The 70,526-nt window shown below is 45.9% G+C and overlaps 1 protein-coding gene across 5 annotated transcripts; it reads left to right on the top strand.

The window, feature by feature from the left end:
- Nucleotides 1-14,021: 14,021 nt before the first annotated feature.
- Nucleotides 14,022-69,726, top strand: RYBP (RING1 and YY1 binding protein). Of its 5 annotated transcripts, none has more exons than XM_069027575.1 (9): nucleotides 14,022-14,107; nucleotides 14,959-15,149; nucleotides 15,252-18,481; nucleotides 19,004-25,907; nucleotides 27,214-27,265; nucleotides 28,089-28,214; nucleotides 61,421-61,597; nucleotides 61,712-61,810; nucleotides 65,740-69,726. In XM_069027575.1, the coding sequence occupies exons 5-9, from the start codon at nucleotides 27,234-27,236 to the stop codon at nucleotides 65,990-65,992; spliced, it is 687 nt and encodes a 228-aa protein (XP_068883676.1). In that variant the 5' UTR covers nucleotides 14,022-14,107; nucleotides 14,959-15,149; nucleotides 15,252-18,481; nucleotides 19,004-25,907; nucleotides 27,214-27,233; the 3' UTR covers nucleotides 65,993-69,726. The 5 variants fall into 5 exon arrangements, with proteins under 5 accessions (XP_068883676.1, XP_068883674.1, XP_068883675.1 ...); XM_069027573.1 differs by having other exon boundaries at nucleotides 14,022-14,378; XM_069027574.1 differs by having other exon boundaries at nucleotides 14,022-14,378; nucleotides 15,228-18,481.
- Nucleotides 69,727-70,526: the final 800 nt, after the last annotated feature.

Raw genomic sequence — 70,526 nt, 5'->3', positions numbered from 1 at the left:
GGGATGCCCAAGCCCTTGCCCATGGGGTTTGATGGCTGTTTCTGCTCAGAGGTTTGTGCAGCGAGTTGCACTCTCTGAGGAGCAGCTGGGAGTTGTGTAACTGCTGCCATCAGGACGGTGCCTGTTGCTATAACTACAGTGCTCAGGATCCTGCCTGGCCAGCAGCACTCCCACTGTGGAGAGAGCAGTAGGGCTTGTTTGAGTTCATGTTTATGGTATCAGTTATGATGGAATTGAATCCTGAAAACAAATTCTGACAGATTTGTATCTGTGCTTCAGAGATCCCAGGAGGAGATTGGATCTCCCGTGTTTGGTTGGCAGAGCTGGGGGTGTCCCACGGCCAGTGTGTCACGGTGTTGGCAGCTCTGGCCCTGATACAGTGCCTCCCTGAGCTGCAGAGCTGGCCTCCAGCAACAGGCAGTTTCATCCCCAGGAGGGATATATGTCTGGGTCAGGGCACTGGAGCAATGCTCCTCCAGCACCTTGGAAACTGTTTGTGGTGCAGAAAGTGCTGCCTCAGTTTCCCTCCATCTCTCCAATAATCTCACACCTGCCCACGGTACAAACACAGCTCCTCCCCCCATCTGTTAGGAAAACGTGGCAAGGGCAGACCTGACCTGTGTGGACAGTTCTGTCCTTGCTCCTGCATCCCCACTGCCCCCAAACATCCTGGAGAGCCCTGCCTGTGCCTGCCATGGCTGCTCCTGCTCAGGAATCTCCACAGTGAGTCACAGTTCCATTCCCTCAGGCTGGAGGGGTTTCCCTGAAAGCCACACTCCCAGCACAGTCTGATCACGATGCTCTGGCCCAAGATGTCATCTTTTGCATAACCTGCTCTGATTCCTCAGTCCCAGGCATCATCCAAGGGATGTTTTCCAGCAGAAAGAGCATTATGGTAGAAGGAAAATGTCAGTTCTGCCTTGGCAAGTGCTCCATCAGAAGCAATGGCCAAAATCCACCAGCATTTCTTCCCACTCATTCTTGAAGCTGCAGCATCTGGGGCGACGAGGGAGGCAGCAGGCAAAGCCCCCCCCAGAGTTTATCCCTGGCTTTATTCCCATCTGCCCCAGAGTGGTCAGTCAGCTGTGAGGGAGGTCAGAGGGCATGAAACCCTCTGCAGAATGTGCCCGGGCCAGGTCAGGGTGGTTTGGAACAAGGTTTATGTGCTCCCATCAGCTCCTCCTGTGCTGCAGCAGGACAAGGTGGCCGCTCTGCAGGGCCAGTGATTTGCAGCTGTGCTTCATTTGAGGCACTGGGGGTTTCCTGCGATAAGTAAAGCCTCCTAGCAGACTGTCCCTGTAGCTCGAGGAGATGCGTGTGCATCCTCTGCTGCCTTGCAGTGAAGATCTCAGGCGGGTAATGACTTTGCTTGGCTAATTTAGCCCCTGCCTAACTCTGACTAATTACAAGCCCTTTTAGCTTTATTCTTGTGTAACCCTTTAAGTGTTTCCTTTGGAAAAGGCGTTGCTTGTGCTAAATGCAGACCCGGCGAGCTTCTCAGAGCCTTTTTTCCAGGATCGCATCAAATGCAGGCTGCCAAGAAACCAGGCTGCAACACGTGTGGAAGTGCTGCTGAGCCACCTCGGGAGTGCCCGGGGCAGGGATGGGGCCAACAGCAGCCAGCAACTTAATTTTCCTCCTCTCCTTTATATGGAGGGAGGGAGAGGGGAGGAAAGCCGCGTTGGACATCTTCTGACTGCACTTTGAACTGAGTAATAAAACTGTACTGAGGGACTGATTTTTGGTGCCTCGAGGCACCTCTTGCAGGAGAGGTGTGGGATGTAAATTTTTCTGTTGGGTCAGGCTTTGCAGCCAGCTGAGGAGGGAGTGTGGGGCTGCTGCCCTGGCCACTGCTCCGGCCCTGCTCCCGCATCTGCGGGGTGATGCTGTGCCCAGGGCAGGTGTTTGTCACGGACTGGGCAGGGGAGTCACCCGCAGCCTGAGAGGGGCGGGAGAGTCGCTTGCAACCTGAGAGGCTCCTTCTGCTCCAGCTGTGCTCTCGTAGGGCTGCTCCGTGTGCAGAGGTGGGTGTTGCAGATGTGCACCCTGCTTTGGCCCTGTTTGATGAGCTGGGGGTCATTTAGATTCATTTAATAAATGAGGTGGAGCAGGAAAGGGTCTCCATGGGGGATACTCCCTGGAGGGAGCAGATCCCGGCTGTGGCTCCCCAAACTGAGCATCCCCAGCAACACAGGCTGGTGCTGCCTCTAGCCCAGCACCCTGGCACGGGTTGGGGCAGCTCATGCCCACATCTGTCCTGATTTGTCAGATTGGAGAGGCAAAGGCTGGGGCAGGGAGGGGAGCTGGCAGTACCCTCCTGCTGGGCACCTCTGGGCTGGGATCCGTGCACAGCCTGGGAAGTAGATGGGCAGTGATGGTGTCAAAATAAACACAAACTGTGTGGCATGGGCAAAGGTGATTAATGGCTATAAGCAGCTACCAGAGCTATGAAATGGGTCTGACAATGGCTTGGTGTAATAAGCTGCGAGGGGAAGATGCAGGGGGAAACACGTGGCAGAGTTATGCAGGGATCAACAACCCCTTCAAAATTCATTAACAGTAAAGATTCAGTCTTGATGTTTTAATTATCTGCTAGACACAATGCCCTGGACAACCAGTGGCTTATTTTCTCTCTTGGGCTCTAAACCAGGAATGATTCTCTCTCCCTGAGCTTAAGAAGGGATGGAGCACTGTTGGAAAAAGCCAGCATGCAGGCTAGGGAGATGGGAAGGACCTGGGTGTGTTCCCAGAATCACAGTGTAACTTCTCCTGCAGCCCCACGGAATATGTGGCACCCACCACGCTCACAGGACAGGGAGGTGTGTGTGGCATGGCCGTGACACAGAGATGTGTTTGTGAATGTAAAAGAGTTATTTAGCAAACCGCCAGAACCGGAGGCTAAGCGATGGTAAATGGAGCAGCTGTTGGCGTCTATTTTCCTCCAGCAGCTTATCAGAGATCATCTCTTCAATCAAAGGCACTTAAAAAATCTTTGACAATCAATTCATATTCTCCTCTGTGCTGGGGAGAGAAGAAGTACTAATAAAAGACCTCCCATGATTGCCTCTGTAATTTCCTTTGTACAAGATAAGTTTAGGTCCCAGTTCATAAAGTACAACACGTAGAACATTAAGTTGTTGTTTTATTCAGAAAAAATGCTGCCAGCCCCTAAAGAATTCAATTTTGTGATTCATAAAACCTTTATTCCACATCTCTGTGTCACGGTCCTTGAATACATAATCCCAGACAGACTTGATTGGTAAAAAGATAGTCCTATTTTTAGCTTGGAAAAACACCTATACAACAGCAAGGAAAACTTTCTTAGCAGAGCAAGGAAAAATATAAGATCCTGAAACATCAGGTAACAACAAAACACTCATTAAAACTGATGGCTTTATAGAATCGGCCTGGAGCCAGGGAAAAGCCCGTTCATAAATACTTGAATGGCACGTTGTTGTGTCGTTATCCCTTGTTATTCATGTCCTTGAAGTGTCTCCTGCAGGAAACAAGGTGCATGTTGGGATCCCGTGGAGATGAGCGAGACTGGTGCTCCCAGTGCCAGGGGAGGGTCTGACTGGGACACGGGAGGGGAGGAGCTGTTCCGCTGCTTTCCCGGGGCAGCCAGGCAGCGCTTCTGCCCAAGGAGTGCAGGGGGCACGACCCAAGGGGTTTCAAGGTTAAGATGTGACTGTGCTGCTGTGGCTCGTTTTAACCTTTGTACCCCAGTGAAACAGGTTTGCAGACTTTGTGCTGCTCGGGGATCTGAGCTTTCCTCTTGAAGAATGAACTGGGGTCTGTAGTTTTATTGCCTTTTCCTTTTGGTTAAGGTCTGGACAAGAGGCTGGCTGCCCCGAGAGCTGGAATTGGGATGTTTGGGATGCTGCAGAAAGCAGCTCCACTCCACTGGAGCAACAAGCCTAGTAGGAAAATGCAAATTCACCAGAGAGCAGGTATCAGCTGGAGATATTCTCCCTGTCCAGGTGTTTGTGCTTAGGATACAGGCATTTGGATGTGCCAGCTTGGAGTTTGCTCTTTCTCCTAATTTTAAGTAATGAGAAAGCAGATGTTTAGGGCCATATTCAGCAAGGCACTGAGGTATCTAATGACCATCAAAGGGTTTGTGAGCCCCAAACACACATATTGAACTCCCTTCCTCCAAAACCTCAAATCCCAAAACGTCGGGTTTTTTTTTTCACATGATGCTCTTTTATCAATTAGAGATCAAACGGATGAGCACACGGCAAAACTGCACCTGCAACACTTCTGCCTCACCCTCCCCTGGACCCAGCTCCCCACCCTCCACACTTCCTCCTGGTGGATTTGGGGTCTTACTTCGTGATTGAATTTTTCAACTGGGCAGCTTTGGGCAGCCAGGTACAAAGGTGCCCAGCACTTCCACCCTGACCGGGACCCCCATAAATCCCCGGGATCCCTGTGCACCCACTTTTGCCTCGCTTTCTGCCAGTCCTGCCGGGAACAGAGCTGTTTGTGTCTCCTGATTGACGGCAGGCATAAAACGCTCCTGCTGAGACGAGCGTGGTTTATTGCTCCGTAATTCATCCCCGGGGGGAGGTGGCTGCCCTGCGCCCCGGCCGTGATACCCGGCTGTGCTGATGAATGGCTCCAAGGCCGCCGTGTGCCCCGCGGTCCCCAGCTGTGCCCCGCGGTGGGACGGGGCTGGTGGCGGGGGGAGAAACCCCTGGGACTGCAGGAAGGGTTTGCTTCAGGCTGCTCAGGCTGGAGCTCTGCCGTGCACAGTGCCAGGGTGTGCATATATGCAGTTTTATACGTTATGTGTACACATACATCTGAAGACCGTCTCCTCAGGTTGGGGGGTCCAAAATCTCCCAATTAGCTGGAAATCAGCCACCGGGCCATGCAGGGAGCAGCAGCCTGTGGGCATCTGCCGCTGTCTCAGGGCAACAGGTAGCAGGGCCAGCGTGGTGCAGGAGCGTCCCATCGCCTCACGGCTGACCTTTGTCTGCCCGAGGAAGGAGAGTGATAACTCACCGGCAGCACTGTCACCACCGGCTTAATTGGTCTCATCTCACGAGTGAAGATAAAGGTCGCCTCGTAGCTGAGTTCAGCCAATATGTTCTCCATATGGACAAGAAATGTTGCTTTTGTGTTAGCCATGTGCTGAAGCAGGGCTTTTTTTTTTTTCTTCTTTTTTTTTTTTCCGCGGAGTTTTAAACTTCGATGTAGCTAAGCACCAGTCATTAAAAGTAGCTCCAGCTATGAGAAGAACTTATGGTATTTATAGGCAGTTAAAAGAAATCGCTGCTTCTCATTTAATGCTCCAGTTCAGCAAATCACTTAAGTGCACGGTTAAATTGCAGCGTGTGATGAATCCTCCCCACACTGGGCACGTATGCACCTTCCCGTGCTCTCCGAGGGACTTAAGTGTGCTCTTAAAGAGAGAAAAGCAATAGTTATGGGCTTTACTCAGGGCTGGGCTGAATCGAGGCCATTTTATTAGGAGAAAATGTAGCGATATTACATCAAAGCTCCTGTTATTTATAAAGAGCTGCAGTCCTCTTCTGATGACAAGACAATTGTGGGAAGTGATCAAAGAAGGTTTGAAAGCTACGACGAAGGCATTGTTTGCGGCACATGGCAGAGGACTCCTCACCCGCTCCTGCTTATCTGCTGCTGCTGCTCCCGAGCCAATATTGACACGGGCTCCCAAACACCGGCTGAAGGGCACCGCGTGTTTAAGTAGTGGTATTTAACATAACAAACACGCTAATCATTGTATCAACACTCCTGGCTGGGAGATCTTGCATATCTGAGGAGGGTTTCAGCCCCCTGGAGCTGGCTCTGTTGCAGTGAAGGGGGTGGCTGGGACAGGGGGAGCATCCTCTCCTGACCCGGCTCTTGCAGAGCGAGGAGAGCTGGGGAACAGAGGTGCCCAGTAGGTCTCCATCCTCCACCACGCTTCTCCAGCAAGCCCTGGATGAGCAGCCACACGGGCATCGAGGGGGACACGGATTTTGAACTCCTGACCCTGAGCACTGTGTCCCTGCCCTCTGAGGGACATCGCTCCGCCGAGCTGGTACCAGCAGGACGGGACTGGAGGGTCGTGGGATGCTCATGCCTAGCACAAGCAGCTATGGGACATCTCCCAGATCCTGCTGCCGCTGGGCACAGCTGAAATCTGGACTAAAAAGCTGAAGTCTGAATCCTGAAGCCAGTCCTGGAGCAAGGAGGCAGGGGGAGGGTGACATGGAGCTGACATGGAGAGGTGGGGTCCCTGGAGCCCAACCTGGCAGGGACATTGCCTGGGGAGGCAAATCTGCATGGGCCTGGTGGGACAGCAGGTGGGAAGGGGTGGGAGAAGGCAGGGAGGGAAGCCAGCATGTCTCTGTGCTGAGGAGTTCCCCTTCCATGTCCCAGTGTAGGTCTAGGGATGGCAAAGCACATTTGTGAAGGCTGTGTTGCAAGCCTACCTACTCTGACTTTCTCAATCCTTTGCAGCAGGGTTGACAAAAAAAAAGGAGCATTTCCTTTTTTTTTGGATCTTTTTTTCCCTTTTTTTAGATTTTTTTTCCATCTTCTTGGAGTGCTGGCTTTCCTGAGAATATAAATGCCTGAATAATCTCAGCTGATCTTTCTTCACTCTCCTCTTGGGACTGAGGTGTGGAAGATAAAATTCCTCCCCCTCCTTCCTGGAGACACAATTTATCCAAAGAAATCCTGTTGTTCTCTGAAGAAATGCTGTCCGGGGGAGCTCAGCACTGGTGCCCAGAGGGGGTGCCAGCCCTGGGCAGCCCGAGGAGGTGGGAGCAGGGCAGCAGGGATTGCCCCGGCGCCAGCCTGGGCTTCATGGGGGTTGAGGTGAAATTCGATTGTTTCCTTTGCTGATGGCAGTAAGGCTGTGACCCAAGGGCTCGGGAACAGCTCCGGTTCCTGAATTTACTTCCCTTCAAACGCTCAATGCCAAAAAAAAAAAAAAAAAAAAAAAAAAGGAAAAGAAAAAAAAGAAAGAAGTAGCAAGATCCGAAGATGTTTTGGTCTCTCAGCAGTGGGAGCTCAGAACCACTTGTGTGGGAGATGGTGAGGGCAGCCCTGCCCCAAAACAGGGGTGGGGGGGCAGACCCACTTTGGGCTGCCTGGGAGGGGAAGCCTGCAACCAGGACCCCTCCTCCTTCAGATATCTGTGAAGGCTTTGAGCCCTTTAAATCCATTATTAAAAACTCTCTTTGACTTCAGCAGGAGCAGGATTTCATCTTTAGTCCAAGTTTTGAGCAGAGAAGGGATTTCATCTTGGGGAAGCTGGGCTGGATTAATCTTTTGTGTATGGGCTTCAAACATCTTTCACATTCACTTTAGCTTTACCTGTGTTGAACCAGGAAATAAATAATGGATATGGGAAGTAGGGTAATGCATTGTGGCACCGAAACCCTGGAGATGGCTGAATAATAAATAAAAGCCTTTTATCAGTGGCTTATGTCCTCGCTGGCTGAGTATCGAGCTGGGCAGCGAGAAGAGCAGTGTAAGGGTGAAGGGAGAGGAGAGGAAAAGGCAGCAGGAGCACAGCAGCTCTGGGGGAAAGCCCCTGGGACAATCCAAGAGCAACAGCAGCCTGCCAGCACACTGGTGAGGATGGGGTTTTGTGCCACAAGGCAGTGTCTCCCTCTCAGAGGGCTGTGACTGTTTACAGGCCAGTGCTGAGAAAGGATTTGGTGAGTTTTGCTCATTGCCTGGCTGGGAGGTCCCACCGAGCCCTGCCAGGGAAACATCCCCTCCAAAATTTAGAGGGGAATTCAGTTCAGAGGGACTAGTTTAGAGAAAAGTGTTAACTCCTGACCTCCATCAAGCTTGGAGTCATGGACTGCAGGAAATGCTGGGAGAGACCATGAGGAGGGGGGAGTCTGAGCTGAACCCCAGGAGGAGAATGTGGTATAAGTACCCCAGACCAAGACCCTTTTCCAGGGAAGCAGAACCCAGCCTGTGGTCCCAGACCATGCTGGTGGGAGCTGTGTGTGTATCCCAAGAGCCACTCAGCTGCTCCACGCAGAGGATGCCCTGGAGCTGAAATGAGGCATTGGCAGCTACAGGCATGGATTGCTTCTCTCTGCACATCTGTCTGCATACCCTGTAACTGCATTGTTCCTATTTGCAGCAAAATCCCCTGTTTTCAACTTAATATCTGTCTCCTCCGAGGAGGGATCCCAGGAGGCCTGGCAGGTTTCTGGGGCCTCTTGCCCCTGTGTGTGCTCCTGGAGGGTTTGGGACATCTGAGTGAGGGAGCAGATGGGAACTCACCCCACAGTACTGCTCAGGGGAGGAGGCACAGGGGGATGAAACCACTTCCCTTATGGAGAGAAACACATGGAGGAGTTTGTCTCCGTGAGAGCTGCTGAATCCCAGATAATTCCTGCAAGTCTCCATGGCCGCTGGAGTAAATCGATGCCATTTGTTTGCCTTTGGGGCAGAGGGTATCGATCCTTTTGTCTCCCTCCCTCCTTGCATGATGTCAGGTGTCTGAAACGTGTCCAACTTGTGCCAGTGCCAGGCCGAGTGGCAGCTGAATTATCACCTGGGTCAGCCGGTTGCTGTTGGAAATGCACAATAAGCTCCCAGCCATGAAAGAGAAAAAAGAAAAAGCCAAACAAAACCCCCAGCAGCTGCAAGCCCTCTGTGCCGGCTGGAGAAAAGCGTGGCCAGAACAATGCCCTGACCTGTGTGCTGGGACTGCTGGAGAGGGTGTCCGACTCGTTTGGGGCAGGGACCCCCTCCAAGAGGGCTGTTCACAGGGCCTGGGTCCATGTGGGTGCTGAACCCTGGGAGGTGGCTGTGGCTCCCCAGCTGCCCCAGGGATGGTTTTCCCTGCCTGGTGAGCGGCAGTGGCTGTGGCACAGCTCTCCTCCTCCTCCCCCTCCTCCTCCTCCTTGTTCTCCTTCTCCTCCCTGCAGCTCTGCTCTCATCCATAAACAGCCTAATGCAATTCCCTCCAGCCTGGCTCTGCAACAGGTACCAGCTCTAATGAGGATAACTCGAGGGGCCGCGTGCTGGCTCGTGAGCCAACTGAGCCTTGTCATTGCTGGGCTACTGGAAGGCATCCCTGCCCATGGCACGGGGCTGGAACTGCAGGGTTTTTAAGGTCCCTTCCAACACAAACCATTCTGTGAGTCATTGGTTCTGCTGGCTCCCAGCATGACAGCTTCCCTGGCAAGGTTTGTGCAGGTGAAGGGGTCCATGGGCCACCTTGTTACCAGTGCACTTCCACCTGTCCAGCCAGGAAGGGGAGCAGGATGAGGCTATCGGTGCTGGCTCCATTTGTGTGAGTGCCTGTCTGTGATGTGTGTGGCCAGCCATGTACGTAAGTATATCTCCCTATAGATGTGCTCTATACTGTGTGTGTGCTGAGGGCATGGAGTAGCAGCAGCCTCCCCCCTCGGGCTGTTGGACCCAGCGTGGTGAATTTTCCTCTGACAGCCAGGACTTTGCCAAGTGCTTAAAACTATATAGTGGGTGCTAGAAATGATCTAAGATTGTGATTCTGAAAAAAACAATTATTGCTGCTTCATTCTTTTGTGCTGTGGTCATTGAGGCTCTGCTTAGACTTTTTGGGGCAAATTGGAGAAGAGAACTCTACATGAGACAGTGACAGTCACAAAACTGCTGGAGATGGAGGTTTGGTGCAAGGTGCTTAGCATCAATCAATCAATCAAACAGTGTTGCCAGTGCCTTTTCAATGCTAGCAGAGCTGGTAAGAGCCATGTTTGGTGGTTCCTCTGGTGCCAGCCAAGCCTGAGTGACCAGAAAGGCTCAGCCCACATTAACTGCAGCTGGAATCTCCCTCCTGTTTGAGCACAGGGATGATCTGGCAGCATCCCAAAGCACCCAGCCTTTGGATGCTGGCGCCTCTCAAACTGGCTAAGGCATCCACAGAGTGCTCAGAAACCCATCCCTTGAACAGCCCCGATTCAGTGGGAGTTGCCCGCACGCCTCTGGGAGCAAAAACAAGCACTGAAGTAGCAAAGCGTGTTATTCCAGCAGAGCAGAAACTGTCAGGAGTGCCCCTGCTAGGGCTGCAGAGGCAGGTTTAATGCCTCTTTTGATACACAGCAGAAGCATTAATAGGAAGCAAGGAGCATTTATCAAACACCTGAAGCATTCGCCTCTGTGCAGCTGATGGGAGCCACCTGCACATGTTTATGATATGTGTGCCCTTGCCGGGAAGCAAAGAGGGGTTTCTTCTGCAAGGAAATGGTGTCAAAGCTGCAACTGAGTGTGTTGGGCTCGGGCTGATCTTGGATCTGTGTCCCTTGGGCTGGGCAGCGTGATGGGACATTACAGTGAGTCAGTGATGGACTGTGAATAAATGGCCAAAGAAAGAACAGCACAGGCTGGTTCTGGAGCCCCACTGAGCAGAGAGCAGCTCTCCTCAGGTGTTACACCAGGCTGACTCCCTGGGCAACAAGGGGAAATCCCAAACCAGGGATGAATTTTCACCGCAGCAGCTGGAATGCTTGCACTCACATTCCTTAATTGCTCCTTTTCATTTTCCTGTGGGAAGTAGTAGAAAACTCCTTCCTCCTGTGCCATGTGCCACTGGGGAGCTCCCAATTTCCCTGTGCAGCTGGGAACGTCTCTTAGCAGTGCCAGGCATCTCACCCCCACAGCGTGGCCCTTGGGTACCCATGCTGTGGGAGATGGGAGCTGCAGGGCCCTGGGGACCTGCAGGGCTCTTGGAAGAAGCATCTTGCAGATGTCATGATACCAGCCTGATCTGCACTGCCAGCTGTCGTGTCCCCAGACACCTTCCCTGTAACAGGATGTTGGGGGACAAGTGCCACAGGAGCAGCAGCACCCACAAGTGCTGGGGATGGTCACCACGTTTGTATTTTTGCTGCTCAGCCAAGCGTCGAGTTCCACAGCTGCTCTCTAGACGTGATTTAAAATCCTGTGCACACGTTATTGCCATTCACCAAAAGGTATTTTGACAGGGCTCTGTGATACACTAATTAGAAACAGTCACTTAAAATCCACATCTGAAATGCGTTGTGGAATTGAGGTTCAAGGAGTGCAGGTTTGCTACAGACACCAGATTCCTAAAGAACAATTTCCCACACCTAAATAATGATGTTTTCCATCATGTTACATCCATTAGCTATAACTTGGCAGTTGCATCCATCATAATATGGTATTTCAGGGAAATAAATGAGTGTATTTTTCTCTGTGAGAACCAAGGCAAAAATATCTCTCTGCTGAAATATTGAGCAGGTTTATACAGTGAGACCAAGCACAGATTCCTGCTCTAATACATTGATTCAGCCATTAACATACAGCACAGACTAGTCTGCTTTCTCCTAATCCTGTAACTTCAAAACGAACATTTTCATAGTTACTTCTTATTAAGGTTGCTTTCAAACCATGCAATCAGCTTTCCAGCAATGTTATTAAACAATATCATGACTCTGCCAGAACCAGCCTGTATTTGTGGCTGTTCCCAATAGCTGAAGCGCTTTTTAGTCTCCTTGTCTTGGGAGCGTGTTGGCTTCCCTTTCGCTTTTTAAAAGCATTTCAACTGAATTTTCCAAGTTCTTTCCCACCATACGTATGTGCCAGCAGGTCCCTGATTTTCTATTTCCAGAATGGGGACTCGGGTAGTGCATTTCAGGAAGAAGAGTGACACAGTTCCACACACATATGCTTTCCCTGTTTTCCCCGTGCTGTTGATGGGAAGAGCATTGACATTCCCGTCGTACTCCGTCAGCGTCACTTCTGCTTTGCGTTGGAGCGGGATGTGCTGCTCCGGTGGGATGAGCCAAGGAGGAGGAGCAGAGGAGTGTTTTGCTGTGCCCCGAGCAGCACCCCTCACGTGTGCTGCCCGGGTGTCCCTGGGTGCCTGTCCTCTCGCATTTTTCCAGCTGTAAACTGGGAATGCAGGCAGTCCATCGTGAGAGGGATTAACAAGCAGCTGGCCGTGCTGGCAGCACAGGGAGAGCCAGGTAAAAGCTGCACCTTGCCAGGCTGAGGGCTTCCCCAACACCTCCGAGGCTGGTGGGATTTGAAACGGATTTACCACCCCTTGGAAGAAGGAGAGGGCCCATCTGGGCTTGATTTAAACCTGGCCCAGGCTGTAGTTTATCTGCATCCTTGAGACTGCTGGTGTGAAACTGCTCCTCGTCTGGGAGAAGGAAGAGGATAAAGCAGCGGCTGCCGGATGGGCACTGCCTGTCCCCTACAAGCCCCTCTCCCTTTGAGGGATGGTGCATCACCTGCCAGGGTGCAACTGAGTTGTGGGTGAGGTGGACAACACTGAATGGGAATGAGCAATCAAATATACCACTCCTTCCATGCTCCAGCTCCATAATCTGCCAGCTGGGAATCCTTTCCCTGAAAAACAGGGGTGAAAAAATGCTTTGGTGATTGGGGATTGTAGTGGGGTGTCACTCTATCTTCCTCTGGGACTGACACCCAGGCAATGTTGTATGGAAACAAGTGTATTGAGGGATAGAGAACCCTGGGATGATTGATAAACAAACCACATACAAACAACACAGACTTTGGAAAATGTGCCAGTTAAAGATTTCCAGTGATATAATCACAGGATATTTAAAAAGCTTGATTCTCAGGGAGCCTAATCAAAGGGCAGCTCCTGAACCTCAGCTACAAAGCGAGACCACATGCTGGAACAACATGAGCACTAATCTCAGGCTTTAATAGACTACAAGAGCTCAAAAATGCTCCTGGGACGACGGCAGCAGACACCTCTTGGAGCGAGTGAGCAGCAGAGAGAAACAGGCTCTGGAATCAGCATCTTCCTCTGTTCCACTGAGTGCTGATACAGGAGATGGGGAAACACCAACGGGATCTTCTGTTTCCAACAGTGCAGCCCCCATTGATTTCTAAAGCAATAAAATTGGCCTTTAGTCAAGCGCTGCAAAGTTGCATAAAGCATATTTGATGGATTACACCTATCAAAACTTTTAGCGAGAGGAACAGTTACAATTAACAGGCTACGAACAGGATCTTCTCTGCAATTTTTTCCTTGACATCATCAGTAATTACCTGCACTAAACGTGCTGCTGCTGCATGGTGGGGGCTTGTCAATCAAGAGGCAGCTCAGACCCAGAACATCATAAATTTGCTGTCATAAACCTTGCTGCCAGATTGAGGGAGAAGCACTGACAGAAGGGTATGAAGTATCTGCAGGGCTTTGCACCCCTCCTTGTACCCTTGTGGTTGAGGATGAGGAGGGAAATTACTCCAGGGCTGTGCCTCACACACCAGCTGAAAATGCCAGTACTTGCAGCTCTCCAGAAGAGCCATCCCACAATTACCTTATGTGAGCCTGGCTGTTCCCTCCGCTGGAGAGATACAAGGTTATTAAGCAAATATGATTAATGAATAAAAGAACCTCTGGCATGCTGGAACGAGGCTCTGAGGCCTGTTGGGCTCCAGGAGGATTCATCGGCTTGTGCTTTGGGAACTGCGTCAGATTTCTGCAGTAATATGATTAACACGCTGTGTAATGGGCTAAATCCATCCCAAGCGTCCCTCCAGTTAAGCCTCTGTGTGGACACCTGGGATGAATTTGGCCCTTTTACAGTGGATTCACTTGACAGAGCTGGAAGAAAGGAGGGTACCGAGTTACTGCTACAGCTGGGAAGGAGGATGGCAAAAAGGATGGAGAGGAGGGATGGCTCTGGAAGGGATCCAGACCAGCCCCTGCCCTCAGCACCCTCCCGAAGCACAGGAGGGTGGTGGGTAGGAGCAGATGTGTGTGGAGCCCGTGTGCCTGCTCTGCCGTGCCTGCCATCCCCACGGACAGCTGCCACTCCGTGGCACCTTCCAGCCAAAGTCGTGGGAGCTGGCCACGCACTCGTCTGCCACGTGGCGCTGCCATCCCCAGCTCCAGAAAACGAGGAGCTGCCAGACCTCACCGGCTGGAGGAACGGGAAGGATGGGGAGCGCTGCCTTCCTTATCTGCGGGGCCAGATTGCGAGCAGCTGTGGGCAGATAAAGAGCGATGGAGATCAGCTGGAGGAAGGCGTTTGCTTCCCCTGCAAAGCAAACTCGCTCTCCCTTTTCCCAGTGTACTCTGGCAGCAGCCAGGCTGGCTTCTGGGCAGGGAATCTTCTCTGCCGTAGGGGTAAGAGCAGGAGGGTGGATGATGTAAGAGCAGGAACCTGAGTGACTGATTTCAGTTTATTTGCAGAGTACTGCTTTATCTCGCCCTGCTGGGGCTGCTGCTGCTTCCTATCTCCTGCAGCCCGGGATGGGTGTCCCCCAGCACACTTGTCAGGCTTGGCCACAGGTTTTGCTCCAGTACTGGAATGCTCTTTCATAGGTAGGCTCTGTCCTGCACTGCATTAATTGCAATATGATATTTCTTACTCGTTCCAATGTACCTTCCATTTTGGGTAAGTTCCATATTTTTGTGCTGTTTTAATAATTTCCAGCAAGTACCTTTGTTTTCCAGCCTTGGATAGTTTCATCTGTGTGTTCACTGTGGTCTCTTACAGTTCACTTTAGTCTCGTAATTCCTGAGCAAGGATCCTAGTCTTTAGAGGAACTGCCTAGAAAGGGATTAATCACAACCAGACCTTGTTAAAATCCCGTTGCCACACCAATTCCCCACACTTACAGAACCTGACCACAGTGTGAAAATTGATATTTATGCTGAGGAGTGTCAATGCACTGGCTGTGCACCATTTCCTGATTTACTGTCCCCTGGGGTTTGAGCTCTGGGGATGCCAGTGAGATGTGCTGCTCCATTTCCAAGCCCCCAAAAATTAAATAACTGCCCACCTGGGCCCTTCAGCACCAAATGTGATCAGCACATTAATGCTGCTGGATTCTGTGAATGAGCAGCTTCCAGCTTTATTGCCTGATCTCTTGCAGCCTGATTCCTGCAACTTGTTGAGCTGGATGAAAACAGTAGCAGAACAGCCAGATTTTGCGATAGGGATTGAAAATCTGTTTTAAATTAATTTCTCTCAGCCTGTGGTCTTCCTCCGTCCTGCTGGATAATGGGGGACAGCCTTGGCACATCGGTGGCAGATTTCCAAGGAGACCCAAATCATTGGGGAAAGTTTTTCCAGAGGGGACATGCCCCTCCAGGATTCCTGGGGACCCGTCTTTTCCTTGAGCACCATATCCCATGGCTGGCAGAAGAGAGCTCCTTCCCCAAGGTCTGTGATGGGTTTCAGAGTTTGTTGAAACTGATAAAAATCTCTCTTAGCTACCAGGATTATGACAAAACAAAATAGAAATTTTTGTGATTTTCTCTACAGTGGAAAAACTCTGCAAAATAAGTGTCTGTTGGCTTTGAAAGTCCCTTGCTCCAATACTCTTACCAGATGGCTGACGGCTCACAGGGATGTGGCTGGTCTGTGTCTGCAACCCTTTGGCTCCCGCGGAGACGTGGCTGTTTTGTCAGGAAAGAGCAAGTTCTGCCTGAGATCATGGCTGTGGCCTCCGGGGCTTTTTGGGGTGCAGGAAGAGAGAGTGGGAGCTCCGCACACCACACCTGGCACACAGCCTGCCCGGCCCCATGAGACACCCAAGGCACTGGCGTGGACAGTTACACCCTGCAGCTTTCCCACGGGGCGCTGCTGTGGCCTGGAAGAGCATCTTCCCTAAAAGGATGCCAAGGCACATGCACTGGAGCAGGGGCAACGGGTGCTGAGAGTTCTAATGGTCCTGGCGTGACCAGTAATGGATCTGTTAGCGTAGTGTCTGCAACTGGGAAAGACAGGCTTATTTCTGTACCTCCCAGGAGACAGGCTGAAGCTATTATAAAGTTATTAAGCTATTATTATACACAGGTATTAAGGCTGAATGAAGAAGTCAAGGGATAGGAGGGCATACAAAAGGGAAACCTCAGAGGTGTGCAGCAGAAGTCAGGGAAAGAGATGGTGAGGCATTTGTTGTGGGAAGGGGCTGGTGGATCTGTGGGATCAACCAGAGCCAGAGGAGATAAACTGTAAGTCACCTCTGAGCTCTTGACAAGGTGTGTAAAGCATTCTCTTCTGCCATATGGCTGATTTGTCAGGATTCCTGCAGGGAGCTGAGCCAAAGAGCCCTTGTGCTGAGGACATCCTACTCACCAGATCACTGAATGCTGTTGTGCTCTGCAGCATGAGCAGGGACCAGCCAAGCTCCAAAACCCAGGGAAAAGCCCACTTGGGATTGCATTTGTTATGGGCCTCTGCAAGAATTATGTCATAGCGTGCAAAGCTTGTGTTTTTGGTGTGAGCAAGTGTGCAAAGCCTGTAAGGTCTGAATTCAAGCAGCCAGCTGGAGGAGGGCAGCTCAGTGAGAAAGGAAGGTCCCTCAAAACCCAGTGTGGGTAGTATCCCTGATTCACTCAGAGCTTAGAAGCTCTAAACACAGTGGGATACAGGAGCTGGATCTTTTTCCAGCAATCCGAGCATCCACCACAGGGAGCAGAGCCAGGGCTGTGACACACGAGTGCAAAATGTTAGTCAGAAAGGACAAATGGAATGTGAAAAACCACCAGAAACTCCCAAAGTGGGTCAAATTCCTCGATGCATCTAACAATAGATGTAGGACGGGAAAGACAGGGTGGATTCGGTTGTGTGCCCTCCTGTGCCTCCTAAAATTTGGGCTGCACTGCGGGCCTGAGTCTGTGGTGGTGAAATTCAAAGCAGGTGGCTGAAACTGTGGAAGCTGGTGGCTCCAGCTCTGCCTCCTCCACCCGGGCCTGCCTGGCATAATATTATCTTCACGCCTGAGCGAGGAGGACTTGGCTTATTAAACTTGCAAACCTGCTTTGCGCTCGCCCTTGGGTATCCAGGACTGCCGGGTCTCTGGGGCAGGATGTTCTAATGCTCCTTTTATGCCACGTCTACCACAACGAGGCCTCCTTAATTGGCTTGTGGTTCCCACCAGCACTGCCAGCACAGAGCGAGCGATGGAGGAAAAGCTGCCAGGCACAGCTCCCGCTCGGTGTTGGTGCATCATTAGCTCACATGTTGTCTCTCTCCCCGAAGACAAACATGCTGTGTAGCCAAAAAGGTCCGTGGGGAGGATGCACAGCACGATCCAAGCACAAGAAGTAGGGGGGCACATGTAGTTTTAGTCTCCCTGCCCCATTTGGTTTCTCCACTCTGCCAAATCTCAGATTTTCAGTAGTATAGGAGAAACTTGCAGTGAAATATCCTTTTATTTTTCCTCTCTGTTTTTAAAAGAACATCCTTCCCCTTCCTTGCTTTAATCACTTTAAAACAACCCTGGAGGAGCAAGACTTGGGAAAATAAATGTGGGAACCAGGGGAGTTCTTGAACTGTTAAAGAAATCAATATAAATCAGAGTAACCTTGCCCTGATGTCTTCCTTATCACCTCTGAAGCTCTACCTGCCTTTGTCTAACAACAATCTCAGTTAATTAGATAATTAATCTAATTATCTAATTAGGTGGAATCACTAATAGCTATTCCACCTAATTAGGCCAGTGGCTGTATCTCAGCGGTAGTGGTTCTCTCTTTCTGGCTAACCCTCCACCTTCTGCCATGCCTTGAAACCAGGCTCTGACACAATTCACAGCTCTTTGTTTGCTTTAACCAAAACCACCTGGAAGCAGTTTTACATTTTTTACTCAGGCTTTCCTTGAATGAAAGCAAGGTGGCCAGTTGGAAAGTAGAAAAGGAAGCTCTCAGAAGATTAATTTTTTAGCAATGAAAGGAGGAAGCTCTTCATTGTTTTAATTCATTCTCCTGGTGTAAGATTAATTTTAGCTCTGAACACAACAACCTGTTATGAATTGATCCTAGGGAAGTATGTTGCTCTGAGGCTGGGGAAACAACTTAAGTAGCTTTTTCCCCCTTTATTTGGACAAGTTTAGCTAACTCATGGCTGCGCTCCTAACTACAGTCTCTTCCCCGCAGAAATGCGGATTGTGCTCCTGCTGCAGCTTTCCCAATCCGCCCTCTGTGTGACAGCACGAGGGAGCTGGCAAGAATTAAAACCAGCCTAAGGCCATCAGTCCCCTGGCAGCAGAGTCCCACTGCTCATCTCTGCAGGGATGCTGTGGCTGGCAGCCCCATGATGCTTGGTTTTGATCAGCACCTCTGTCCCTTCACGAGCTGCAGGTGCCTTTGGGGCTGCAAAGCTGCCATACGGCACTCCTGGGTTTTCTTTCCTTTAATGCCTAAATTGGATTTAAGGGCATTTTTGTGCATTCCAAAACAAACCAACATCTGTCTGCAAAACAGCCAGACTTGGGCGTGAGAAGAGATGGATGTGCTCATGCCTCACACCAGAGCTCTGCTTTCCTAGGATGCCACCTTACACACCATGAAAAGCCATTCAACATCTGCGTGGTCACGAACTGAGACTCTTCCAGCCCTAGGATTGTTTAATGGCTCACTCCATCCATACCTGTCACCAGAGAGCACTGCTGGATCCCCTCTGACAGCTTTAGTGGGCACAACTTGGAGCACTGCTCTGGTTGGGCTCAGAGTCACAGAGTCCGTGGGAACCCTGGCTGGAGTCTGGATGAGGTAAAAGGCCCAGGTAGCTTCTGCAAGAGCACTTCTGCAGTGAACCCCTTCTCTCACCTGGAAATGCTTTCTTCCTGTAGTGCTCTCAGCTTAATCTGCTGCAATAGCATCCAGATCTATAATCTGGTTCTGGGGAGAGTCCTGCTCCTGCCTGGCTGGAATAATGGGCAACTCATGAATCCACAGCTTTTCATTTTGCTTTTTCTGTGTTTTGGGTTTTTTTTCTATGTGTATATGTAACTGAAGCACCATAAAATGTCTCCTTGGGGTAGTTGGATTTTTCTTCTAAAAAAACAAATTCGATATTATATATATATTTGAACTGCTTGGAGCAAAGTTGTCTCAGCATTCTCATTTTAAAACCCCCATATTGAGGTGTTTATTACAGCGTCATGAAAATTCACATTTAGTTGAAACTTGGCAAATGTTTTTTGGCTTGAAGCAAGTTTTCTTTTGAAGCAGTTTACTATTAAGTGTTTAAGGGTTTTTTTTCCCTTTCTCTCTATTTTTCTTTTGAAAAAGCAACACCTTCCAGAACTGGGTTCAGAAGCAGAAGGCCAGCTCTGCAGCAAGTGCGAAAGCTGTGAGTTGAGCACAGAGCTGAAGCCATGTGCTGCAGCATTCATGCTTTTTTTTTGACATCTGTTAAGAGAATGGGAGGAAGAGAAATCAGCTGTACTCTCCGAGAAAAGAGGCTTTTTAGTTGTTGTTGTTTTGGTGAGTCCTGAGTAGCTGCACTCCCACCAGATGTTGGTGATCCCAGAGCCAGCTGCACAGAGCACAGCATCTCTGCCTGCCTGGAGCTGGTGCCTTCACACGCCCCAGAGCAAGCCAGATCTGCTGTACCTGGGTGACAACTGAGTGTGCAGCAGGCTTACTGTTGATGTGTGACTTAGATGTGTATCGAACAACAACATTCCTGACAGGGGCTGGGATCATGTTGTTACAGTTCCAGTGGAGTAAATGCAGCTACTGCTGCTCTGGTTTGTGCTATGGCCTCAATATTGATGACACAGTTTGTACTTCGCTCTATACTCACAAGTTTTTCTACTTTTTCAGGTGTGCAGACTCATTTTTTTCAAAGTCAGGCTGTGCAGGTAGATAACCAGGTTTAACCAGGTTTATGCAACCCCTGTTAGCAAACTGCACATCCCACAGAGCCAGGAGCAGGAGTCACTGGTGGGAAATAGCTGTTGCTGCCCAGGGGAGCCCAAACTCCCACCAAGCAGTGCTGCCAAACTCCTCTGCCCCTTTTCAGCTTGCAAGCTGGGAGATGGGTGAGGATGAGGATGGCCAAAGCAGACAGCCAGATCTCAGGCAGCACATCAGCAGGACCAGCCTTAGTGGCCTTGTGTCTATTTACAGAGCTGGACAAACATCTCGAGAGAGAGCCAGGACCTCTCTGCTGCCTGAGCTGGTTCCTGAACCCAAACAGGATGGCTTCTGAGATTCTGAAATACTCTGGACAGGGCTGATTGAGTTTTTTCCCCACTTCCAGTTTCTGGCAGCAGCTAGAAGTGGGAGTACCTAAGTCTCCAGAGTGAGCCTGCTTTCTCTGGCTCTACCTTGCAAACTCAGGAAGTTTGAGGTCTGATAATCACCCTTACCTTGCTTATTTATCGGCTTAGTCTCCACCCGAGGGCGTTCCCAGTGCCCTACCTGAGCTGGCTTTGCTCACACCACTGTGCTGGCTGGCTGCCACCGCAGTGCTCACTGTGGTAGGAATACACAGCGTTGGTACTTTTGGTCCCATCCTCCTGTGCTTTTTCTATTTTTGCTCTCCTGTTGAAGATGTCACAAAATTGTGGTTGTGTTGTGGAGATACCAATGGACTGCCACCATTTTGTATCACAGACAGGACAAATTCACTGCAATATTTAAGGTGCCTGGCTGGAACACCTGCAGTTGGACAGGTGTGAATTTGACTTTACCTGTACCGGGGCTTTTCAGCTCCTGCCACAATGCATAATTCACTTAGGTGATTGAATTGCAATGTTGACTTCCTCTTCCCTCCCTCATGTTATCCTAATATTTTTAAATATATCTTATTAGAAGTTATTCTTTGACACTGCTCCCACACATCATTGCCATGCAGATGTTACACAGATCTATTGACCATTTTCCACTTGCTGTGTTTCCCCAGTCTGTCCAGCAACTTTGTGTCTTTCCTCATCGCAGGCTTCAATGTTCTACAAACAGCGTGGACCTAGGAGATCAAGGTGCTTTTTCCTAGTTGCCAGCATCTAGCCCAAAGGGGGAGGCAGATTTGGAGATGTTGCTTGTTTCTATGGATAATAATCAATAAGACCCATTGGGGAGACAAGTACATACATCACTAAACTTTGACCTCTGCTCTCCAGATCAGTCCCAAGATGCCTATTCATATGCTGGTGACATCCAGATTGCGCTGTTGCCAAAGCCTCTTTGCTTGGGAAGGGATTACAGATTTAAATTGCACAGCCTTTGCTATCTGTAGAGTATAGCACACGGGATGCTTAGCTAGAGCCTCTACTTTTTGTTGGCTTTCTTTTCTACTCAGCCGAGTTTTATATTTAACGCTGTTGCATGCAGAGTGTTTTATGCCTCTCTACCTTTCAGGCTGTTTTTCACTTCAGTCTGTCTGGCATTTTAAGGGTTTACAGACCCTGGAGATTCCTGGCACTGGCTGTTGCTTGCATATTGCTCCTCATCTTTCAGACCCTTTTTCTCCTACATTGCTCTTCGGCAGGCTGTTTCTGATAGAAAGTTTTTGGCTTGCTGTTTGAAGTTCCTGATAGTCGGCATTTGATCACTTGCTAATTCAATTCTACAACTTTTTCCAAGGAAACCATGAAAGACTATCTAAAAATATATTTTTTTTAAAAAAAGGAAGAAAACTTTAAAAAATACCCTTATTTTGCTGAATACAGGAAGTTTTAAGTTTTCTGGGAGGAAAAAAACCACATACCAAATTTAGAAGCAAATCAGAGATCCCAGGATGTTTGAGAAATCCATTTCTAGGCACAAAAGCTGGATGAAGAGTTTTCTTGTCCCTGTACGTCTTCCCTTCCCTTGAGAGAATGTCTATTGAAATCTGTTGGCTGGGAACAAGCCAGATGAGATTCTTTAGTGTGGGTGAGTGAGAAGGGAGAGACAGAACTCTGGTGATAGCAGTGGGGTCTGACCTCAGCAGGGTGACAGGGGCAGAGGGACTGTGAGCTGCTCCTCTGGGTGATTCCTTCTGCAAGTGATCGAGGTCCATCTTTACATTGAGTGCCTCTGCTCCTCCCACTGCAAAGCTGTTTCTGTTTTGTGTTCCTCTGAAGGTTAGAAACAGATGTCTAGTTTCCATCCCACATGTCCAGCATGGATCAGTTGCACTCTTCATTCTTGTCTAAGAGCTCTTTCATTGCTGCAATGTGCTGCCTCCTTCCCCAGTGTATTTTAGAGTGGCCATATCTCCTCCTTTGTTTCCCCATGCTGAGCAAGTTGAGTTTGTAGAGACTCCTTTCATTAAATAGGTTTTCCATTCCTCTGACCATCCTAGAAACTCTTCTCTGTGCTTGTCCCTGCTTGAATGCATTGCAGAATTGCCTGGAGAATTCCAACAAGATCTCTCCTGTGCACTGTTCAGTGGCAGTAAAGCTCCTCCGTCTCTGTTTATTGGTACTTCTGACACCCCTACTCAACATTGGCCTTTCTAGGAGCTAAGTCACACCAGTGGCACACAAACACCTGAGACAGGTCTTCTTCCTCCTGTGTGCCACACCACTGAGCTCCTGCTCCAAGTGAGAAAGGCTGATTACAAGCAGCCAGCTGCCAAAGTCAGTAACACTGTATTTCATCCCATTTCCATTTTGCTCTCTCAAAGCTGCTCTCTGCTTCCAGTGTGACATTCTGCTTCTCATCTTCCGGCTATAAGCACAATCCCTCCTTTTCCTAATGGAGTCACTAAAGGAAATATCAAGTAATGTTCATCCCCAGGCAGTTTTACGAGGACCTCGACCAATGATCTCTCCAGCTTCTTCTTGCTTCATCCCTTGCCCACTTTGCTATCCTTGTGCTCCCAGCACAGCTAAAAATATCACATCTGACCTTGCATCCAACTCATTCCTGAAGTCTGGAAAATGGAACACTGTGTGGTAACTTCTGCTTATCGTTTCCCCACCCCCCAATTATCAGTAAAGTCTCTGAGTGTCCCTGTATGAATCCAAAATGGTTGTTAATTCAGTACGTTTTGCTGGAGCGTGCATAAATGTCTGTGTTGCACCAGGGCCATCCATCAGCCAGCTATGTGTTTACACAATCCCTAGCACAATGCTTTTCCCAAAAAGCTTATGAACTCAGCCTGGGCCACATAGTCAAAGATGTTGTCAAGTGCTAAGTGAGATTTCCAAGAGTAGTTTCCTCCTGACTTCTCTCTGGAATCGGCACCCAAAGCCGATGGCAGTTAATGCTGTGCTTTGAAAGCAAGAGAGGGTGCAGTTGGTTGGTCACCAGTGCCTCTGGGCAATGCTTGTTTTCTGGTTTGGCATTTTATTTTGTGCTGAAGATTTCCAGGCTTCTGAGCACAGGCTCCTGCCTCCCTTGCCAAGGATGCTCTTATGTATGGCAAACATGCTGTTTTGTGTGAAGTCTGCTGGCTTTCACACAGCCTCTTTTTCTTCCATCCCTGGATAGTTTCTCCTCATGCTGGAAACCTGTGGAGGCTAGACACATTTAACCCTCTTCAGGAGGACACAGTGAAATAAATGCTGGCTGTTAAGGTGCTCTTGTGTTGCTGGTTCACCATTTTTACCCACAATTTCCAATTTCCCTTTCTACCCACTTCTACTAAAAGGTGCTAATTGTGTGGTGATACGCAACTTCCCTGCCCTGGAGAGCGGCAGCATCACTTCTGGTCCTTTTAGGTCTGGCTAAACTAATAGAGAGATCTGTGTCCTGAGCCTGATTCCAACTCCTATATAACAAATTCCTTATTAAATCCACAGAAAAGTCATTTACTAGTGGTTAGACTTTGGGCTGTTCAGGGCAGCAGTCACTTCTGAGAAGTTACGCACGTCTGATGCAAAATTACAAAAATGTGTATTTACCACAGTGACCAAGGGGGCTGAGAAGCTCAAGTTAATATTTATATTTGGCATTGAACTCTATACACAAATAGTGACTTTGGCTGGGTGCAGCGTCCCCATTTATTTTTAAATCCTTTTATATTGATGGTCCAGGTGCAGGGAATTACCCCTGCACTCTTGGCACCCCAGGTTTTGGAGATCTCACTGTGCTGAAGAAGCTGCCAACAGGGTGTTTATCTCAGGAGTGCATCTCAAAGCATCCCTGGACAGCTGCTCAGGGGAGGGTATGGACTGTTGGGCTGTGGGTTTGGATTCTTGCCTGTTTCCAGGGCTGAAGCAGGGAAGCAGGAGTAGCTGCGATGCCGTTGGGGTGAGGAGGATGCTGAGCTGCTGCAGAGGGGGAATGATGCTCCATCTATCTCACCCCAACATCTCCATACTGATATGAAGGATGTACTGGAGTAGTTTGCTCTGGATCTCCCAGCACAGGCTGTGGCTGCCAGGTTGGCCCAAGAGTTTTGTGGCCCGTGCTGTGAGACTGCCTTCCCTGCTGCCATGTCTCTTGTGCCCTGAAAACGGCTGCAACCAGTGTCCCTTTACAAGGTTTTTTTGTCATTAAAAATCCACGTGGAGAGGGAAGGGTGTAAAAAGAAGTGTGTTAACAGGACCATCTCGCAGATGGGAGTGCTCTCAAACAAGCACACATTTGGCATCAATGAGAAAGTGGCATCTTATGGAGGCTAGGGTGGGAATTCCTTCAGGTGGATTTAGCACCTCCTGAAAATCACTGTGAAGTTCAAACCATTTAGCTGGAATTGAAAACTTGTGCCATGTGGGAGCCTAGAAATTCACTCCTTAGTTTTGAAATCCAGACTGCTGGAGTTAAGCAGAAGTGTTAAATAGCTTGCCCAGGGCTGCCTGGTGAGGACACGAGAGCCCAAACTCCATTAAAAATCCTCAAATGCTCAGAGGGGTACTGCCTGTACCACCTCAGTGAATTTTGAAGTTGGCAGGATAACTCACTAATATCAGAGTTTTAAAAAAAATATCCCCACCAAGGCACTTGTCCTTTAGTTGGACTGTATTTTCAGACCTGACTTCTGCCAGTGGCTCCTGTCTTGGGGTATTGGTGTCTGGAGAGGTCAAAGGGAAGTGCTGCCTGCAGGACACAGCATCCCAAAAGCTCTGGCTGGGCCAGCCCATCGGTGGCCACGGCACTTCTCTGGAACCCTCCATGAAGGAAGAGACCCCAAACTGTGGCTCGAAGGGTGTTTGGCAAACTGGAATGATCACCTCCTGATGGATGTACGGGATTGAATGAAGTCATGCTGTGCTTGACTTGCCAAGTTTTTAACACGTGATGTTGAAAGCATTATTTGTTGAGGAAGGAAGGTTTCCAGGGGAATTGATAACGAAGGATGTAGTAGGTTTTTGGAAAGAGAACAACTTTTGCTATGAAAACAGCAACCCTGAAACTTTTTTGAGGAGATGAATTGCTTTCAAAAAATGGGCCACAGGTCCCTGCTGTTTCCACAAAAATTTACTGTGTGCCTGTGGTGGCTGCCACTCAGCACAGAAACGTGGAGCTAAGGGAAACACCTGTGGCAGAAAATGGGAGTTGGACCATGCCTAAGTCTCCTGCTGAGTCAAAATTTCAGGGCTTTCTGCCTTTCTGTGCTTCTCAGGTTCTCCACTAACCTTGTCCCCACACCCTCCATTGTCATGAAGATCTGGTAGTGATTGCACACCAGGTCTCTGCTTACCAGACCCCACAAGCACTGCTGAGTTCCTGTTCCCACACAGATTCCCAAAGCAAACGTTACTGCTATAATCTAAAAGAGCAAAAATGTTTGGAAAACAGCAGATGCAATGGGAAAATGACACTTCCTACATGTGATAATTGTGCAACCTTAACTCTGCCCTTGGAGTATGGCTGCCTCTTGCTGTATTGTTCAGGAACTTGTGTGGTGAAGAAAAAAGTCATTGGAAGTCTGTCTGGAAATTAAAGTGGTTGGTGGAGGTGCCAGCAAGGGTTAAATTACCTGGGCAGGGAAGCGGGGGCACGGTAGGGTAAGTGGATTACATGCAGCTTTTAAGTATAGGAGGTGACTCTGTCAGCATGATTTGACTTAAAACGGGCATCGGCAGAGGGAAAACCCTCTGTGGCTTGTGAGTCCAGATTCCTAAAACTTTAACAGGCAGAACACGGTTATGTTGCCTCCTGCCATGTAGGTGCCTATCCTGCTTCAAGCCACTTACATTGGTTTGCTTTCAAGTAACAATTTTCTTAATTTTCCCCTTGTATTCAGCCACAGATTAACTTTGCTCAGACTGTCTCCACGCTCTCCCTGCAGCCCGGCTCACCACTCTCTCAGGTACAGCCCTGTTCAGCCCACGTCCCTCCTGTCTGCCCTGTGCCCTGCCTGGGGATGAAGTTTGCTGTTCACTCAGGGGAGACATTTGCTTGGCTTAGTCACCACTGAGAAAGTGGGAAAGCACAGTGGAAAAGCACAGTGAAAGAACGTCTGCACTGCAAGACATGTGGCTGTACCAACTTTTTTGCCTTCACTCATCGCCCCTTTCGCCATCCTTCCTCAGCTGCTCACGGCCCCCATCTCCTCCGGCTGCTGCTGCTGCAGAGGAAACAGCCCCGTGTGAAAGGGGCTCAACAAAGAGAGTGACAGCTCATGCTGGGGCACGTCACCATCCCAGCCTGTCATGCCAGCACTTCCACAGGCCCCAAGGGGCTGTGGGGAATCTCAGGGCAGGACTGCTGCTTTTTACAAAATGCCACTTTTTGAGAATGCCACTTTTTGGGGAACGCCACGTTTTGTCACCTCAGGAGTTTTGCAGAACCAACAGCTCGTGCTTGGTGGAGTCGATAGACCACTGCGGGATTGATGGGAGCATTTCTGGAAGCAGCACTACAGCAGCGCTGTCGAAACACCTTCGCCTCTGGGCGGGCCACTGCCCTGACCCCGAGCCTGAAGCCAGCTCAGAGAGGTGGCAGCCGAGGCATCCGTGAGGGCACCCGGAGCCCGTCCCCGAGGTCAGGGCACGGAGCAGGAGTTGCCTCGCGCTGCCCAGCCCCTCCGGTGCTCCCAGCGCAGCCACCGGGCGGACCAGCCGGCTCTGGCCGCCCTTCCCCTCACGGAGCGGGCCTGCCGTCCCCCGTGCGCCGCCGTCCCGCCCGCGGCAGCCCCGCTCCCCCGGGGACAGGCGGGCGACGAACCCTCCGAGGGGGCAGGGACGGGAAGGGAAGGGGCCACCCGCGGGCTGCGCGGAGCCCGAGCCCTCCCGGCGCGGAGGGGCCGCGGCGCGGGGGGGGCGGGCGGCCCGCGGGGCTCCGTGCGGCCGGGGGTGGGACCCGGCGGGGCGGCGCAGGGGGCGCTCCCGGCTCCCCCCCGCTCCCTCCCCGGCAGGGCCGGCGGCGGGGCCGCCCCCATTGGCCGCGGCGCGGCAGCAGCTCCGCCCGCCGGAGCGGCGCGGCGCGGGGAGGGAGAGAGGGAGGAGGAGGAGGAGGAGGAGGGAGGGCGCCGGGCTGCGCTGCGCTGCTAGTCCGGAGCGGAGCCTGGCAGCGGCAGGAGCGGCGGCGCGGGGTGCGCAGCAGCCGGAGCCTGCTGGACGGAGGCAGCCCCGTCCCCCCGCCCTCCCTCCCCTCGCCTCTTTCTTTGTGCGCAGGGCAGGGGCGGCCCCGATCCATGGTCATGGGCGACAAGAAGAGCCCGACCAGGTGAGCGGGGGCGCGGGGGCGGGCGGGGAGAGGCGGTAAGATGGAGGGAGCGCGGCGCGGCCGCCTCTGCCCCGGCCCCGGCCGAGGGGATGGCGCCGGGTAGGCCCCGGCTGGCAGCCGCCGGCGTGTGCTCGGCCGCGGCGGGGGGAGGCGGCGAGGGGCGCCTAAGATGGAGGGAGCGAACAGGGAGGGGGCGGCGAGCCCGCGCCGCCCCGCCAGGTACGCGGGGGGCCGGGGCCGGGGGGGGGGGGGCCGCGGGCGGGGAGGGAGCGAGGGAGGCTCCTAAGATGGAGGGAGCGTGGAAGGGCAGCAGGAGGAGGAGGAGGAGGAGGAGTGCCGGTGTCTCCCAGCCTGCCGCCGGTGCCAGGGCTGGTGCGGTGCGAGCGCAGCCATGGCGGCTCCGCTCGCTCGCACTCCCCGCTCCGCGCACTCGCCGCTCCCAGACAAAGGGAGGTTTAACAAGGTGGAGGAGGGAACGCGCCTCCCAGCCCGCAAACTCGCCCACCCACCCTCCCACCCTCCCGCCGCGGGCGGGGGGACGCGGGCGGCCCGGCCCGGCGGGGCCGGGGCGGAGCGCGGCGCCCCCCGCACCTCTCCGGGCCCGGCCCCGGTCAGGGTTTGTCGGCTGCTCCCGGCCCCGCGGGAGAGCGGCGGTGCGAGCAGGCGCTGGGTTTCGGGGCTCTGTAACATGGTTTCTCATGTGTGTGTTTTCTTTCTCTCCTCCTCCTCCTCCTCCTCTCCCTCCTCCTCCCGCCGCCTCTCTCCTCCTCCCCAAACACACACGTACACACACACGCTTCCCCTCTCCCTCCCCCTCCTCAAGGCCGAAAAGGCAAGCTAAACCTGCAGCCGACGAAGGCTTTTGGGATTGTAGCGTTTGCACCTTCAGGAACAGCGCCGAAGCCTTCAAATGCAGCATCTGCGATGTCAGGAAAGGCACCTCCACAAGGTACGTCCGCACCTTTCAACGCGGCTTGTGCTCCGCGCTGGGCTGCGCCGACTTGTTGATTTTTTTCGCTGTTGCCTGGATATCGGCTGTTTCATCCCCTCTCTCCCCCGATGCAGTCCCTTCTGTCCCCGTTCAAAAGCTTGTGGATTTTAAAAATTCTCTTTCAAGCGTTTAATTGGAGCTGGAAGATGTGTTTCGTGGATGTGGCAGCAACCTGAATATTTTTGTTGTTCTGCGTTTTTTTGTTGTTGTTGTTGCTGGTGTACAGAGAACCTTTTGGAGGTGCACAGCCAGCCAGAAACGCTCTGACTGTGGTTTGGGGCAGGTGGTTTTCTGTGGTTTGGGTGGAGGTTTACCTGTGTTTTCTACAGGAGTAGAAATGACTGAGGATTAAGGAGTGAGAAAGGAAACGGCTGAAACTAAAGATGCCGTGAGAATAACTCTCCCTGAGATGTTGATCTCTCGGTGACTGTTGTCATCAGAAAGGAATCGGCTTTGTGCTCAGTGTGAGAATGGTGCGGGTTTCTGAAAGCTTTAGCTGTCAGGTCTCTCTCTGATTGCCTTGTTCTGAGAAACTGTGGTCTTTATGAGGCGGCGAATCTGACATGGAATAGTTAATTTAATCTCAAAAAAAAAAAAGCTCCCAAACTTGCCAGTTCTCAGTTAGAGGGTTCAGAAAGTTTGTCCTGGATGTATCAGTTGACGCTAAAGCAGGCATGTGGTGCTCTGCTTTTCCTTTCTGATTTGTTCTACCATGTTGATTTCTGATTTTTGTTAATATTGTACCTTCCAAATTTGAGTTCCCATTGTGGTGCTCTGCCAAAGAAATAGTCTGTGAGGTTTCCATTGTGAAAGGCATCGTTTTCCTTGAGTGCAGCTGTGTATTGAGGTGCTCTCATCAGCAGGCTGTTTGCATGACTTGGCTGTCTTGGCTTGATTGACAAAGGAGGTGAAAGCGTGTTGGGTTGTTATTGTTCGCACTGTGCTTTAGACAATGTGAAGTGCCTACATTTTTAATGGAGAGCATGTTTTCGGGCCATTGAAACTCTCTGAGTTACAGTAACAGAGCGCTGTAGTGCTTCACTGTGTGTTTTGTGATGCACATCAGCTACAAGTATCTGTTCTTATTACAAAATGTACAGAGGTGTTGAATTCAATCCAGTTGTAAATAGCGTGGTTAGAGCATTGAGTAAGGTCGAGCTTTGGGACAGCGGTGTTCTGTGTGTACCTGGAGCTGATTCTTGACTTGTTCAGTCTCATTTTGTCGTGCAGCTGAACCTTCCCAGCACGTTTGATTGGTGTGTTTCTGTTTCCTTGGCTTCCCCGTTGGCTCAGGTGGAATGTGTTGCTCCTGCAGTCACCTGGTCCCGAGCCGCTCCTCCGGAGCACGGCTGTGCAGTCCCCACACGCTCCCGCAGTGTCACACCACTGCCTGGGTGTCAGTGGGAGGAGAGCCCTAATCAGATACAGAGCCCAGATGGGATGTATCCTGTATCAGACACTGTTATTTTCATTGGCCACCATGCTGCTGTTCATTTGGAGAGCATCAGCCTGCTCTCACATGCCCTTACATTTTTATTTTTTTTAAAGATAATTTTCAAACAGTTTGTTGCAGTAGTAGGATGGTTTGTCTTTTAAAGGGCCATTAAGAGCGATAGCAGTCGATGATTTCAGGTTAAGAGCTGTAGCCTTACTTGCAGATGTGATCCTCGGGTCTGGAACATTGTAATTCTGTTTAGCTTTTAATGGACCCTTATGAATGGCTTCTAATTTTAATTCATTTAATTCATCAGCTTTCTATTCATTTTTGCTGCTTTTAAAATTGCTTTTGTTTGTAGAATTTGAGAAAGTATTTAAAATATTCAATGGCCCATCATGTCTTCTTGCATATTTATATAATTTATGAATAAATATAACAGAAAGCAGGAGTGATTGAGTGTTGTGAGAGAGCATTGTGTGTTGGGAAGTTCTGGGAGGTCAGAGCTATTTGTGATGTTACTTTGAATGTTATAGTATGCGATGTACAAGTCAATGCCAGGAAATTATTCAGAATTTTTTAAATAAATGACTGATGTAAAGATGAGTTATGATTGATAATTTATTACTTGAAATATAAGGTGTCTGATGAGCTTGACTTTTAAGTTGCAATTTGACAAGTTGATGACACTTTTCCACAGTTAAAACTGCCTTGCTTCATTGTGACTTACTTCAATAACACTTACAGGAAATTTATCAAACTCACTTTAAAAAAAAAACTCAACCAAGTAGTGAAAGACATGGTGAGGCAACTGTTTTTCATCAAATTATTGTGTTCAATCACAGCATGCCCAGGTTTTTTTTTTTAAGATCTGGTGTGACCTACTTCCCCCCTCCCTCCACTGTGAAACCAGTTATTTGTTGTGGAATTTACTTTGGCTGATAAATATTCTCTGATTTAAGAACTGGTGAGGCCCTTAGCTAATTCTCACCGTGTGTATATTTCTTCAGACTCAATATAATCTGTTGGCATGTGGGAGGGGTGGCTGGCAGCAGTTAGAAGTTTTATCTACTCAGATCCAACTATCCCCTTTCCCTAGGATCTCGTAAACGGAGCTTCAAACAACAGTGAGTTTTAGAGTTGACCTGCCAAGTCAAAATCATTGTAGAGGCTAAACAGTTAAATTGCACTCAACTGTTTTTTCAAGGAGCTGTTTATAAATATTTCAGGTGCACTTTTAAATAAAAATTAGGTCAAATCCATCTCTGAAGAATTGTTTTGCAAAGATTACATTAAACCTGTAGCACTTGAGTACTGGATTTGTTACAGTATGTCACTAGCTTCCTTTCCTCACCTGTCTTCTTGCTATTTTATGGTTAAACTTTTATTACTTTTTATTTAGGCAAGTATGTTGAGTTTTTTTTACTTCCGTGAGGATGATGGCAAAGACACCAGCTCTGTTCAACACAGCGCTCAGCTGGGTGAGATGGTGATTTAGCTGGCTGGGGAGTGAGCAGTGGGCAGCTGTTAGCTGGGGTTTGTAGTGCCTTACTCCTTTCCTGGAGGTTGTTATTGGTGTCACAGCACAGGGAACTGGTGTCCTGTGGCTCTTCTGGTGGTTTGCTCTGGGGTAGCAACACCAGCTCCTGCACTCAGGAGAAGACTGGAATTGAAACTTCTGCCGGGAAGTTTGCTCCAGAGACACATGTTCCTTTCCAATATCCATTACTTCTTCAAACACGGAAGGAAAGTTTGCTTTGGATTTCCTAAGAATGTGAGGGCAGGATTTGGCCTTGTATTTCCTGTGAGTTCCTATGTGGGGGCAGGTGATGGCTCTCTGTTTCCATTTGTTTTTCTTAATGGCATTCTTGCTCCTCTTCTCCTTTGGTTCTCTGATGGTTTACATATATTGTGTTCCCGTACACCTCTTGTAACTTCCTCTCTCCTCCCAGGCAGGGCTGTGAAGTATTTCTACTTGGGATTGTTTTCAGACTTCATTGTGAAGGAGAATATTTGCTCCCCTCCTTATGATTTCAGAGAAACTGGTTTTTGAAACTTTCTTTTTGGAGGAATAGGCAAGCGATGCGATGTGGTGGAGCTTCTCTGATGTTATTTTTTCCTCTAAATTTGGGATGAATACTTTCCTTTTCCACACTCCACATCCTCTTATCATGAATGTGCCTTGAGTAGAGAGAAATGCACTTAGTCAGTGGAAAATGTGAAAGCAACAATTGGATGTCTGATATGCAAATTAACAAAACAATGGGAGCTTTTAATACAAATTTGAGTTGAAATGTGTGTGTCCTCTGCAAGGTATAAATTGAACAAGCATTTCTGTTTTATTTGTTGCTAACACCTGTATGCCTGAAGTGCGGGGTTTGGAGTTTGCATCAAATGATGTGAATGTACACTTCATTGTGGAGAGCCCAAGGAGTGATACCAGTAGTTCTTCACCCTTTTGCCATCCTTATTTTTGAGGGGAGGCCGAGCTAAAACTGTTTATAAACTGAATTCTCTTGTATGGAACAGATGTCTCAGATACTGGCCTTTGTTTCTCTTTAGTTCTGTAGAAAATTCTCATGTTTGCAAGATCTGAACTACCACCTTGAAGGATGCAAACTACTGTCCATGTCACCATGGAAAAGTATTTTCTTCTGCATCCAAGCTGGGCTGACCAGAATAGGCACCAGATAGTCCTGCTATTCCTGGAATGAGGAATCAGGCTTATGATCCTGACCTTCATACAACTAATATGTGCCCTGCTTATTTGCCATGTGTTTGCAGGACTGTTCTGAAAACTCTTGCATGATGTGTGGTTGTGGTGTAGGTTGGAAGCCAAGTGGTTTACTTTGGTTCTCTCAAGTTAGCTTTCACCTGCATTAGGGTGGGCTTTATTTAGCATCATAGCTGGCCTTTAAGTGGCTTAATTTCCATAAAAGTGGAATACAGAACTTGTCTAGAAAAAAGCTGTTGTGGAAGCGATGTTGGTGCTTTTACTCTGGAATATTTGTTTTACTATTTGGCTGTTTAAATCTATTGTTAAATCATCCCTGTTTTTCCTGTTGATTGCTGAATTTAAATGGCTGTTGGATTAGGAGGAGTGAAGCATGGGCTGTATCAGCCTGGAGTTGTGCCAGTGTTCCACTGGACCATCCATATCCTGAGGATGTGTCCCCTCAGGGACTGCTGTTCTGGTAATGGGGGTGCAGTGTTACTCTGCCTGGGTACTGCTGAGTGCTGGAATGCACAATACCTATTTGCAAAATGTTTGCCCACATGCCAGGAGTTGCTGAGATCTCTGTTGTCTCATACCTTATTCGCCAGCACTGCCTAAAAGTTAGTGGCTGTTACTTTGTGGATTTGGGGAGTACTTCTGTAGGTCTGACAAACCCACCAGGGCAGAGGAGCCAAGGGCAGGAGCAAACACCATCTGACAAGCAGACAATGCTAATGGTTCACAGCAAACCCTGCATTCTGGGGCTGTGGTTTGACAGCACACCAAGTTTGAATCTGTGAGTTGTATTGCAGGACCACATGTGTCTCAGCCACATGGCTTAGAGTACTGATCCATTATAAACTGACTTTTGGTACAGATTCGTGCTACACTTATTTTTTAAACTAGCATGAAGTTAGTCTGTGAGGCTTCAGCTGAGCAGATGAAACTGTTCAGCTTCAGATTATCTGTCAGCCTGGTGCAAGCATAACCCTGGCATAAGATCTGTGTCTTGTACTTTGGCTGTTTGAAAGAAGTGAGAGTTGTGTCCTGATTTGCTCTTTGTGGTGTTTGGCTCTGGCATTAATGATCTCATTACCATCACCCCAGGATTTCTCTTAGATCTCAGCACCTCTGGGAAATAATTCTCAGCGGGGAGAATCCTCAGTGTTGATGTGCAGCACCAAGGCAATGCCCCTTTGCTATGGTTGTCAAATTTGGGTACCTGAGAAGCTGTGGGTGGCAAATGCAGTAGGGAGTATGGTGGTTCCCATGACTCACTTTGCTTCCACCCTGTGTTTTTTTCTCAGTGTCTTACTAAGGAATAACAGCTATACCTGTTGTTTTTCTTTTTTTATTAGGGTAAAAAGATCTATTTGTTAAATAGTAAAATCTTCAGTGTGGATAAGGTGTGTTGATAATATTTATGTAGATTACCCGTTTGGGTTAAGTAATTGTGGGTGGTAGGGTTTAGTGTCAATCTCTGATTTCTCTTGAAGACTCTCTAAAGATCTAATGGATAAACTGCGACACTGAGCGTGTTAATACATCACTGATGATATGCAGCGTGGATATTATTCATTTCTCCCTTCCTCCATAGGCTGCTTTTCTGGGAGATGGGAATCTAAATCAAAGTATGTATGTGCGTGTAGGAGGAGAGGGCATGCAACTCTTTTATTGCTGTGAACAGACACTGCGTCCACTGGGATGCTGACCCCTGGCTCCCAACAGGTCCTTGTGGGGAACTGGTAGGCAGAGGAATGCGGAGCAACTTTCTCTGCATGCCTTTCTTAATTGCCCTGATTGTTTCATGTTCCCATCAGCTGCTGCTGCGGAGGGGCTGCTGCCTTTGCACGGCTGGTGGGTGTGTTTGCACCCTGATGTGGGGTTTGTCTGGTAAGAGGAATTGGGTGAACTGGAAATAAGAAAATGTGCAGTGTTGCCTGGAGTGATAGTTGAGAGGGGGGAAGTGGTGTATACAAAATATGGTTCCCTGTGGCCACCCTCTGCTCCTGTGGCATCCTGGCTGAGTGTCCCGTGCTCAGTGTTGGTGTTCCGCAGCAGTGTGCAGCACTCTGGGACTCTGTTTTGGCTGAATTTTTAGGTCCCTGAAAAAAATGCATGAGACCCAAGACCCTCATGAGGAGTGAAAGGAGTCAAGAAGTGTGCTGTGGGCTGGACAGATTGTTTTGGCTGGCTATACCTGGCTTTTGTGCTGTAACTTGGACACCCCTGCCATAACTCCAGGCAAGTTCGCTGCTGATCTTGAATCAGGCGTTGCTTGTACTCTAGCTGCTTTGTGTTATTGGTAGGCTTACTGTTCCTTGCTGTGGCACTGCTCCTTTTCTTCCTGCTCCATTGGGCTTGAACAAGCAGACAGGTCCTTCCAGGGTCCCTCAGTGAGGAACACACAAGTTCATGGCACTTCTGGGGAGTCCTGCTGGCGTGCAGGAATATGGCAGCAGGGTGAAACACGCGGCTCCTGCATCAGGCAAAGCGTGTGCTCTGCTTGTCCTTTATTTCACGTGCATCTCTCCTTGTCTGGGGAGTTCTTCTTAGGAGGAAACCCACTGACCTATTTTGTGGGATTTCAGGTGGTTCTGTAGGTTAGTGGGTTCCAGTCCTGTAATGTAGGTCACTCGCAAGGTGCGCTGGAGTTCTGTAACGCGTAGCTCTGACCTGAAATAAGATTCATACAAACTCTCTCTGTGGCTGTGTCTTGCAGCTGTACTTTGCATCTTTGCACTGGGCTCTTTCTTCACAAGGTAAAAGGAGAAATTTGGGCATTTCCAGAGGGAAGGGGTCTTCCAGGGGAGTTTGAGTATTTATTTAAAGTGTGCATGTTGCAGACAGGTAAGGACAAATTACCCTTATTGCCACTTCATGTTAAGGGCATAGCAAAAAAAGCAGACCAGGACCAGACTTAGTAGCCCATCCGTGCTACCCTAAGCAGATGTCCAGGATTACAGGATACAGCAGAAATAGTGTGGAAATGCCTCCATTATGTTTATGTAAGTTCCTTTTACAGCTGACATATGCTAAATACATTGATTGTCTCTTTGTGCAGACAGATTTCCTTTACATCAACCAGAGGTCCTTTTGTACTTTTTTGGTACATCTGGAGGTACAACCAAATCCTTAACATTGCTCTTCCCATAAACCAGCTATTAATTAGGAGCATGTTCTTTGTAGCAGAGTGCTAATTGGTACATCAGCAAAATCACTGCCTGTTAAACATGGGAAAGATAGTAATTCTGACTGGCTCAAATATAAGTGAGAGGGAAAAGCATCACTTCTCTTTGCTGGCCCAGTGGGTTTTGTTTGACTGTTCAGTAGCTCAGTGCATTCCAAATGTGAATCTCAAGTCCTCTCTACAAAACCCAAATCTAATTGGTTAAAACTGGGTGTTGCTTCGGTAGTATTTTATTCCTGAAGTTCTCTCTGTGTTTCTGACAGTTCAAAGTACACCCACAGCCAATCTTCTGTTAAGTAATACTGGAAGTGCACAAGGAAGAGGGCCCGTAGGGATCTAAAATATTGATCATGAAACCAGGAGACCTGATTTTGAACTGTATGTGGTCTTCCCCGAGACACTGGCCTGGGATTGTGGAGTACACCCTTATGCCACAAGGATCAACATACTAAAAATTTGGAGAGGGACTTTTTACAAGGGCGTGAAGGACAAGGGGAATGGCTTCAAACTGAGCAGAGGGCAGGGTTAGATTAGGTATTAGGAAGAAATTCCTCATAGTGAGGGTGGTGAGGCTCTGGCACAGGTTGCCCAGAGAAGCTGTGGCTGCCTCATCCCTTGAACTGTTCCAGACCAAGTTGGAAGGGGCTTGGAGCAACATGTGATAGTGGAAAGTGTCCCTGCCCGTGGCAGAGTGGTTGGAACAAGGTGATCTTTAGAGTCCCTTCCAACCCAGGCAATTTTATGATTCTCTGGTCAGAAGTTCCAAAAACTTTAGTTTTAGGATCTTACCAAATTGGTTGTCTTTAAATAAAATGGAAGCAAAACAAGTCAGTTTTCGATTTTGTTTAGGGCTAAACAAGGAATAAATGTTTAGACATGTTTTCTGGAGCAGATTGTTCATAGGGATTTCAGAGTTATAATGAATTGTTTGTAACATGCAGAGGTGCTAAGTGAGACAAAATATCTTGCCTGAGATAAAGCTGCCTTCTTCAGATTTATATTTTTGAGTAGACAGAAGTGAGACTGATCATAATCTAAAATATTTTATCTGAATTAAATTATTTTTGTGCATATGGAGCTGTGTCTGGGTAATTCATGTGCAGATTCACGTGGTCGATTTGGGGAGGGGGAGAGAGGATGCAGAACTGCTGGGATTTGGTGGCTTCAGTGATGTAAAGTTGATCAGAAAACTGCCTGATGAGTGGTGAGTGTTGGTTATTCCCTGCACCCCAGTCCCAAATGTGCAGCATTTTATATTAATTTTATAAATTATAGGGGTATTTATTAATGGAATAGGATTGCTCCCTTTTTTTATTGTTGCCCATGTAGTAAATAAATACATGGAAGGATTTAAATTTTCTTTCACCTCTATTTGCAGATGACAGTGGGGCTTGTATGATGTTAATGTGATTTCAGCCTGTGTAAGAGATGCTGGAATTCACCCTTTAGCAAGTCAGCTAGCTAAATATCCTTGGGATGCCGTTTTTAATCTGTATGATTATATTCACTGTCTGTGTTATAATTTGATCGAGAAATTTATGTCTATGGTATGTGTTTCATTCCTTTGTTTAATTAAAAAGAAAAAAGATCTAGTTTAGCAGAAGGACATAAATATTACTTGTCCTGGGTGGACAAAGCACGCTGATCCGTTCAGGTTGCTGGAAATGTGTGTCTCTGCTGAAATATTTGGCTCTCATTATATATCTTGGAGCTCTTATTCTGAAAGTGCTCTCACTGTTTTTTTCGGAAGTGGCACTGAGCACTTTCTCTTCCTGAGATGAGATTTCAATAAGAGAGGCAATACATTGATGGATGATGGCCCTGTGATGGAGTCAATCAGCCAGTGCAGTCATTTGTCTCCTGGGGATACAGGGTAGAGCACATCATTAGCAGCAGAAGGGGAGGCTTTCCTCTGTAATGCTAATAGGGCCAGGGAGCTGGTTGGTGCCTGTTTGCTGCCACTGCTCCGTTATTGCAGGTGCCTTGCGGAGAAATAAAACCGTTTTCATTTGTTATCTATGGGTGTGGATCAATTTAACAGAAATACTCAATAAGCTTTAGGAAATATTTGTGATTCAGCATAGTACTAGCAATTTGTAAACCTGCATCACATGAAAATGCTGCCCATAAAAAGGGTGAATTAGTCTGAGGGAATTGTGTGTCTTAGTGGTTTTACACACAAGTAGCTTGACTTGTGGAGAAAAGACTGGCAGCTGCCTGATTTGAAGGACGGTGGGTCTTAGTTGGAGGAAAAGTGTTGAAAGGGAAGCCTGTGGGTTGCAGAAGTTACTGCAGCAGTGTGTGATGGTGCTGGATTTCTGTCAGAGCAAAAGGCAAAGCATGAGGCAGAGAGGGCAAGTGACTTGTGCAAAGGACAGCTGGGGCTGTGCTGGTGCGTGGCAGCAGCACTGAGATGGCTTCAAGGTAGCTTTGTGTTTTGGGCATCATCCAGCTTTGCCCAGGGAGAATGAGTTAACCTGCAAACTGCTGTTCCTCCATGGCTGCTTTGCTCCTGTCTGGGCTCTTGGGAGGCATAGCGGTGATCCCATCAGGAGCTCGGGGTGGGCAGGAGTGCTCCTGTTACAGGATACAGGGCTGCAAACCTTGCGTAAGCAGAATCTGTGTCCAGAGATGGTCAATTCCAACAGGGCACACACGGAAGCTGTAAATGTTGGGAGGAAAGGGTTATTCTGAGTGGCTGGTGGGTGTTCCTGTACCCTCCAGCGCTGTGAGCAGGGTGCTGGCAGCTCAGGCACTGCTTCTTGTGTGGGGGAAGAAAAGAGTTTTAACTTGCTGTGAATCTGGACAGTTGGGTAACTCACCTGCACAGGTTTACCTGTCTGTCAAGTAAATGCACTATGAAGTCCACATACAGCTTGTAGGAGGTAAAGTTCATTTTTCGGAAGCACTTCAGGTTCTGAAATGTCTTCTCAAAAACTGCTCGTGAAGTCGAACCTAACAAACTGTGTTTATCTTCCTTTCTCTGAACTGTATAGATAATGGTTAAAAAAATAAAGAGCAAGGGCAGCCAGAAAGCAAGTGATGTTGGGCTGCTGGAATTGTGTAGTGGGTACTTTTTGTACACTTCATGTCATGTACAGCAATGTCTTCGCTCCTGAAGTGTGGGAGGAATGTGGTACTAAAGGCACGGGGTTGTCAGAGCTGTGCAATTTTACATAGGGGTTAGCAGATCAAGGAACATGCTTTGTCAAGGGTGTGGGAATATAGGGCTCTGGCAGCAATTAAGAGTCATTAATTAGGCGTACTTACTGCCGGATGTGAGTCAAGTTTGTTGTAAATTGCTTAACTTCTGAGGTCAAGAAGATCTGATGCATCTGAGACGTGCTTTGTTAGTGTCTGTGGGACTGTGGGGCTATCCATGGGGACAGGCTGGAATAGCAGAGCTCAAACTGTGAAATTTTGAGCTTCATTAGATGACTTATTGACAGTGACAGTTTGGCAGCACCTCTGCCAGCTGGGACCACACATTTGCATTCAGAATTGTAGACCTGTGAAGGGTTCCTTGAGGCTCCTGAGTTGCATCATCTGGGAGCGTACAAGTGCATGCCAGGAATTTACACTGCTGGCCTGAGAGACGCTGAATCAGCATTCAGAGAAGCAACAGTGAAACTTTCTGGTAAGGAAAAGCTGTCCTGTCTCTATGAAGGGGATGACTTCTTTTCCCAATCACAAATTAAAAAATTGATAGAAAAATTGATGACAAACAGAACACAGGTAGAATATCATGCCCATGTGCTGCATACCTGCCCTGTGAATGCATGGGAAATCACACCATCATGTTTGGCCTGTGCACTTACAAAGATGTAAAACATGAGGACAGTCTCACTTCTTGTGTCTGAAAGAGGCATTCCTGCTGCCAATGGCCCAATGTGCCAAGCAAGTAATGGAAGAAGATCTGTTATAATGTACCTGTTATAGTTCTCAGGGTCTTCCCTAGTGTGCAGGGACAATGAAGGACTGCACTGAGCAGTAGTTTGGATTTATTTCCATCTCTCTAGTTTTTCCCCTCTTGCCATTTTTTTTAGTTTTAAGCCAGACTGACTTTCCCACTGGCACTCTGAATTCAAAACTCTGAAGTTGTACAGCTGTGTACTACACTCACTTGTTTATAAAAGCCTGTCACAAGCATGACTGGTTTATTTATTTTTTTTTCCACAAAGGTGTAGTGTGAGGAGCAGTTTACTTAGTCACGGGTGTGGGAATACGGACATTGTGCTAAGAAATGAGTTTAATAACAGTTGGTTGCTTTATTTCCGAGTGTGCTGGCATTTGCAAGTCTGTCTTGCTTCAACAGGTAGTTGATGCTTGGGGAGAATGTGACCCTTTGCCCCTTGAATTGATTTTTTGAGTCATGTCCGGCGGCTGCAGAAGTCAGTGCAGCACTTTGCTGTCAGCTGCAGGGGCTGGATCAGGCCTCCGGGATCGATGCGTTCAGAAGCAAGGGAATAAGTTAACATAAAACTTAACACGGTTGTCTTTTGTGATCTTGCTTTTTTCCAAGACTGTTTGTTCAGGTAGATATTTTTAATAGATAAAGATTTGAGAAATGAGTTAAGACTTCAGGGAGCAGCGTGGTCTGTGTCCATGTAAGCAGAGGGCTCCTCAGACTGCTCGTAGCTCTTGGTCTTCCTAGAGCCTCTAAAGTTTGAACAGAGCCTGACACTGCTACAGTTCTGGATCTGGTTCTTTTCTGTTTGTTTTTGGGTTAGTTTTTTTTAAAGAGAGCATCTCGGTGACCAAACATTTTCTTGTTTTCAAGCGGAATGAAACAAAATACCCAGAAAAACCCAAGAGATTTACCAAATTTTGCAGAGCTACAGTTTTCAAATATGTGCTCACTTGTATCAAAAAGATTATATTCCTTCTCCTTGGAGTTGTATCCATATCTTTGCTTGTATAGCCAGCACATTATTAGTAGGTAAGACAGGTCGATTACCGTGGCTTGCTGCTTTCCCTGCCTGTGCCAGTTCAGGGTATTGTCGTTAACAGCTTTTAAAGTAAAGTTCCTCCTGGAAGAATTGCTGGCTCCAGGCAGAAAAAGTTTTCCAACCAGTTCTGAGCTACTGGGACTGTTGTATTTTTTGAAATGCTGTTTGTCACTCCACAAAACTGCTGCAAGTACACCTTGAATCATGCATAGCCTGAAGAGCATCCTGCGGGTAGGGAGACATAAATAATTGTTTAATTGCTCTGCCGTGTAGCTTACATCATGTTGAGTATATAGAAAGGACTGATTTTAAACAGTGTTTTACTGTACCAATTCTCTGAGATGAGCATTTATCCTAGTAAAGTTTAATGTGGCAGTAAGCAAGACATGCAAATGTGTCTTGACTTGAGTTTGTTAATAAAAATGTTGCCAGTCTCTCAGCTTTCAAATGTTTAGTAATTATGCTAACTGAGGTCTCAAAGAGTTTTAAAAGGAAAACAACATTCTGTTGGAAGGAAAAACTTTGTCATTAACACATACAAAAAGTTAATAACTATTTTTATATTTCATTAGATTAATGAAAAAACATGTCATCTGTGGTTGTTAGCAGATACAGCAGAAATCCAATAATATATTAACATTGTTTTAATTAAGAATACATTGTTAATTCTGAAGATTCACTTTTGACATCCGGCTCTTAGGCTTGAAATAAATGTCAAACTTGGGCTTTTTTACACCTCAGGAAAATGTACTCTTTTCTCAATACATGCAGCAAAAGAAAGCTCATGAAAATCAGTATAACAGAGTACAGCCATTGCAAAATATCATTACAATAGTTAAGTAATTACCCCACCGCATGACTTAGCGAGAGGGATAAATAATGCATGTAGAATTGTGTTGGAGCTTGCAGGGAAGATTCCGGCTGGCAGAGTGGCTGGGAAGGGCACAGGCAGAGCACATGTCCGAGGAGGGTGTCTGCTGGGTCCAGGAGCTCATGGCTGAAACCTTTCAGTGCCTGTGAGGAAATTCAAACCGGACCCAATTTTCTCTTTTCCCTATAAATTTGAAGGTGGCCTTTGGGAAGAAGTCTTCCTTTGCTGTGTTAGCACAGCTTGGCTTCTGCTGCTTCCCAGAGCTGTCCTGTGGACAGCGTGTCCCAGCCCCTGATAGAGCTGTGGGTCTGGTCAGCAGGAATATTGGCTCTTTTTGCAGCAGACAGATGAGGGGTTTGATTTGTCTTCCTTTCAGCTAGAACTGAATATTCCGAATCTGTCAGTTGCTGTCAAGAGGATTGTACTTTGGATTAGTGAGCTCCTGGAAGCAGTTTGAATCATTGCAGTTAAAAGCATGCCGAACAGCGGTGTAATTAATAGTTATATAATGTACCCAACAAGCTTAGGAAGCCAGGATGTAACTTGGAAAGAGATAAAGCCCCATGCAATCCCTGCATTGCCTGAGGACCACTGTACGTTTAAAGGGTGGTGTCTCTTGTCCCAGGACCATTGTGGTCAGGGCCGGTTTGTTCCTGATGTGTCAGTTCCATCACGAGACTTATGGAGGCACCTTTCTGCATCTTTCCCCTTCCTTTCTTTATCTCTGATGTCCTCCTCAGGCCGTGTTCAAACCAAGAACACTGCTCATGTTAGGCTTGTTGGAACTATTATTTGCTTCTGTGTTTGCAGAAATTTTCAGCTGCTGTGTAATTATGGATGCCACATGAAATAACTCTCTAGCTCCTGAGAATAATACACATTTCTGTTGTGGAGTTCATGAATAGCCGTTTCAGGGCAATTACGCAATACCTTTCTGCTATGCAGTACCTGTCAGCCCTTAACCACTTGTGTTTTTAGGGGAGCTGAAATGGCTGTTGAGCCTTCCAGAATAGTTTCTGCTTTGTGACAAGCTCGAACCTGTCAGGCAAAGCTGTGTATTTCAGCAAGGCAGCAGGTTAGCCTGTGCACCTCAGACCTCCTGTCTTGTAGGGATTGAATTGGAGGTGCAGTGCTTTCAAGGTTTTTATATTAACATCTGTGAATATCTTAAGCACACAGAGATGGTGATCAAAATTCTGAGGTGTTGCTCTAATTCTGGGTGAGTTTGATAAAAAATTAATGTAATTTTCTTCCTTAAGCTGACTGCTGGACACTTCAGTTGTCTTAAACCTTTGCACTCCAACATCTAAAAATGTTTTTTTCTCTTAGTTGATGTGTAGGTGTGGTCTTTGAAGATGTGCTTTAGTCGTGGACATGGCAGTGCAGGGTTGGACTCTCAAAGGACTATTCCAACCTATGTGATTCTTCGAAAAAGGGAGAATTTTGCTGGTACAGAACTTAGTATTTCTGTTTCTAATAAGGTACCTTGTCAAATGTGATTGGTGATGTGGTTGGTTGGTGATTAATTAGAAAGTAATTCTCATCTCTAAAAAGAGCTACTTTATTTTAAAATGGGATACTACTGCTAAGCAAGTGTAAGGCTGCCTGCCCTCCTGTTTTCTATCTGCATTGCTTCCCCGAGTCATTTTGCTCAATATTCACTGCCACTGACCTTGGATAATTAAGAAAAGTCTGCTGTTCTGAGAAGATAAATGCAGCTTCTGTTTGGAATGAGGCTGATTAGCTCAGTTGTGAAAGTGTAATTTAATGTCTGTAGTTTCTGGTGGGATGGATGCTGCCTCTGCCAGGCTTGATGTCCCTCCTCTGCTCCCTGATATCCAGCTGAAGCTGTTGCTGAAAATCCCCTGGGCCTCCAAGATCTGAAACTTGCAGTAGACCTCTTCAGTTTTCAATGAAGGCTTAATTTAAGGCTTCTTTTCCTTTCTGAATCACTGACACTTTCAGCATATTCCCAGTGCAGCTACAAGGCTGCAGTTGTGCCCCGGGTGGGGGTTTGAGATTCCCACTTGGAGCAGCAGCTGGAGCAGGGGTTGGGGCATGAGGCTGTTCCTGCTCCACAGCAGGGTTGGTGTCAGTGCCAGCCCTGTGTGCTGGGGGCTGAGTGGAGATGAGAGAAACACCAGTGGAGAGAAAAGGCCAAATCACAAAAACAACAAAAAATTAAGGAAAAGAAAATTTTTTTTAGACCTGTGAAAATATTTGTCAAAACTTGTCTGTTGGACAAGTCCCTTGCTCTCTTATTTTTCTCTGTGCTGCTGCTTGGGCTTCATTATTTTACTTCTGTGTTTACTCCTTATGAGTTACTTGGATTGTGTGTGACTTAAAAGTACCTGCTTGTTTACAGTGTGAAGGCTGTTTGTTTTTTAAACATCTTCATGATGATCATGCAGTTGCATGCTGTTCTGGTGGGCTTTTTTCTTAGCCTAGGTTTTCCACATGAGACACCTTACTGCTGTATTTGCTCTGGCAAACTACTCCAGGCTGAAGATGGTTCACAAAGTTAAAGTTGCATTTTGGTGACTTTTTTGGGTTTGTTTTCTTCAGCTGGTGTCAGACTCTTCTTTAGGGAATATACTCTGGTGGCAAATGGTGTATTTTGTCAGGTTGTCTTTTGTTATTACACAGTGGGGCACTGTTCCTGATGGGATCTTTGGGTGCTGCTGTGGTGGCAATAATTATGAGTAAGATTTTGAATGGCATGTGGACTCCTAGCTTTTGAAGCCAAATCTGCAGCCTTGAAAATCTTCAAGTCATCATAATCTACCCCCCCCCCCCAAAGGTAGAAGTTTATTTGGGAAATTGCATAAGACTTGTTATGCAATCAGTCTCTTTTTAGCCTCTGTGTAAAGTGTATTATAGAAAAAAGTGTTGGTTGTTTTTTTTTTTTTTTTTCAAATTCAGGCAGCAAGTGGTACAAAAATCTCACAACTGAGATGCTTTAATGAAGAGAGGTTTTAATGAAGGTTGTGTTGTGTTTGGAACAGAGATAAGGCAGAACTGCACACAGCTCCAGCAAGTGTTCACACCTGTTCCCACAAAGAGATTCAATTCCCACCATGCATCCAATTCTGAGAAATGGTGATTGAGTGGACAGACTGTGGATAAAATCAACATAGGTCTGTTAATTGAAATACATTTTTCCTGGAATTTTGCTAGTAAACAACTTCTTAAGTGAAATCTATCCCTACCTTACTTTACATCTCATTTAAGGATTTGCTGCTTACCCTCAGTTCTAGGTCATTTTTCACATGTCTGTGCATGTCCTGAAGTAACTCATTTTGTAGACATCTCTCCTTTTCCTCTGCAGGCTGGTGCATGGCTTTGTTTTTGAGCTTCCATGAGAATCTGGTTTTAAAAAAGAATGAGTTGATACAGTGAAGTATTGCTGGGGTTGTAGGAGGACACTGGACCCCTCATCCACTTTACACCTTTAACTCCACAGCATTAAAACACAGTGTGGCTGCTTCCCCAACATCAAGGGCCTTATGGGTTTTACATTTGGGTTGTAGCTGTGTGCCTTGAATAAATCTGTTTAGCTGAGGAAGGGTTGTTTCATGTAATATGTCTGAGTGGAAGAGTTACTCACTTGAACAAAAGAGACTTAAACTGAAGCTGTTAATTGTCACAGCCGGTGACTTTTTTCTATGCATTGCTGCCAGCTGAGAGCACTTTAAACTCCCATCCGAGGTATGAGAAGGCCCATGCCTCTTATCTGCACCTCCCTGAGTAAGGAAAGCAGTTGTTCAATTATTCTCTATAATTAGTGTGCTTCAGTGGGTAGGCAGGTATTAGTTATTCTCAGCCTCTTCCACTGTCTCCTGCTTTTCCAGGAGTGTTTGCCTACCAGTCATCTTCCTTCTCTGTCCTGAGGCATCTGGATGAACCTCACCTGCCAAGACCTGTGTAGTGGGTGGGCTGTTCCTAACAGTTCTGAAAAGGGGGAAATTTAGATCAGTACAAGAATCAGTCCAGCTGATACAAGAACGTCTTACCTGAGTTGAAAGACTTTGAGAGATGCTGTGATTGCAGTAATTAATGAAATATTAGAATAACTTTTCCAGTTTTCTGTGGTTCCCATGAAAGCAAGCTTGCAAGTCTGAGGGCCTACTTTTCAAGTTTATGGGGTTGATTTACACTAAGCTTATATCTTCCTGTAGATCCCATTGAACTTAAACCGGCGGATCATTGCAACCTTAGTACTACTGTTGCTGCTGCTTTCTGTAAAATGCTTGTTATAAAGTATTGCAGCATCCAGAAGGTTTCTCATCACTTGTAACTCAGGCAGGTTCGTTGTGCACCTGTGTGTGGTGTGGAGGGTATGTGCATATAGGATTAGCATAGTTTATCTGCATGGAGAGCTTTCTGGTCTGTAAAATTCTGACAGAAAACTTAGAGCCTGTGTTGCGGGAATGATACTCTCCTGTGAGAATAAATGGGGAATAAATGACCTGACATTCTTGCTGATATGAAAAAAGAAATACAGAATAAGACTTTGTTGCTGGAACCTGTGTTATAAAAGAAGATGAGTGTGAAGCTGTTGTGGTGGTTTTTTGGTTTTGAAGCAATGAAAAAATAGCTTGTCAAAGGCTTTGTGGCCTGGTTTTGCAGTGGGCATTGTGCGTGGTGCCCATTAACAGGTCAGCTTCTTTAGACTTTATCATTCAAGGTTCTTTTATAAGCTTATCAGGTATTTTATGTCACTACATGTCAGTCATTGAGATGGTAGCCTTTGAGACAACATCTGTTTAAATTAAAAATCCACTTTCCCAAGAAACACCTTCTCTTGGAGACGTTTTTGACGAAGTACTGTGATGGGAGTCTGTCTGCTTTGGTGAAACTTGTGTTTTAGTTGCTGCTGTAAAGAAAATGGACTGTTGGGGCAGTACAGTAATGGAAAAGCACATTGCTTTTTTTGCTGGCTGGATCTATCTGAGATTAGGAGAATGAGAGACCTGGATATATACCTTAATGCAGGCTCACCATTCCCAAAGGAAGTAGAGCAAAGAGGAGCACTGCTGGGGATGGTGAAAGGAGCAAAAGGTGTTTAGTATCCAGGTTTTCTGCTATAAATGTATTTAAAAGGTTCATGTTACTCTTATTTCAGCCCTGATCCCTCAGTCAGTCCATTGCCTGTGTAATGCAAAAGAAGTTCACTTGAAGCTGGTGGAATTGGTGTCACTGAGGTTAAACTTCAGTGTAGGATGTATTGTCTGAAACACCACCAAAGTGCATTTGTCTGTGAGCAGAGAAGCCAGATGCTTCCCAAGCATTTGGTATCTGTACCAGCATCTCTGGGAAATGTCTGCAGCCTCCAGGGAAGGAGCAAAGGATTCTCTTCCAACTCACGCTGGTAGTTTTTTAGCCACTGTGTAAGTAGCATTTAAGCGACATCAAGCTTTGACTGTGTAACTTGTTGCCTTTTCCCTCTTCACCTCCACTACCTTCTTTGAGCTTAATGTGACACTTGGGGTCAAAAACAGGAATTCTTTTCAAGGAAGCTCTGAGGTGATTTGCTACCTTTTCCTTTGGGGAAGACTTGAAGCTTTTTCTAGGTTCACAAGGACACGGCTATCTGTGTTTCAAAGAGCAGCATGGAGTGGCTGTCAGGATCAAGGGCTGCTTGTTGGTTTTGGATGGAGCTGCCTGCCCGTGCTGCCCTGGCTGCCACCGGGAGAGGGAAGAAGCTGAATAAACAAGGAAACTGTGAAATAAACAGAAACAAAACCAAACCAAGCCCCTGCCTCGGGGCGTGGGCTCAAGTCAGTCAAGCGACTTTCTTTTGTTAAAAGAAGGCACATAAAAGTTTTTCTGCTTTTGTTTTTGTGCCATAATGATAATTTCCATGTGTTTTTCTGTGGTATTTGATTGCTTCAATTTCTTCCGAGGAAACTTAGTGGAAAAGCAAAGATTTGTGTTACTGCAGATGAAGGGGTTGCTTTCCTGCCTCACATACCCCAGTGTTTTTAGTAGAAGTGACCAATTTCAGGTAGTCAGCTTAAGCCTGCAAGTTTTTCCAAGTTGCTACTCAGCTTTTAAAGATGTCAGTAGACGTTTTGAGTTCCAGGTCAGGCTGTATTTACAGCCCCACTCCTGCTGGGGCTTCAGTACTCAGAACCTTCCTTGCTGTTCATCATGAATGACAAAGCTGCTACTGCGCTGTGCCAACCCCTGTGGCTTTGTGGGCTCATCAAGGGGGAATAGGTGGGTTTGGGAAGCAGGAATGGCAGGAACAGGCAGGGCTGTTTCATGTAGGCAGTGCAGACAGATGGGGAAGGCTTGTTTGGTTTGAATCCTGGCGCTTGCTGCTGCTCTAAGTGACCCCGGAGATTATGAAAAGAGATGGTGATGAGAAATATTTTCTTGTTTTTCCTCTAGATGGTTCATATGTGTGTGATTGCTCACAAAGTTATGCCAACCCCAAAGCTTGTGCTCTTATACTCCCCAGTTTTGTTGCAGAGTGCGGGTAGGAGCTCCTTAGGAAGTGGTTGCTCAACTCCGTTTTCCGCAATGCATTCGAGTAAAAACAAGGTTCTGTTTTTAGCTTGCTTTAACGTGGAAATTCTAGTGATAAGCATTTAGCTGCACAAATCCAGTAAGAAATTAGAGGAGGAAGCAGCATAACATAGTAGAATCCCACTGAGTCATTTTTGTAAATCTCCGGAAGCGAGTAATTTCTCTAATCTAGTAGATGTGTATCACCAGTGGGGTGTAGTCTCAGAGCTCAAAAAAACTTCCCCTGTAGTTAAAAGGAAAAAACCCTAACCAAGGGGTATCTTAATAAATACACCTGAGACTGAGGTGCCTGGGTATTGTGATGCTTGGAGCCAGATGATTCATTTAAACCAGAACCCAACCCAGCTAACAAGTGTCTTTCCTTTAGTTGTTTTGTTACCGTGTTTGCTGTTCTAAAATAGTTGGTATGTGTTTATTAGCACAAAAAAAAGTTTGTGATATGTTGTCTAAAACTCCCTGTATTTAGTTACATAGTTGGTAGTTTTTATCTTTTCCTGCTGTTATAATTCACAAAATATCTGTAACATGACATCAGATATACAGTAGAAAGCCTTGGTGTGTCAGGGCAGCGTGTGTTGTCTGAGGAGGTTGTAGAGGATGTGCCAAGCTGTTCTTGAGCTTTCTGTTCCCTTCTATTGTACAGAGGAAGTGAAACTTCAGCTGTATTCTGAGTATTCTTTTCTTCAATTTCCAAGTAAGATCTCTGCCGGCTTCTGTATTTCATTCATCTACAAACCAGTTTCACTTTCATGACACTTCTTAGTTATACGTGATGGTAAATTTGCATTTATTTGCTATTTGCATGTTGGTGGTATTTCCTGTGGTATATTCATCCTGTAAGAATTTACAGTGGGATTTACAGGGCTGATGCATTGTCTCACACCTGAAATTACCTCAGTATATCTTTTGTACAGAAAAATGCCCAAGCCTCATTTCTTTCTGCCCTGACTAATTGCAGGCATAGGGGTAGTTTAACAACAACCCCTTAAATCCATGAGTGACAGCTGACTCGGTCACAAATAATTTTTGAGCACATATCTTTGAATTTTCACTGTCATTATTTGGTTTAGCAGAAGGTAGGTTGTATAAAAAGAAATTACTCAGATCTATGTTCTCGTTGTGCAGATTTTGAGTCATTGCAAGACAACAGTCAAGCTAGGACAGATGTTTTGTACGAGAAAGCCTTGTGTTGACTCTCCAGCTTTTGTTAAAGGACCGTGCTGGATGCTGCTGTTCTTACCTCATGTATTTGCCTCTCGGAAATCAAACGGTGGCAAACACCCAGACACTCACTTCTGTACCTCCTTTTCCACCAGTGCTGGGAAGTGAAGTACCTGGAAGTGTTGGGAGCCGTTGGCCGTGGCCATGCGCACGCTGTTGGGGCCCGCTTTGTGCCGAGACTGTGCGGATGACAGAGTGCATTAGGCTGACAAACCCACACGTGTTGCGGGTCAGGCCGGCTGCCAAGAGCTCCGCGCTCGGCCAGCAGGGAGAGAAGCATTAGGAAACCCAGTAATCCGCACATCAGTCTCTGTGTGCTGCCTGGTCAGTGGAGTCCGAGCGAGTGAGCTGTGGAGAGATTGTGGGTATTAAGTGGGATGGGTAATGAAAGGCTGTGCTGGTGCTGATGTGAGAGTCTTTAAATGGAAAATGACTTTAAATGATGGTGCCAGGGCAGTTGGAGTGATTTGCCGCTGGCGCAGGATCACAGTGTAACTGGTAGTTTTCAGTGAGACTAACCACTTCTCCAGGATGGAACACCAGAGTTGTTTGGAAGAATTAAGAAGTGGGGGGGGGAAAGGAACTCTTCACTGAATTCGCTTGCTTTCCCTCCTTGGGACTTGTACCAGACTGATGGCAATTCAGGATTTTGGTTGGGTATGTTCATGTATATACAAATAAACATAAGCCACATGAGTATGTGCAAAGCTGCAAAATAGGAGTCATCAGGATGAAAACAGTGGTAGGACAATAAATTCAGCATTTTATGCTCAAGATAATCTTATCTGAGAACTTTCTTGAAAAATGAGTTTGTCTGGACAAGTAGTTATCATTGTTATCCGCAGATCAGAAGTTGGCTTGTGGAGAACTCGGAAATGTTTCTGTTGTTGTAATTAGTTATTCCTGGCTTTTTGTTGTGTAGGAGAGCACTTTCTGCTAGTTTTTTATTTACAAAGGTAGTTGTGTTGCCTTGTCCTACATCATGCTAGGCACATACAGGTAACTCACACTGGTACTCCAGGTGGGAACCGAAGTTTACTAAGTAGTTTCTTCTAAGGCTTTCTAGCTAGTGGGAGGAAGAGTTTCAAACTGAGTATTGTAATATTGTTTCCTGGCAAATTTTGAAACCATCTGGGTCAATTCCTCATGCCCAGGAGTAATAATTCTGAAAGCAAAAGTTTCTGTGCTGTGGGGCTGTGGTGTTCCCACGGTGCCTGCACAGCAGCTATCAACGGCAGCCTGACTTTCCCCGCGGCTTTCCTGGGCAGCGGCAGCGTGCGCAGGATTGCTGGAGCCGGACACCCCCAAATGTCACTGCTACATCTGTGTTCACTTATCACATTGTGTTCAGAGAACACAATGGGGAAAAAGAGCTCCTCTGAGCACATGGTGGCCTTTTGAAAACACATGTCTGCCTGCCCCGTCCTTCAGAGCAGCTTTCATTTCTTGGCGTGTTTAGAAAAGCAAGCTGGATAATTGAGCAGTGGGGTTTTCTCTGAACCACTGGCAGTGGGGTTTTCTCTGAACCACTGGCAGTGACCTTTTCACTGCTGATGGTGCTGGGACAGAGAGAGGTGTGAGGGAGTAGGTGGGGTACCACTTACTGGTACCAGTGGGACCAGCTCCCTGTGCTGCTTGCCAGGCAGTGTCTGCTCCACCTTGGAGCAGCCCTGATGTCTGTCTCAAAGTGCACGGCTGCTGCAGGCTGGGGCTTTGTCATAACCCTGCATTCCTGGCTGTTCAAGGGCTCTTGAAATGTTGCTTTCATATGAAAGGAAATCCTATCATTGATGTTCTTTTAATAAAAAGGAGGTTTGGCTTGCAGGTTTTGCTCATTTAGGTAAAGCATGCAGTGTCTGATGTAGCTGAATTAAAATTACTGCCTTGCTCAATTGTTTTTTGTTTTTTTTTTTTTTTTAATGGCATCCCTAGAGATTTAAGGCCTATTAAGTCTATTCAGAATCTGTTGTAGAAATGGTAGTTTCTCATTTTGCCTCTATCTGGACTTATCCTGGTTGGTAAATGATAGAGAAGTGTTCATTTTTAAGAGTAGAGTATTCCAGTGTCATGCAAGCATAGCAGAATTTTGTTCTGATAAACCAGCCCACATATTTGGAGGGCACTTTGCGAGAGTTGCTTAGTAGAAGTTCTTTAATTGTTTTTAAGAAAAGCCATTGTGCCTCTCTATGCACTGGTTGGGTATTCAAGTAATTTGCATTTTTCAAACAGTAAATATTACGTGTATTTAAGCATTATTCTCCAAATTCTGGACTGATTATAGGGGATCAACTTGAGAATGTAGCTGACATATGTGGTTTTTTTGTAGGGAGCTCATTTTCTCCACATCTCTCCTTTTTGTTCCTTGTTTTCCAAGTTTGGTCTCCCTCCTGCTGTGATTTTGAAGTGTGAGACTTGAGTGTCCCAAAACCTGGAGGCAGATGCTCACAGATGGGACATGTCAAGCTTGATTATACATGACAATTTCCATTACTGGTCAGGATTTCAGTGGCTGAAACAGAAATACATATATTGACAGCAGTGATAAGGTACAAACAAAACATCAAGCCTGGTATTCCTAGTTTCTAGCTTTAGTGCTAAAAACTATTATTTACCTCATATTTTTGTTATTTGAATTTATAATCCAATAACCATGAGCAGCTGCTTTGGGGAATCTGCATGTTAAATTTTTATCAGACTCATTTATCCCCTCATGCTGCCAACTGCACTTTGTTACTCACCAGGAAGTTTTAAGCCAGTTTGCTTTTCTCAGGATTACACATAACTTAATAAACAGTTAAATAAGAAGAAGTATTTTAAGTAATTGTTTTTGTTGTAAATCTGTGTATTTTATTATACACATCTTGGTTGCTGCCAGCTTTATGAACTGTTTTCAGATTTTTGCTAGTGAGAGCAGCTTATTTTTGTCAAGCAAGTAAAAAGGCCTTAGTTTTATCATCATTCTGGTGCTTGTAGGCAAGTAAATTTTGTGCTGAGATCAGTGATTTTCCATAACAACTTTGTAAGTCCCTGTAAATCATGGAACATTTGGTATTTTGCGGTAAGGTATGGTCATAGATGAAAACACCAGAAGCAGCTGCATGATAAATTTTACTCTTTGGTGTACGAAGTACCGATTGGAATTTTCAGTGATGGATTAAGCTGAAGCTCCAAGTGGATCTGTGATGGGTCAATAGCACGAGCAGGGCAGTTGCAGTAAGTTTCCAGAAATGAAGCTTGTGCAGCACTTGCAACGTAGAACTAAAATTATTGGTGACCAAGGAAATTCACATACCTAAGCAGAATGATTTTGGAATCTCAAGGCCATCCTTTCAAGTTTGGGCTTGGTATGATCTTTACATTTACAGTTGCTTCTCATTTCAGTTGTGGTTTTTGTGTGTATTCACACAATTTTTCTGCTGCTGTGAACTTCCCTGTAAATGCAATAAATGAATAGGAAGCAAAGCTCTTTCTGGAATGCATAGCCATGGACCTAACTACTGCTGGTGGTAGAGGGCAAGAAGGGGAGTTGTAAAGTTGTTTTTGTTCAGCTGGAATTTAGGGTGATGTTGCAATTGGGCGTTGATGCCATTTTAATCTATTACATATTGTAAGTTTTGTTTTAAGCAGAAGAGATGTATTGTGCTGCATTTTCTTAATTTATGATTTTTTTTTTTAAATGGACTATGAAAAAAATCTTCCTAGAAATTTTTTTATACTAAAATAATGGAGCAAGGAATCATTTGAAAAATTGTACTTCTGGCTATGTACTTTTGTCTTATAGAGTCATAGAATCCTGGAATGGTTTGGGTGGGAAAGGTACCTTATAGGTCATCTTGTTCCAACCCCCTGCCATGGGCAGGGACACCTTCCACTAGACCAGCTTGCTTAAAGCCTCATCCAGCTTGGCCTTGAACACTCCCAGGGATGGAATATTTTGTATATAGTCATGAATCAGAAGTAGTAATTTTATAGTATTTGTAAGCATAATGAAGTTGTGATCACTTGGACAGTTCTGCTTCCCCATCAAATGAGACAAAAATGGTCTTAAAACATGGTAAATTTGGTGTTTTGCCAATTCTTTACTAATTTTACACTAATTTAGAAGCGTGTTGGACTCCTTATTTAAGGAAATGTTATTTTTCTAATGAAAGCAGAAAAAGCTATTTCACACATTTCCCCACTCTAGTCCTTAAAAGACGTTCCTGTTGGAAGTTAATTCCAGCAGATGAACACAGAACAATCCTTACTAAGAGTATGCAGCTCTTCAGCACTGTCCTGCTGGGTGTGGTGTGTGAATATATTTACTTATACACACCCAGAGCTCCTGCACTGCCCACTGACAAGCTAGGCAGGTGTGGGGGCTGCAGCTCCAGGGACGGAGCTGGGACTGGCTGGGAGCTTCCAAGCAAGTCTTTTCCAGGGATTTGGACTAGTCAGAGACAGCAGTTGTGGGATGAGCCTCTGCTGGGCAGCCTCAGGGCTTTTGCTGGCACTCATTAGTTCAGATTAGATATGAAATTATCTGCTTAGATGGGTGCTACAGGTGAGCAGGCAGGTGAGGCTGCCAGCACCGACTGTGCTTCCAGGCAGGCTTTTCCTCTGAAACAGCAGCTTTTCTTCCAGAACTTCAGCATGACTTTTGTTTTGCCTCCTGCAGACACAGTAAGTTAAATTTCACGGTATTAGCGCTTAAGTAAACGTCAGGCTCTGTTCCAATAACTGATACTCAGTGTTGTTACTCATCATCACTGCTATTTTCAATCCTTGCTCTGGTAGCAAAGAAGCCTGAAGAACAACTTCTGTTTAACTCTTGCTTTTGGCTCCCTGTTCTCCAGAGTGTACAGAAGCTGCTGTTTGCTGCTGTCTTGAAACTGCCTGGTATCAGGAACTCTCCACAGAGGCATGTCAGGATAAACCTGTGGTCCAAAACATGTGCACTACACAGTGTTAGATATCTCTTTTTGAATGATTTTATAGTGTTCTGTCATAGTCATGGACAAGGAGCAGAGCCCATGGGACTTGGTAGAACACACCCAGGTTTGTGGTCACTCAGGTTCAGCCCTTTTTAACCAGAAAACCTGCTCTGTCATTTGTCAGTTTCTCTGTGGAAAAAAAAAAGCCCAAAACAAACCAAAAGAGAGGCCAAATGCTTGCAAAAATGCAAGTGTTGCTTCTCTGCTGAAAATTTTCCAACAAAATCCCAAATAGCCCCACTCTCTGGCTCAGGGCTTCTTTCTTGCTGGCAACCTACCAGGTCCTAAGTCCAGCTGTGCAAGAAGCACCATATAAGATGTTTCTTGATAGGAGGTGAATGGTCCAGATTCACTTTCATGTTTGGATTTTTGGTGGTGCCAGCAAATGGTATTTGTAGTTTCCAGTTCTGTAGTGTATTAGAATGGGTGTTTTGAGGAATTCCGTGAGTATTCCGCTTTGAGGTGGCAAAATTCTGGTCAAACTGCTTCCAAAAATATCTTACAGCGATGACTTTAGGCTTTCATAATGGGATTATTTGGAACAACGTATATTAACAAAGAACTGTAAAAGTATTGGAAACCCTGTAACACTGTGCTGTTGAGCAGTCATAGTGACATAGTTTATAGAGCAATGCTGGGACTCTCTTAGAACTGTTTTTGCATGTTTTTGCTAAAAAAAAAATCAGATCAGGAACGTGAGCTGTAGAATCTGTGCAGTGACAACTCTGGGAATAAATCTCTTTTATTTATACTCTTTGATTCATAAACATGCCCAAATATTTAAAAATCAGTAATGCTGAGGCTCCTGTAGCAAGCAAGAATTGAGTATTCTTTTTACAGGCATCATTCAGAGTCTCAACTCTCCTCTGGTGGCACTGACCAGACACTTCCCAGCAACAAAGAATGCCTCTCCTCTTCCATGTATGCAGGTGACAGCTTGCATTTCATTTAATGACTTTCTCATTCTTATTTGAGTCGAAAGAAAAGTGGGAAAAATAGAAGAAAAGCAGGTTTTTGTCCAAAAAGAGACCTGGCAGCTTTGTGTGAGCCCACTAACTATTAATTACTGCAAATAATTTTGAACTCTTTAAAGTTTACAAACGTAAGTATGGGATGAGGTGTGGGGGGGAAAGGATTGTTCCATCTGTGAGAAGTGACCTGAAGTCTAAAAACCTCTGGTGGACAAACAAAAAGTTGAAAACACACTTCTGAAATGTGAATAGCTCAAGGTTTGTTGCTGTGGCCGGGAATAGTTATCAGCAAAGCTGAGGCTTCTTTATCTCTGTTGCCTGTTCTTGACTCCTCCGAGGAGGTAGAAGACAGGGTCTGGATGGTCAAGGAGGACTGAACAGTTGAACAGTTTTTGGAGGTGGCTGTACACTTTGAAATGTACTTAGATTATTTTGTGACAAACAGTTGCTTGCTTTATGTGAAGCTGTTATTTTCTTTTATGTTTTTTCTAAAATATTCAGACTTATACTTGGAGTCTTTCAAACATTTTGCTGTTCCCAACACCTGGGGCCCACAAGTGGGTGTTCCTTAGATGAACTTCTGTATTTTTAAACATCTGTCTTCTAAATAAAAACACAGTGCTAGCACATCAATGTTAAAGGAAAAATCTGTTCTTTCAGCAAAATATTGCTCAGTCACATATTTGTAGTTGTCCTTCTAGTCTTCTTTTACTGTTGCTGTTGTTTTGTGGTCCTGGATCACATGGAGAACTCGAGATAAATGTATGCAGCTTCCATACTGCTTTGCAGTTCTACTCTAAGGACGATGTGTCTGTTCATCCTTTTTCTTGTTGCTAAAAAGGACCATGTGGTCATCACAAATGAGCTGGAAGATATGGAATGAGGGCTCACCCTATCATGTTTATAGCTTAATTCCTCCAAAGCTTTGGTTCTTCTGGATGTAAAATTCTTTTGAGGGGATGTTAATTTAGTTTATGCTCATGGGTTAGTTTCTAATCCTGCTTCATGCTCAGAAGGATGCTTGTTGTATTATTGTTTTGGCACTGTTTTATAAACACTGTAAATACTTTTAGTCTATTTTTTCTTGTTTTTCTTTGAGCAAAGATATATTCATGTGTGACTGGGGTTATTAAAATAATCATGTACTTCACACTGCACAGTGCATGAAACACATTTTCTCAAAGAACCGCGGAGCCGCGCAGAGGTCGGCTGGTATCACCACGTGCATCAAAGCCAGAACAGCATGAAATTATCCAAATCCTCCCTACTTCATGTTACATGAGGCTTTTGACTCTGAAATCCCACTCGATGCCACTTTCATTCTTCTGATAACATAGTTGTGGGGAAGTCAGAGCAGTTGTAATTAGATCCACGTTCCCAGGGATTGCTGGAGTCCCCCTCAAGGTCTGTGTTGCTGCAGGGATAAAGCCCTGTCACTTCCCCGTTCCGTGGTGTCTGCAGGAGACAGGTGCCTTCCCTTTTCTCAAGGCAGAGGGGCCAGAGAAATCCCAAACAGATACAGAAATTAAGAGTCCCATGAAAAATGAGGTGCAGCTTATCCTCTTATATCCCTCTTGAAATCCGGGTCTGAGTAACTCCAGTGTTGGATGTGTGGTGATTTGTACTCTGCACTCCAAAGCCTGGTTGTAGAGTTACAAGTGGAGCAGCAGAATTCCTGGGTGTCTGTGCTTTGGATTTGGTTCTGAGACAGGCTTTAAAGGGAAGCTTTGAGTTACAGAAGGAAATGCAAGTAGTAAAACACTACGTGCCAGAACCTTAAAGTTACAGTTTGCTTTTAAATTTTTAATTTATTAAAAGAGTGCAGCAATGTAAGCAGTGAGCCCTTCAGAAAAGTCCCGTGTTTATTCCACTTCCCATGAGTGAAACATCCCAGTGTCACTTCACATGGCAATCTGAGGGTACAATATTTGCATATAGTGTATATATATATTTGTGTATTTGCATATAGTATATATTTGCAGGCACAATGTTTCTGTGAAGTCTGTTACTAAAAGGCAGTAAAGATTATTTGTGTGTATCATTTACTGGAGTTGATGGTGAAGAGACCCAGGTGCCACAGCCATTCTTAGAGCAGACAAATATATTTCAGCTTTTTCATGCAGCAGCATGTCCTTGCTGCAGAGGTCATGAGTTGTGCAAATATCTGCTCCTGGGGGGTAAACTACAGTTCAATTAATGTGAAACAATTTATTTGTCTGTACATAACTTTGAGAGCACAGTTTAATTTTCTTTAATTGCTCTTAGTTTTAGAGGGGGAGAAAGCAATCCTCTTCATGTTGTAAAAAGAAAAATTATGTGCATTTTTTTGTCACATCAGCGTTGGATCTTTACCCAGTCTTTACTCAGGCTGTCACCTAAATTAGGGGAAAATTGCCCAAGCAAAGCATAAGTTTACTGTCATAAAGAAGTTCAGGTAGGAGAAAACACACCTATTTCAGATACTTGCATTGAAAATTCAAGAACTAAGTCTAACACTAAGTATTGCATCTCTTCAGATAATTTTTGGGAAGCTGATCTTTTTAGCTGTGAGTTGTGAGTAGTGTTGATACTTCCAACCTTTAGTAGGTTACAACATAGTTGTTCCTTGAGCATGAGTGCTGGTTAGAAAGCTTGAAGAGGCTGAGTTAGAATTTGATTTTTGTCACTGAGATGTATTCTCTGTGCACCTGAACACTTTAATGTTGCAGAAAGTAAACTGATGAGAAGATTTTGGGATGAAAAATGGTTAACATTTGTTTCTGTTGCTGTTCATTCTTACAAATAAAGTTCAGAAGTAGTTGCAACTTTCTGTTCTGATAGTTCTGCTTAAGTGGTAACTACTTTAATATAATAGTGGTGTATTTGGGTTGAAGCATTCTCTTTGGAGGTGGCCAAATAAATAATTTTTGGTAGGCAGGGAAACTTGGAGTAGGTTTTGGATGTTGCAGCTGCTTTACTCAATTGTGGTTCCTATGGTTATAGTTTGCTGTGGTTAAAAATGTGCTACTCAACTTGCTTTGCTTGGCTGTTTAGTAAAGGGCTTTTAACCAGTGTGTGCTGGCTGTTGTGACAGTGTGGGCCTTACTTGAAGGATTTTGTTACTCCTATTATTATTACTATTGCTATGCCAGTTACTTAAATTACCTGTTTTTTACCCTTTTCCTAAGCTTGCTGCTGGCATGGGTGAAACAGTCAGATTAGGAACTGGAAAGTTGTTGGGTTATTTGCATTATTTTTAAAAAAATCTGTTCTTGTAGTGATGCCATGAAGATTTTTTTTGCCTTTTCTTTTATACACCCTGTTATACCTTTTTTACAACTTCTGTATTCTTAGTGCTTTTTGCCTACATTCTTGGCCTTGTTTGTTCAGCCAGGAGACTCAACATCTTAGAAGCTTCGTAGCCGGGGATCAGTGTGCCCCAGAGCCCAAAGTCCTCTCCAGAACACATTCTGTAAACTGAGATAGAACCATCCAGGGGAAGGTTCCTTGGGGAGGGGGAGCTCACTCAAGCATCTCACTGGGGAATCTTTGATAGATCTGCTAATTAGTAGCACCTCTAATGTTGTACCAGATCTTTTGGGGTGTGCATTGCAGTGGGCATTTCAGCGCACTTGACCTAGATGTGTGCACCTAAGGATTCTTAAAATAAATCCCAAGGTAAAATCCCTTTTCCCCTTCTAACTGTGTTTGACTCTTGATTTTAAGACCAGGAAAAGGCATCAGTAGTGCAGCAGATCTTGAAAGATGCTCAGTGTTGACCAAGTCTCAGCAGCTTTGTGCTCCCTTCCTCATGGCAGGAGGGAACCCATGGGCAGGGCTGGTTCTCCTTCCCACAGGTCCCTGCCTGCTTCCCACTCTCCTCCCTTCCAGTTTTGGCTTTGCCCTCACCAGCAAGCCATCCTGGTGGGTAAGAGGGAATATGTAAATATGGATTTTGGAGACGTTGTGCTGGTTAGGTCCATGGCTGGCCAGAAACTGATAAAACTTAATAAATGCAGTGCACTGTCACAGCCACGGATGAGAAGAGCACAGGGCAGCATCTCCTCAGGAGTGCTTTAAGGCTGGTCCTTTTGCCATTCCAGCCTTCTCTAGGGAAATACGATGGGATGTACCTATGTGGGTTTGGTTTTTATTTTAGTTCTCATTTTAAAATTTGTATCTCTGTTCAAGCAGTGCAACACTCCTGCATCAGGAAGGGCAGCTGCACAGGTTGGGCACAAGGCTTGGAAATCACATCACTAGCAGCACATCAGAGTTGTGCAAAGTGGGAAAAACTCAGATTCATGAAATGGGATTTCCCATGAATGGTTCGGGTTTCTGACTTAGCTGGTTGTGTAAACAGCAAATAACTGTAAGTCTGGGCAGAAGTGGTAGCTTCAAGCAGTGGGGTTAATCATGTATAATCATGCAGGGAGATGGTATCTGCCCTCTCTTTGAAGATTTCTTGCCATTTTATCTTTTTTTCAGTAGGCGGGGAGCGGGTTGCTTGACACAAGTTACTGTTGTCAGCTTTTAGTGTGGTTGCATCAATCTGAAAATCTTTTCCATGTAACCAAACCATTTCTTTTTACATGTTTATTCTCAGTCATACAGACAGAAATTGCTGTGTACTGGATTTCAAGGATACTAAATATCTTCACTGTTCTGTGCAACAGGTAACTGCTTGATCTGATCTACAAAACATTTCAGTATCACAGTCATTTAAGGCTGAAGACCAGATCATTGTTCACTCAGATGTGTGTGCAGATTGTAGCATCAACTGAGTTAGTTTCTGTGTTGGGTGAGAAGTCCAAATGCCAGGTGTTGAGATGGGTCAGGGGCCTGATTGCAACCTGTTGCATAGACTTCATAATAATCTGTGGTAGAGAAATGAGATACTTGGGCATATCTGGCTTCAGCAAGAACATCTTGGTACCATTATACAGGAAACCAGGACCAAGAGAGTCTTAGCAGCTATTTGGATTTTCCCGTGACAGGGAGTAGAAATTCTCTGTGTGTTCCATTGTGTGTATCATCTCAGTGTAAATGTTACATGTGAGCAATTAATGTTTTATACTTTTTTTCAACACATCAAACCACTAAGTAGGTGCTTGAAATCTCTCTAGATGTTTGTGGTACAGGTACAGAGCTCTGCAGCACAAACCCCTGGGGTTCTGTGTGCCAGCTGTAGAGCTGATGGTGTTTGGGTGCAGCTTTCACTGACAATCTGTTGTAGTCTGATCTACGTACAAAATTTGAGTTGTATTTATGGACAATTTAACAGCTCTGGACAAGCCTGAGCAACTGTTGTGATTAGTATTTGGTTTATTATGGATGACTAATGGAGTTGATTACCTGTTTTTGTTCCTCTCCCACAAGCTGTGTGGACACAGGGAGCATAGATCTTTCTAGCAAGTTGAAGGGATCAAATTGATCATGAATAGTCAGAGTATGCAGAGTATAAATTGCTTTGTGATATGCTGGGGGGGGAAGTTTTCTAGTTGTCAAGAGAGGGCATTAGAGTTTGGATGAGGAATGCAGGAGGCAGAGGTACCAATTCCTGTGGGATATGTGAGGATCAATAACCACGGTATTGGTTACACGTGAAGCTCCTCTCTGTGTAAGCCATAACTTGCAGTGGAAGCAGCATTTGAAGGGCAGTTTGCACGTGGTTCTTGTCTGAGCACACTGGGGACTGCAGACAATGGTGTGAGGATGGTGTGTCGGAGGCTGGCACGGCTGTTCCCAGTGCAAGTGTGAATGCCCACTTGTCTCCTGTGCTCCAGCCAGCCAGCCAGCTTCAGGCTGGCCCACGGGACAAAGTCAGCTCAGTTACCTTCTCTTGTTCTTTGTTATTTGTGCAAGGTTTGCTGCTGCTGAACCAGAAGCTCATTTGAGAAATTAAATTGAGAGATATGAAGGAGGCTGATGGTTATCAGGAAACTTTTTTGTCACATTCTGTTTTGTTTCTTAAAGTGTAGCCACAGTGCATGGCTGGCAGCTTCTTGGAAGCTGCTTTTTCACTGTTGTCCCCCCCAAAATTGGCCGTGATTTCATGACATAGATGAAGAAAGGGAGCATTATACTTAAGAATGTTAAATGTTAAAACCTGATGAAACAGCAGTTCAGAGTATTTCTTTCTTTTAACGTTTCTGTCTTGTTTGGTTACAGCAGTAGTACTTCACATCAAGTAAGGACATCCATTTGGTTCTTTAAGTGGAGTGTTCTTCCCTGGTTGCTGAAATAAATCTTCATACTGCTCTCAGTGTAGTTATTTTTACTTTGTAAAACTGACTATAGATCTCTCTTTTCCTTGTCATTACAGAAAACCTAGAATAAACTCTCAGTTGGTGGCACAACAAGTTGCTCAGCAATATGCAACCCCACCACCACCTAAGAAGGAGAAGAAGGAGAAAGTGGAAAAACAAGACAAAGAAAAACCTGACAAAGAGAAGGAAATTAGTCCAAGTGTTACAAAGAAGAACACTAACAAGAAGACTAAGTAAGTGTGAAGGATGCAGTATTAAATGGGATGTGATTTCAGTAGCGCTGTGCATTGGTTAATTGTGCAGTTAAACCAACATCGTAATCTCCCTCTTCCCTCCAATTCTCACAGACCAAAGTCAGATATTGTGAAAGATCCTCCTAGTGAAGCAAACAGCATACAGTCTGGGAATACTACAACAAAGACCAGCGACTCAAATCACACTTCAAGGTAATTCTAGACTAAAGCTCAGCCTGTGGTATCTGAGAACTGTGTTAAAAAGCAAACACTTCTTTTTTTGATGTAAGATCTCTTGAACACTAGTGAGGACAGATTCAGGCTTTGGAAATACTAATTCTGTTGTCCATTCAGTTTTCATTTGTCTGCTAAAATAATTGTATTGTCAGTTGGGTAGTAATGCTTTTGGCTGTAAACGCAGTGGGGGAAAAACATTAACCAGCAGTCATATCAAATTCTTATCATTGCTCGATAGCAGTAACAAAGGTTACTTTTTTACTTCCTTATCCGTAATTGAGTCACTGTAATTGTCAAGATAATTTTCCAAGTATACAGGAACTAAGTATACATGAACAGATTTGCTGGGATCTTGGTATCAACAAAAAGCACAAATGGCTGGTTTGGTATTTGTCGAAGTTTGAAATGAGCGTATGGAGAGAGGTTTATTCCTAGTCTTGCCTATACTGTTCTTCCATTTCTTAAATCAAAAATTCAGCATCACAAAACAGTTTTTATATTATTGAACTTGAGAGCTACAAGAGGCAGAACTGAACTGGGTGCTTTGCCTGTGTGGGCTGTATAAGAATTGCGTCTCTCTTTAAAATGTGCTGTAATAAGTGTTTTATAGTGAAGTCACGTGAACTGAGGCAGTATTAGCTGCAAACACATGTAAAGCACATGGGAAATGTGGTTGGCACTTCAGTTGGCATTCAAGTTGGCAAGGTGTGACTGCAGAAAACTCTGTTCTTGGAAGTTTTTAAATAATAGCATGAAAATCTTTAGTAAGAGGGAATATCATTTGCACAGTAACCCACTGGAATGTAGTGAGGGCAGTGTGAAATCTGCTGTGCTACAAGGCTGAGCTGTTTCCAGGGACTGCTGTTAACTCTTCCTCAGCCCCCAAAGACTGAAGTGTCCATTCCTGATTTGATTACGGAGAGGCAGCTTTATTGCAGTTACTCTTTTCTTGTCCTGTTCTTCTTCAAATTGTGCTTATTTTGAGACTTAGGATGCAGGAGACTTGAGGCACTTGACTAATGACATAATATTTAATCGAGAGATTACATCAAATAATTGTTTTTACTCATTAAAGGAGTCACTCTGTCTACTGCAAAGTCTTTTAGTCCGTGTTTCGTGGCAAGCTTTTGTCAGGCCTAATTAAGCCTTAATAGTATCAGGTCTAGCTGGATATTTTTAAAGGATACCTCATCTCCTTTACTACTTAAACTGTCTTTTTAAGTGTTTCGTTGCATGGAACTTTTCTGGCAATTCAGTGTTCTCAGGAGTGCTGTCAAGAGTCTTTTTCTGATTTTTACAGAATTACAAGTTTTTTTCATGCCCAGATTGCTTAACAGTTGTTTTGGGTTTTTTTTGTAAATTGTCTTCTAGGGCTCTCTGGATTTGTAAGAAATCCTGTTTAAACTTCTTGGATACCATGCCTGTTGCTGACAAAATATCTTGGTTTATTCCATGCCTTCCTGTGTACTTTCAGATTGAATGTTTTGAAACACTTCACTTATTTGGCCATAAACCTTTTTCACTATAAACATGAAGCATCAGGGTGTTTAATTTTGCAAAATAACATGAGTGGGCCAATCCCTTTGCCTTCTATAAGAAGCAAAAATGGTATGCTACTGTATTGAAGAGATTGGTGGTTTCCATCTGTGCTTAAGCAGCTCTGTATACAGGGGAAACCCTGAAAACCTCCTGGAGAAATGGTCAGAAGGCTCAGTGCTGAAACTGACAATGTGAATGTTTCCAAGTGGGGCTGTGGGGAAATCCTGCACCTCAGCCCTGCTTCCCACAGCCCTTCCATGTTACTTTGTCATGGCATTTAAAGATGCATGGGCAGTTCCATTTTTTCTTTCTTTTTTTAAAACTAATTACAGCTCTGAGAGCTGCCTTTTAGCAAGCAATAGCCAGAGTTCACGTCAAACCCTGTTGGAAGGTGGAGGCAGCAGGCTCTGTTCCGGTATCTGGGCCAGCATTTTGGCTCTTTCTGAGTACAAGAGGAAACAAATGACCGAGGCAAATTACAGGAAGAACTGGGTTTCCTAGAGGAACTCGGGGCTCAGGGAGGAAAATACGTCCTCGTACTACGCTTCCGGGAACGCCGGTGGCCGTGCGGGGGATCTGCCGAGACGGCACCGGAGCACCGGCGGAAACCCCAAAACCTGCTGAGCCAGCTGGCCTTTCTTGTAAGCCACAATCGAGGCTGGCATCATCTCATCTCGCCCGTGGTTACGTGTGCAGCTTGGAAGCTCCTGTGAGTGTGTCTGTGCAGCGTGGGTGCATCTCCCTGCCCTGGCAATCCAGAGCACGGCTCTGGGCTTGGAAAGGCTGATCCCGAAGCAAAGGGGCTGCTGCAAGTAGGAGTTTTACAGAGTGTTAGCCTAGTGCAGCAGTGTTTTGGTCTTTGTTTGTATTTTCTGTCTATTAAAAATGCTTTTCCTGTGGTACTTGTTAAAATTGCAGCAGCCTCCTAGATTAGATAAGAAAATACTATTTTTGGTGCGGTAACTTCATTTTTGGTGAGGAAGTTTGCAGAAATACAATTGTTCTATTTTCAAAGCTGTACATCTGTCCTCAATGCGTTTTTCTGTTCTGCCTGGTTCTGGAATACCACTTGGATAACTGCTACTTAAGGTCTTTCTCCTTGTTAACTTACCACTGCAAGCCATTGAGTATTCATGGGGGATAGAAAATGAGCTTAATTCCGTCCTTTCTGTTTTACTGCACTAGCCTTGTGTGCTGCAAGTGAGGAGGAGAAAAGGCAGAGTGGTTTAAAAGCTGGAGCTTGATCCCAAAGTAAACTAACCTTCCCTCCATCCCTCTCAATAAGGCAGCTCTCAGCAAGCTACTTTTCACTGATGTATAAAGGCTCTCCTTTTTAATTTCCCTATTGGGAATATTCCGCTGCTTAAGCCTGACCCTTAATTAGGAGCAAAAGCTGTAAATTACAGCAGTCGCTGCAGCTGACTTGGAATTTGCTGGTAGCTGGAGGAGTGTCCAAGGCTTGTTGAAGCAGAGCTTTGGACCAGCCTGTGAAATGTGCTTGAATGTCAGCTTCCTAGAGCTTCGACCCTTATTAGCTACATTACTAATTGAATGATAGCACAGCATGCAAATTACCAAGATAATCCTGAGTAATAAATACCAGTGGGTTCTTTTCGGGTGGTTTGTATTTTTTTTCCCCTTTTCTTTCTCCCCTAACCAAAAGCTCTGGCTGCAAAAAATACCGTTGTACGTTCTGGATTTTATTTACAATAGCCTCGATTCCAGAGGGAGCATTTTGAGCTATTTTATCCATAGGCTGATTGGGCATCTGATTTGTATAAGCTCAAAGCAGCTGAAAGAGAAGCCAAGTTGTCCCAGTGCCTGTGTTGTTTGCAGCTGCAGAGTTCCAACATGGGAATGAAAGAGCCGTGGCCGAATGCTTTCATGTGGTTTTGTATTGCAGAGTCACAGCCTTGTCTCATAACATCAGGGCACATGATGAGATGGTGAATTTAGATAAGAGAACTCTTTCATCTGCCCCTTGGGGAGGAGATCCTTCCCTCTGTCTGGCTTCTCTCCGCTTGGCTCTGCTGTGGTGTCCTCCTTTCTGGCAGGGTTGGATTAGGGAGAAGCCTGCAAGAGACTCCCTGTGGAGAGCTCTGTGAGACAGGTTGTTCTCTGGGGCTGAGTGTGCTCTGCAGCCCTCAGAGGCACAGGGAGCCTGGCTGGTACAGGGAGCAGGTCACACCTTCATCCTCTGCTCTGCAGCACTCACTGCCTGCCTGGATTCTCCTCCCAGCCACTGCCATCTGCACAAGCAAGGGGCGCAAGTCACACCGAGTTTGTTTTCAAATGCTTTTCCTAATAAACTGTCCCTTTCTCATTTATTTTTATCCTTTTAATAAATGTCTTCTCATTCATTTTAGACCCAGACTGAAAAATGTGGACAGAAGTACCGCACAGCAGCTGGCAGTCACAGTGGGAAATGTCACAGTAATTATCACAGACTTTAAAGAAAAGACTCGCTCTTCATCCACGTCGTCTTCTACAGTGACCTCCAGTGCAGGATCAGAACAACAGAATCAGAGCAGCTCGGGCTCTGAGAGCACAGACAAGGGCTCGTCCCGTTCCTCCACGCCCAAGGGGGACATGTCGGCAGTCAACGACGAATCTTTCTGAAAAATTGCACATGGAGTTGTGGAAACTATGAATCAGGGTATGAAATTCAAACACTCCACCTGCCCACGCTGTTCAAATCCTGGAGAGCCTCTTCTGTGCTTGAACACACTTTCTCGGACATCGACCTCTTACTGATGCAACCAGGATCATTTCTGCTTGCCGTGGGCACCTGGCCACCAAGGAATTTCTCACCCTAGCGATTACTCTTGACACTTTTATGTATTCCATTGTTTTATATGATTTTCCTAACAATCATTTATAATTGGATGTGCTCCTGAATCTACTTTTTTATAATATCTGCTGTGCACAATTTTCCATGAACATGACAACTTTTTGTTTTGGGGTAGGGAGCGGGTGGGGTGGGAAGGGGGCTTTATTTATTGCATTCACAAACTCCATCCTCTTTCAACATATCCTTTTTAAGTTCAGTTCTTCTTCCAGTTATACTGTGTACTATCAGTTTTGATATAAATTATATATAAATATATATATAAATAAATATATATAAAGGGTTATTTGAAACCAATACATGGAAACGCTGGTGCTTGAAACACTGTGAAGTGATAAAACAAATTAATTGAACAGTTCAAGATCTGGGACAGTCCCCTTCTGTGAAAGTACTGAAACTGAAATGGAACTGGTCTTAGGTGAAAAGTGTTCCTGAAGGTTTGAACCTGGATGGGACCTGTTCTCTCTATTGTTCCTTCCCCGTTTCTTCCCTAAGCAATGGCTAAAATGTACTGGACACGGTTTTGGTTGTTACAGCTTGGGCTCTGAGATGAGAGAGGATTGCTCCAGGTAGCTGGTGTTTCTCCTGGGGTTGATCAGGTTGGTGATGTGCAGCTCCATGCCCAGCTGGAGCAGAAGCATTCCCAACCAGACTGCTGTTGTTACACCATGGATCCGTGTGTTCCGGAACGTGAGCACGGCTGTGTCATGCACAGCCAGTCCCACACGTGTTGGTGTTGTTAATGAATTCCAGCCAGCAGCCTCAGTGCCCAAGGTAGCTAGAACTGGAGTGGTTGCTGTGGGTTGAAGACAGCAGGGAGCCTGGGGGCAATCCCGAGTTCAGGAACCGAGCTGGTGCTCGCTCTAGCCGCATGTGGGTTGGTGCTTGTCAGCCCTGTTCCGTCTGTCCCGTCCATGCTGTTGGGGTGGCTCTTATCCGTGAAGTCCATCTGTATCCCAGGAGTGGTTTCTGAACAGCATCTTGTCCAGTGATGGGCTTGTCAGCATTTGGACACTTCTGAGTCTCCTGCTGTGGGAGCAAAAGTAGGGAAAAGTTTTCATGCTGGCAAGTGAGCGACGTGTGGCTCATGCTCATGACCAGCATCTCCTTCATTCTTACTCTAAAGTTCTCCAGACTATAATTTCTTTTCCTGACCTGTTAGTGTTGCTTTACAGTTTACCTTCCATGCATTATCCTGCTAAAACACTCAGCTGAAGAGGTGAAACAAACTTTTTTTAAAAAGCAAAACAAACCCCAAACCTCTTTGGCTTTTCATCTTTATTTAGTGGCCCCAGGGTGCTTTGCAGTAATTTCAGGCACAGAGGCTGTGGCTTCATCTGACATCAAATGCATAACTTTTGGGCATGATGAAAGAGGGCCACATTTTGACAACTTTGTGCCTGCTTGTTATATTGTGAATTATTTGCTTGGCAAGAGAAATTTCTCTTTGTGGAGGCAACTGATTTAAGATTTCTTTTAAAATCGGTGTGGTTTTGAGTAGCAGACATAGGTTCCTTTCACACTGGTGACAGAAATGTGTGAGTAAGGGATCTGGTATAGCCCCTGCTTGAAGGCACGTGCAGTGGCAGTGCCTTGGCAGCAGTGGTTTTATTCTGAATATGTTAACGTGGGCACCCCAACTTAATTCTGCTTATATTTGCAGTATAGCCTGTCTTTTGTAAGCATTTTTAAAAGTATTAACCAAAGGAAAACAGATGCTTCCTATGAGCATCAAGACAATTTATTATACATAGTTTTAAATACTATGAATATCTCAATCCACATTTTAACATTAGTGGGATATTGCAAAGACATTCCTTTTCCAGTTTTTACTATTCCTTTAAGGGTCTCAGGGAGGGTAAACTGGTCAGCCATATTTATTTATTTTACTGAAATGTATTGGAATAATTTTTTAAGAGAGATTTTTTGAAGATGCCCCTGAACTTGTATATTTTGCACTGCTTTATAAATGATCCATTATCAATTAGGCTTGCGTGCATCTCGGCCGCGATCCAGCCAGGAGGGTGAGCGAGTGGCAGGTCCTGCTGGCCTCAGCAGGGCTCATTCTGGTGCTTCAAGTCAAACCACGTGCTCACCTTCTTTGTTGGATCTGGGAATTTGTGCAAAAAAAGAAAAAAAAAAAAGCATTGTGTGCACCAGGAAATTGCTTCTTTTTCAAGTGAAACTAGACCTGTAGATCAGTTAAAAAGCTTTAACGCCATACCCAGCTACTCGTGGTAAAGTCGGTAACATCTGTCCCTTTGGCGTGCCTCCTCGATGAAGTAGCTTGCTATAAACAAATGGGAAAATTTCTTTGGAACAAGTGACCTGGAATTCTGCATTCAGTTAGGAAGTGCTAGCTAAGCATTGAACCCCTCAGCCTCATCCGTAGCTGTTGCGTTGTGGGTTTGAAGGACAGCGTTTGCTTTCACACTTAATTTCCGCAATCAGCGTCCCTGCGGCACCGCGGGCAGGGTTCCCTCCACGCCGTGGCCGTAGGCCAGCCCGCCCTTGGTGGGAAAGGTGTTCAGAACCAAACCAAGCAAACACTAGTGTAGGGAAGGACCAGATTCACGGTGTTCAGTGGCACAGAACGCAGGTAAGTGAAGCACAGTGTTACGATGGCGAAGTTTCGACTCTTACACAGACACACACACACACACAGACACCGACACAGCTTGCCTGACTCGCTCAGTTGATGTAGTTCTGCAAAGGAAAGGTGACAGCGTTTTACACCACCAGGCTATTTATTTGAATTGGAACTTTGCTTCAAATTGGACAGATCGAAAATTGGCAGCAGCTTCTGTGAGTTTATTTCCACTGAGATGTTTTCACCTGCCTTACCAAGATCATTCTCAGTCTACTTTTTTAAGCTCTACCATAAACTTAAATTATTGAAAATTTATTAATTGCTGACTATATAATAACCTTTGCTTGTATGTAACCGAATGGTTTTAAGAGCCAACATTTAGAGTATGACAATGGAGCTGAACAGTTTTTAATGCGCAAGCAGTTCTGTTCTTGTGTATGACTTGTAACCTTAATTTACTGTGTAAAGATGGTTACATTATTTCCTTAGCTTTGTTTGTTGGAGACAAATATAGAATGCTTGTTTAAGTATGTCAAAACATAATCTTATCTTGTGGATTTTTATGTTAATGTATTATACGAGCTCTATTTTTCATTTGCCCAGAAAGACAGCTTGTATAACGCTTCTGAAAGTTTTTCCGCTCTGTAAAGTCTTTAGAGCTGACAGTCCTGTTAGGTTTGTTTTAATCTTCATGCTAAAGTGTCAATGGTGGTTTTGTGAACTGGTCAGAAATTCACAGGTCTTAAATGTTTTTGGGAAATTTATATTGGACACTGCTCTTTGTCTAGCAAATAAAAGATGTTAATATATTCCTGTTACTGGCATGTGCACGACTGTTATTAGAAGCCACTTTATCATTTTCCTGCTTTAAATAGAAATGTCTATTTATGAATTCTGCTTGTAGTTTTTTCACAAATAAAATAGTAAAATTTAATTAAATCTGAAAGCTCTCTTTTTTGGGAGATGCCAGTATTCAGAAAAGGTGGAGAGTCCTGTTTTTGGAGCAGCTCCTCAGTGTGTACAGCTCATTCCTGAGCACCCACTTCTGCAAATACAGGTTGTGCCCATGGAGAACCTCAGTCAAGCGAGTAAATCCAGTTTGTTCCCTGGGACTCATGACATGGGGAGACTTTGTGGCAGATGTGTCTGCAGAATTTGGGTTTCAGGTCCCTGGAAATAATAGTTTTTTTCCCTTTCTGTAGCTGCAGGAATGGTGAGGCTTAGTGCAGAGGATTTAGTGAGAGCCCCTGGGAGTTCCTTTGCCTGTCTTGTGCTAACGAAGTCCCAGGAGTAAATTTAATAAAATGTAATTGAAAGTCTAATTGTATTTTTATAGCATGAAAATACTGGTATTTTGCAAGCAGTGTTTTGGTCCTCTGCCTAGGAAACAAGGTGATGTGAATTACTGTGCTCTTTCTAGTTCTTTTTCCCCTCCACCACCCGAGATGGGAGATGTGTGATGTAACTCTTCAAATATGAAGTTGAAGTTTGAAAACAAAGCAGTGGATAAAATGCCAAGGGGACAGAATCTTTTTCCTGGGAATGGGAGGGCAGTTCCTAAACGAAAAGGCATTTGGATACTTTTATGTACGCTGGGGGAAGTGTGTGTTACAAATAGGGGTTGCTTTAGAAATCCCCATGTGCAAACAGACGCTTGAATGCTTTTAACCTCAGTTGGAAGCAATTCAGGTGCCTTTGTGCCAAGAATAAGAAGA

This window comes from Aphelocoma coerulescens, chromosome 12 (genome assembly GCF_041296385.1).
Source record: "Aphelocoma coerulescens isolate FSJ_1873_10779 chromosome 12, UR_Acoe_1.0, whole genome shotgun sequence".
Lineage (NCBI taxonomy): Eukaryota > Metazoa > Chordata > Aves > Passeriformes > Corvidae > Aphelocoma > Aphelocoma coerulescens.
Note: the sequence above shows the minus strand (reverse complement) of the source record. Positions and strands in the feature narration are given on the sequence as shown.

Bases quoted from the DNA above. Each gene is read 5' to 3' on its own strand.
- RYBP (XM_069027572.1), top strand. From the start codon at position 27,435: ATGGAGGGAGCGAACAGGGAGGGGGCGGCGAGCCCGCGCCGCCCCGCC. The intron at 27,485-28,088 runs GTACGCGGGGGG...CCCCTCCTCAAG, and splicing joins AGCCCGCGCCGCCCCGCCAG to GCCGAAAAGGCAAGCTAAAC. The intron at 61,811-65,739 runs GTAATTCTAGAC...CATTCATTTTAG, and splicing joins GACTCAAATCACACTTCAAG to ACCCAGACTGAAAAATGTGG.